We start from the raw sequence: 72,089 nt of genomic DNA on the forward strand, positions 1-72,089 counted from the left end.
CCTGGTGTCCTCCTCCTGCCCCGTCTCTTCCCACCTCTTATCTTTACCTCTGGTGCCTCTCCCTTCCTTCCTCCCGCCCCCTCCCCTCATCGGAGCCTGCCGCAGTCCGGGATCTCCGGCAATGATTGAGTCAATAATTGTTTCTTTTAGACAGAAGAGTATTTAATAGGCATGTTTAAAATATTTAATTTTTATTTTTGTTAAAGAGTGGCTTATTGTGGGTGAGCACTGTTATCCAAAGCCAATCCACAGATGCTCTTCCCACTCTTTAAAAGGTGCTACCTGCTCAGGATAGAAAAGCCTGAGCCCCAGTTGCATCGCTCGAGTGCGCAGTTCACCTCAGTTCCCACAGAAACCTAGAGCTTCTCTGCTTGTGCCACATCAAAGTCGTCTATGTATCCCCTTTCAAACTGGAGTTTGCACTAGTATTGTTTTACTTTCGCATCCTTTGCTCTGTCAGTTCCGATGTACTCTGATAAAGGTTTGCAGACTGGCTTGGCAGACCCTGATCGGTGCCTCGTGGGCGCTTCGTAGACCCGGGCATGGCGCTGTGCTCAACTACTGCAGAACGCGGGTTGGGAGACGCTCTGTCCCAACGACCGAGGGTAGGTGCACATGCGCAGTGTAAGCACTCGCGAGCACGCTCTGCCGCCGTCTATGCTCCTCGCTGCCCCGGGGCCCGGTCAACCATGGCGGATAGCGCCAGCGAGAGCGACTTAGACGGTGCGGGCTCCACCGCCATGCAGAGCTCATCCTCCTCCTCCTCTAGCAAGTCCGGCATCGTCATCTCGCCCTTCCGCCTGGAGGAGCTCAGCAATCGGCTGGCGTCTCTGCAGCAGGAGAACAAGGTCCTCAAGATCGAGCTAGAAACCTACAAGCTCAAGTGCAAAGCCCTGCAGGAAGAGAACCGCAACCTGCGCAAGGCCAGCGTCACCATCGTGAGTACTGGGGGCCAGGGAGCGCGGGGTTGGCATCACCGTTACGAGTCAGTGCTTGCAGGGGCGGTGTGTGCTTGTGTCTTCCCTCTTGGTGTCTCTGGTACTTCAGTGGGTTGGTCAGCTCTATGTCTTGTATCTCGTACGCTGCTGTCTTTGCCTCAATGTCTCTGTGGCTTGGACCCCTCCTGAGTCTCCCCCGGTCATGGTGTCTGTCTGTGTGTGCTCGTCTCGTACCTCTCAGTTTACTTGATGTTCTCTCATTGCTTGTGTCTTTTCTGCTTCTTTCTCTGTGTTTTGAGCCACTCACTGTGTCTCTCTCTCTCTCCTGGAGCCTTTATGTGGTTTGGTCTTGTGCATGTCTCTCCCTGTCCCATAGTCTCTCACTGTGCCTTGGGTCTCTTTTGCTTCTCTCTTCCTCAGAATCTCTCTGTGGTTTGGACCGTTTGTATGTTTCTTTGCGTCTTGGAGTGTCCATGGTTTAGACCGCTTATGTCCTTTAACTGCTCTTTGCTGTCCCTCACACCTACCCATTGCTATCCTGAGAAGCGTTTTTCTGACAAACACCTTATTCCTCATCAAATATTAACCTTTCCTCCAGAATTTCAGATTGTACTTTCGAATGTGTGCTTTTGTTTTCTTCTGCCTCGACATGGATAGATCCTGCCTGCCAGTGTGCATGCTCCTGCTGTGACACCACTGTTCCACTCAGATACTACTGTTATGAGCCCATACTTTGCCTCGTCATCCCAGGTTTTAATCCAAGTCTTACTCCCTCCACAAATCTCTCTGGTCTGCACCTTACTCCTGGTGTGCCCACTGCCTTTGTCTTACTCCTGTTCCCTGCTTGTCATCCCGGTTTTTCTCTGCCTCTGTTTCCCTGGGTTTTCTGTGCCTCTGTTCCCCCGGTTTTTCTGTGCCTCTGTTCCCTGCTTGTCATCCCGGTTTTTCTGTGCCTCTGTGTGCGTGGCTCTGTCTGTGTGTGTGTGGCTCTGTCTGTGTGTGCGTGGCTCTCTCTGTGTGTGTGCGTGGCTCTGTCTGTGTGTGTGTGCGTGGCTCTGTCTGTGTGTGTGTGCGTGGCTCTGTCTGTGTGTGTGTGCGTGGCTCTGTCTGTGTGTGTGTGTGCGTGGCTCTGTCTGTGTGTGTGTGCGCGGCTCTGTCTGTGTGTGCGTGGCTCTGTCTGTGTGTGCGTGCGTGGCTCTGTCTGTGTGTGTGTGTGGCTCTGTGTCCGCGAATACTCTCTACTACTATCTAATGCTCACCTATTGCCATTGTAAATGACAATACCATTTATTTATGTTTAAAAAAAAATGAAAAAAAATGTCATGAGCAATGCCAATAGCTCTACCTTTAATAATGCCGAGACCATTGCATTGTAAATGCTTGTTTTTAAATATCCTGTGTTATCCTAATGCCGCCCCCTCAACCCCTTCGATCCGACAGGCCCAGTGTCTCAAGTTCAGAAGGTAACTTCAAGTGAGTAAAATCAAAACCGTACAGTTTGCAGAGGATTGCAGGGAAAAGGCAGATCTCTGGCACCCCATGCCAGGTGAGTCCTGATCTCAGTTAGGCAGTCCACGGGCACACAGAGAGGCCTTCAGTGGGCTCTAGAACTGCTTGTTGTTCTTTAGACCTGGGGTCTGAGCCCTCCCAGGCATTGGCAAAACTCAGCAGAGAGAGTGAAATTATTCTGCTACCAGCACACACCTCTGTGTGCTCAGGTGGGTGTTGTGCACACCCCTGCCTCTGAAAGGTCACAGACAGGATGAAAGGGTGCACAGCCCAAGACCCCCCTTCCTCAGCAGGCTCGCCTGCTCTGTTTTAAAGGGTGTTTGCAGGATGGAAGGAAGCAATGTCCTTTCCTTCAAAGTTACAGAAAGTGAAAAGGACTTGCCTGGTGTTATTTGTTTACCTTTTTTCCTGGCTGTGCTTTTGCAGTCTTAGAGGCCAGGGGTCACAGGAGCAGTACCAGGGGTAGCAAGGAGCAGGATAGGGGTAGCAGCTGCTATCCCTGACGACCTCTAAATGATGTCCATGCTCTCAACCTGAAAGGATTGAGGGCCTTATTTATGAGCCCTTGCGTCACTTTTGCGGCGCCGGTGCGTCACTTTTTGTGACGCACCAGTGGTGTAAAAAATGTGCCTTGTTGCACAATATTTACAAAGTGAGGCAGATCACTTTGTAAACCCCTGCCCCACATTATACCTGCGCCAGGTATAATGTATGCAGGGAGGGGTGGTCCCATGCAAGTAAGCCTCATAGAAGTGAAGCAGTGAAATCTATAAGATTTCACTGCACCACTTCTAGGACGCAAATGCATCAATAAGACTGATGCAGGCACATTTCACATGGGACTTGCCCATGTGTAACGACAGATTGCTGGAGTTGTGTCACTTTTGTGACACACTCCATCAATGTATCATTTTTGCGCCTACAGATACGTCAGAAATACTGACGTATCTAGTCTCTCCTTTACTTTTTTAGGGTGGCCTCCTCGTTGTGTTCTAAGGTAGTTTTCAAGTCTCTGCTGAAGAGGATGCCTAGGTATTTAAGGGGTTTAGTTTGCCAGGCTACGCCGGAGGATCCCAGTACTGCTTTTGTTGTGTGGACATTCATGGGTTTGCACTCGGATTTATCTCTATTTAGTTTGTAGCCTGAGGCGTGGGCGTACTTTTCTATTGTTTCCATTAGTGCAGCTATTGAAGTTGTCGGTTCTTTAGTAGTTATCAGCACATCATCTGCGTACGCCGCTAGCTTCACTGTCTTATCATTGATTCTGACTCCCTTTATTGCTGGATTGTTCCTTATCATTGTCAGCAGTGGTTCCAGCGCTAGCAGGAAGAGAGCTGGAGATAGCGGGCAGCCCTGCCTTGTTCCCCTTCCTAGTGTTAATGTCTCCGATGATCCGCCGTTCACAACGATCTTCGCTGTGGGTCGGTTATATAGAGCCATTACCATATCCTTGTATTTATTGCCTAGGCCAAATTTCTCTAAGCACTTGTCTAAGGTGGGGGAGAATAGAAACCATCAAAATGATGATAACACCAGTAATCAACTACACCCTAAGCATGCTCCCACTAACATCCACAGAGGAATTTCACAAAAAACTTGACAAATTGATAAACAAGTTCCTGTGGAAAGGAAAGAGACCCAGGATCAGCCTATGTAAACTGAGACTGAACAAGTACCTGGGCGGACTAAACATCATGGATTTCAAAACATTCCAAACTGCATGCCTAGCAAAGCAAGGAATCTTCTGGGTCACTAAGACACAAGAATACGAGCCAGTATGGCTAGAGCTAGAAAGGGAAATCCTAGAAGGGATGAACCCTATAGCCATGCTCACGGCGAACAGACACCCTGCAGGGAGCAACCCCATCATAGAACACACCAAACAAGAACTACTGAGAGTAGACAGGCAGATGGGACAGAGCAGCAAAGGCACCAAGTGAGAATCAATTTGGTTCAACACAAGGGTACGATATAGAGGTAGAACGCTGAGCGAATCGCTCTGGAGCAAGAAAGGAATTACTCACCCCGCACAACTGGAAAAGAACGCAACTCCACTTACATTCCTTACCCTCAAACAAACACACGACATCCCAGACATAGAACTGTACAGGTTTCTCAAAATCAAAGCAGCCATAACGAAAGCAAACCTAGCACATGCAACACCCACCATCATACAATACATGAGCAACCTCAATAGGGTTGGTCACCAGACAGCGCACTTATACAGGCTGCTCCGCCCTAAAACGTCTAACCTAAACACCAAGGCAATGGGATTCTGGGAAACACTGTGCAACAGACGACTCAGTGAGGGCGAAAAGAAGACATTGTGGGGGTCAGCCACGAAAAACAAGATAATGCCGCAGCTAGCACAGACCAAATTCTGGCTCCTGCACAGAGCATTTTGGACCCCAGCCAGACTAGCAGAAATGGGCATTAGGGAGGATGACACATGTTGGAACTGCCATAAAACAAAAGGAGACCTACAACACCTCATCTTCGACTGCCCCAAAATTAAGACTTTCTGGAAAAGAGTAAGGGACTTTATAAGTACAGTGGTAGGCAAGGACATACAGCCAGGGCTTATCGGAGTCGTAACAGCCTTCATGGCACAGATATACACAGCAGGGAAGATAGAGACCTAGTAGACCTCCTACTCACAGCTGCAGTTAAAACCATTCTAGCAAATTGGAAGAACACAGCCAAAGCCACATTCAGGAGCTGGATTAACTGGGTCAGCTTCCTTAGAGGAGCCGATAACATCACAGCAAAGCTTTCACCAAGCCACACAGCTAAGATGGAGATGTGGGCAGCATTAGACAGACACTTAGATTCACATAAACCCCCATAGGCACGCAACCACAACAAGAAGAACATGAAACAAGTTGGGCTAAAGGGGGTCAACCAGATGCCCCCCCCACCTCCTCTTTTTCTTTTCGCTCTCTTTCTTACCTGTCTCTTTGCCTCCTTACTACAAGGAGGAGCACAAACGTAATTCTCAACAAAGCCTCTCTAAAGTAAGCCGAATGTAACCACGAAGGCACCAATCACAACGTCAGTACCCTTGCAATACTTTATTTTTGTACTGTATAAAAAAATTTCTTAATCAAATCTTTAAAATAATAAGAAATACTGACGTATCTGTAACTCCTTGCGACATGATGGGTCATACCGTAAAAATGACGCATCCAGCATATCGCAAAGAGAGCGCAATGAAAAGCGATGCATCGCTGTTTTCTCTCAGCGATGCATCACTTTTCATTAATGAGGCCCTGGGTTTGCAAACTCCAGACCTGAAAAATCCAGGCTCGGAGACACTTGGCCTGTCCCGCCGCTCCCACCTGCCCCCCCTCTGAGACTTTCTGCCTTCTCGGCGCTAGAGAAAAATATCAGTGCTTTTCCTCAAGAATTGGGTGAAACTGCCAAGAAAATGAGTTGGTATTAATGGATCAGAGGAGAACTTCCCCATTCTGGGAAAATCCTTGTAATCTTCAGAATATGGTGTGGGCATGCCAGCTGGAATCATAGATTCCGGCACCTTGATAGTACTGCACCAAATTCTGTAATACTTGTAATGAAGGCCTCACAGTGCTTAATTTGAGCCGGTGTTTTCCAGTGCTCAGCACGGGCACGTAACTGTCAACACCGGGGCTTGTGACAGTCTGTCACAAGGTGGCGCTGTCTGCCTAACTTAGAAATGACCACAGCAACAGTTAATTATTAATTCAATATACATTAAAAATACCTATTACCTGCCGCCCAAGCCATGCTTGTAGCTTTGGGGCCTGGAATAGGCTGAATTGCCACACTTGTAGGAGTGTGATGGTCAGTAGCTGTGATGGTACTGGCCTTGGCAGCGCTGGGATGTGCAGTGTGTGGTGCCAGCTGCAGTAGCCTCCTGACGACACCTGTGGCACTTTTGTTTTTACAAATTAAGCAGTGACTGGCCTCAGTGTTATAATTGTCCATTTTAATAGCACTAATGTTACATGCCACAGAAGGATGAATGTCTAAATCAGCCCAGCAGTGATTCAAGCCTCTGACCTGCAGGGTACAGAACGGTTTCTCTAGCATGAAGCTGCCCTCAAGCTACTTACAGAACACACCATGGCATCATACACCCCCAGCTCTGCCACCGGGCACACAAGGCTGCTGATGTGAGCAGAGCTGGGAGCCAGCCCCGACTTTGTGCTGCCCTCCGCCTCCTCTGTACCCACAGACCCATGTCTGAGAACACTTTCTCCTCCTACTATCTGTAGGCAATTAGCTAACAGGAGCTTGGTAAATATTTCATAATTTACTGCAGCTGGCCTGAATTTTTCATGATTTTAAACGTGCTCATAAATGTTTGACGAAGATGGTATCTCTCCTTGTAGTTGGATTGGAAATGTCTGGCGGTGACTGTGCCACCAAGGGCATTTGATGCAAGTGAAGGCTTCCCTGTGAGGTGACAAAAAAAGGAAAACCTTGACACAATCAATATGTCTGGTGTTGCTAAATTCCAGCCAGGATTTAAAAAAATATATATTTTGTTAAGCATAAGCCACAAAATAAAAAGACAAAGAAGATGAAAAATACTGCCACCAAACCGTTACACCCATATGCTTGCAATAAAAACTTAAATAAAGAATGAATACTTGCATATATTCTTAATAGAACAATATAGGTGCTTCCTAGCAGGTGGTGTACTAAGAACAGATATAGACACCCTCTTTAATTTTAATGCACATCAGAGGAAGATATGACTCTTGTTGGAACAAAGAAAAGATATTGCATCCTTAAGAAATGGTTTGAACATGTAGGGAAGATTGAAAAAAAAACGCATGAACAATAGAAAAAAGGATTGGCACAGTAAAACATTGGCTCACCTTGTTTAGCAGCGAAGTGCACTTAAGCAGATGTGCAAATGACAGCAGGCAAAATGCCATCCATAACATTGCAAGATTGCTAATGGCTGAAGTGGGCTCACCCACAGTCCCATGGTGCATGCTGGGGTGTGCGGAATAAACAAGTGATTGACACTTGAACAGACCAGTGGATTACCAGGGCTGACCTAAAGCCTGTGTGGTTTTTTAGGGCTCGCCTGCTGATGCGCTTCAGCGCATAGCTGGCGAAGCTCTATAGGGGCTTATCCAGTGTTTATCCACTGGCGATTCCACTGGCGATTCCTTCAAGTGCATGTGCTTTTTAGGTCATTGCGCTTGCGCAAGCCCTAAAAAGCGCGTGCACAATGCCACCAGCCGCCTGCCTGCCTGCCTCGCATTACCACATCAAAGGCAGCCCTCCGAGCGCATTTCTCACCCCCTAATTATTCACGGCCGGCCGGCAGGCACATCAAAGGCTGCTGCTGCCGTGACTCGCATTTCTCCTCCCTCCTCCCCTATCACTGCCCAGGCCGGCCGTACTTTCTCTTTACAAGGGCGCCCATTCCTGAATCACTTGAAATCTCTCCACATTATTTGCATTTTGTTAATTAAAAAAATTAACTTCAACACAGCGTTGCACATTTTTCTCGACTTCGGAAGGATGAGTCCCAATCTCATTTGTACAAAGTGTTGTAATGGGATTATTGGAGAGTTAGAGAAACGTGCTCACAAGTTACATTTTTATGCAAATCATCTGAGTAAATAAACAATAGCATGGTGCCGTTTGCGTCCTTGACTTGATCTGGTTTTTATTTTTATTTTGCTATTATTCTCACAAAGGCTAAGAAGGTCTGCCTACTTTAGTATTAAGTGCTATACGTCGCATAAGCAACAGCTAACCATTCACTCACCCACGCAACGCCACTCACCCATGCAACGCCACTCACCCACGCAACGCCACTCACCCACGCAACGCCACTCACCCACGCAACGCCACTCACCCACGCAACACCACTCACACACGCAACGCCACTCACACACGCAACGCCACTCACACACGCAACGCCACTCACACACGCAACGCCACACACGCAACGCCACACACACACGCAACGCCACACACACATGCAACGCCACACACACATGCAACGCCACTCACACATGCAACGCCACTCACACATGCAACGCCACTCACACATGCAACGCCACTCAACCACGCAACGCCACTCACACATGCAACGCCACTCAACCACGCAACGCCACTCACCCACGCAACGCCACTCAGCCACGCAACGCCACTCAGCCACACAACGCCACTCAGCCACGCAACGCCACTCACACACGCAACGCCACTCACACACGCAACGCCACTCACACACGCAACGCCACTCACACACGCAACGCCACACACACACGCAACGCCACACACACACGCAACGCCACACACACACGCAACGCCACACACACATGCAACGCCACTCACACATGCAACGCCACTCACACATGCAACGCCACTCACACATGCAACGCCACTCACACATGCAACGCCACTCACACATGCAACGCCACTCACACACGCAACGCCACTCAACCACGCAACGCCACTCACCCACGCAACGCCACTCACCCACGCAACGCCACTCACCCACGCAACGCCACTCACCCACGCAACGCCACTCACCCACGCAACGCCACTCACCCACGCAACGCCACTCACCCACGCAACGCCACTCACCCACGCAACGCCACACACACACGCAACGCCACACACACACGCAACGCCACACACACACGCAACGCCACACACACATGCAACGCCACTCACACATGCAACGCCACTCACACATGCAACGCCACTCACACACGCAACGCCACTCACACACGCAACGCCACTCACACACGCAACGCCACTCACACACGCAACGCCACTCACCCACGCAACGCCACTCACCCACGCAACGCCACTCACCCACGCAACGCCACTCACCCACGCAACGCCACTCACCCACGCAACGCCACTCACCCACGCAACGCCACACACACACGCAACGCCACACACACACGCAACGCCACACACACACGCAACGCCACACACACACGCAACGCCACACACACACGCAACGCCACACACACACGCAACGCCACTCACCCACGCAACGCCACTCACCCACGCAACGCCACTCACCCACGCAACGCCACTCACCCACGCAACGCCACTCACCCACGCAACGCCACTCACCCACGCAACGCCGCTCAGCCACGCAACGCCGCTCAGCCACGCAACGCCGCTCAGCCACGCAACGCCGCTCATCCACGCAACGCCGCTCACCCACGCAACGCCGCTCACCCACGCAACGCCGCTCACCCACGCAACGCCACTCACCCACGCAACGCCACTCACCCACGCAACGCCACTCATCCACGCAACGCCACTCATCCACGCAACGCCACTCATCTATATGCAAAACGAAAAATGTCAAACTCTTCTATTGCGAGACCTATTGCATTTTCAATGCTTGTTTCTTTACCAGTTTGTATTTTTATTTATACTTTTTGTAATACACGAGGCTATGAAGACAGCGAATGCTGTCTAGTCTAGGCCACACCTAAATTTGATATTTGATATTTGATATTTATTGATTTGTATAGCGCTGAATCACCCATGAGGGTATCTCGGCGCTGGGGACGGAGGAACATCAGAACAGGAGGGAAGAAATTTAGAAGAGGTGGGTTTTTAACATCTTTGTAAATTGAATCAGATTGTGTCCTGAGCGTAACTGAGGAGGCAGGCTATTCCAGAATCGGGGGGGGGGGGGGTGGGAAGATAAGAAAATGCCTTGCCACCACTGCAAGCCTTTTTGATTCTGGAAATGGTGAGCAAATGTTCGGTGCTAGACCTGAGAGTTTGTGACGGGATATAGGAGGAGAGCTTGTTGGTGAGAAACATGGGGCCCTTACCATTACCTAACAAGCATTTACAATGCAATGGTTTCGCCTTTGGAAAAGTTAGAGCTATTGGCATTGTAAATGACAAAATTTGTATTTATGTGTTGGTTTTGAAAACAGATAAATAAATGGCATTGTCATTTACATTGCCATTAGCTTAATCTCTAGCACCCGCTTTGCTTGCGCGCACTCTCTCCACTCTGCACTCTCTCCACTCTGCACTCTCTCCACTCTGCACTCTCTCCACTCTGCACTCTCTCCACTCTGCACTCTCTCCACTCTGCACTCTCTCCACTCTGCACACTCTCCACTCTCTCCACTCTGCACTCTCTCCACTCTGCACTCTCTCCACTCTGCACTCTCTCCACTCTGCACTCTCTCCACTCTGCACTCTCTCCACTCTGCACTCTCTCCACTCTCTCCACTCTCTCCACAATGCACTCTCTCCACTCTGCACACTCTGCACTCTCTCCACTCTGCACTCTCTCCACTCTGCACATTGAGTTACCGTAGTGTTACGCTCATCTCAGGTTTGATTCAGATGCATGCTGCCATCAAGTCAAAGTAAAAAATGACGAGCAACAACTTTCCAACAAAAACCTAAACTGTTCAGAATACGAAAACCTAAATATGCTAGATTAGAACCTTGTCTACTAAATGCGCCGCAAAGTACGCTTTGCCGTACACAAATATTGAAAGTGGAACAACTAAATACAAGAGGGGCGTTCACCTGGTACCTCTTGAAATCACTGCAGGTCTTACAATACAAAGGCTCACTTTACATCGCAACCTTGAATGAATAGCGCTCTTGCATGTATTTGTTTGACAGCCGGTTTAGTTAAACTACTTTTTGTAGTGCACTGGACGTCAAAAATGACATGTAGCCAGTAAGTGTGCTCTGTGAAATAGTTTGGATGCATATGACGGATGGGAAGAAAGCAACTAAACAGCGAGTACTGTACGTGGTGATGAAACCGGGCAATGGTTGGGAGGATCAAATAGCGGTAACATATGTAGCCTGGGGGCTGGAGGGTCAGTTCTTTTAGTGTCGCCCGTACGAGCGGCACTGGGAGAACGTCCGCTCAAACCTCACTGACCGCGCAGTCTGCTGCCATTAAGTTGCCACACGCGGGTGAGTATTGCTGTACCCTCCGTAGCAATCCCCCCGACATTACTGAGTCTGAAAAAACAATTGGATGTTGTTTGCACCAAAGAAAGCCCGTAGTTCCAACCACCCACTACCGACTAACCAAGATCGGGAACCCTGTCCGAACTTCCTCGGGTGACTCCAGTAAAGCTGCTGGTGACCCATCTTGTTCTTTCACAGATCGCGAAAAGGAAGAGGCGGAGTCAAGCGTCACATTATCAACCCCTTTGCGTCAGTCCCATTGGACAGCGCGAGTAGTAACTTCCTGTAGTTTCAAACAACATTCCATTCAATGTATTAGGCTGAGTTTTGAGCACAGATCTTAACCTCAAAAATGCGTGTCAGCTTTCCTTTCATTTTTGCAAATAACCGCCATATTATGATGTTGATCGACGTTAAATTACTTTAAATATAACACAAAATAGACACTCTCGCTTCAAAATCCACTGATATGTACAAACCGCGTTCATTTAGTCTTTGGTATGTAACCGTTGCTTGTGCCAAAAAACACATTAAGAACAGATTGGTCGCTGTATGACAAGCTACACTCTTCCTTGGTCTCTGTTGTACCGAACCTTACAGACTCAGCTTCCTCCGGAAATGCCGCCCCGCGCTGCACGCGGGGACTGGAGAGCGACCTTCCGATTGGCTCGCCTCTTTCTTGAGTGTTGTGGAGTTGAGTGAACGGCGGTATTAGGATGATAGTGCCGCTGTTTGTCTGGAGGCATCATGAAGCCGCAGTGTGAGGTGGAGGTCGTTAACCGTATGCTGCCCACCTTCGGTATGAGGAACCGAGGCAAAGGGACCCGTGCCGTGCTGTCCATCGGCAGACAGCATCTCCAGAGCACGTCCGGGGGCAGGAGTGCTGCTGTCTACTTGATGATCTGCATACTTAAAAATAAGCACCTACGAGGACACAGGGGGCGGGAGAGGACACGGACGGCGGGAGGGGGGCGGGAGAGGACACGGACGACGGGAGGGGGGCGGGAGAGGACACGGACGGCGGGAGGGGGGCGGGAGAGGACGCGGGAGGGGGGCGGGAGAGGACACGGACAGCGGGAGGGGTGCGGGAGAGGACACGGACGGCGGGAAAGGGGAGGGAACGGGAAAAAACGTAACTCCGCCCTGGGAAAAAATCTCGGGAACGCCCCCGAATCTGGTCCGGCCTTGACGGACAGATCCGGCACCCAATGGCTAGCCTCCATTTCTGGAGCTAGCCAATGAGAGCCGGGGGACGTTCCTGAAGTGCTTATTGTCAACATAGGATTTCACCTGCGCTGAAAAGCTGCGCAGAGCGCAGCCTTCGGCAGGCGAAACCCAAATATGAGTTTATTACCAAAACACAAAAAGTATAAACGAGTCAGGTGCCCCTGGAATACTTGATATCTCTCTCATCTTACACCCCACCAACCCTTCAACAATTTTTTTAATTTTAGGCATTTGAGAAGAGTGCTTCACAGAAGACATATGTACAGCAGGAAAATACACTGCAGGAAGAGGTGTGGCGCAGCGGGCAGGGCAGCTGACTTCAGAGCCCAGTGTTCATGGATCGATACCCGGCTCCGGGGGCAGCTCAGCTCAGCACCATGTGACTCTGGGCAATAGCTCACTTTCCAACAGGGCCCCCAGCGCCTTGAGGACCCGTAAGGGTGCGTAGTTCGCGCTTTACAAATATGGATTTACATTTTAATACGGGGGCATGGCCAAGACGACGTCGAGAAACGCCGTGCCGTGCTGTTCAATTTATTTAAATATCTCCAGGGACGCTGACCCATTAAATAAATATTGGGCTTGCATAGTCCTATTCGAAGCTGGCGTTTTTGCCCCCCAGGAAGCTCTTTAGTCATTGTAAATTTGTCACTTATGTTTATATTTTTGCTTATACATCCTGTGCTTGCTGTGTTTGAAATTGTGTTCCTTTTGCCTGCGTTGTTTTGATTCTATGGCCTGCTATTGTTCGCCAGGAAGTTCTTTAGTCATTGTAAAATTTGTCATATTTATTCTTAGTTTTGCTTATACAGTCTGTTCTTGCTATTTTTGTTTGTTCTATTCCTGCAACAGTTCTCTCATATAACGTAATTTGTTCCAATTTACAGCGCTCTGACACCTTCGGGTAAAGTTCGCGCTTTATAAAAATGCATTAAATAAATAAATAAAAAGTCACTGCTTGAAAGTGGTCTGTTGCTAGGACCAAGGACGCTGGCCAGCACCCACAATGGCTGTGGGCTGCAGTAATGGTGGAACTGGGAGTAATGGTGGAACTGGGTGGCCTCGGCCGTGGAAGGGGCGGCGCCCTCCTGGGAAAGATTTTAGGCCCTTGTATTTATTTTTTACACATTGAACACTTCCCTAGCTAATGAATGCCTCAGTCCATCCTGCAGCACAGATACTGGCTACATTATTTCTGATAAGGCGCTCGTGGTACTGCAGCTGAGCGCTTTATTTTGGAAAGTCGGTTCAATGGACTGAAAAATGGGCACTTTCTCTCGAGGTTGAACATGAGTTCTGTCCTGCAGTCCTCGAGACTTCATTTTACTTGCAGAGAAGACTGGGCCTTTGAACTTTGAAGCTTGCATATTTATTGAATCATGGTAATATATGGAAATTATATCAAAGTCAATTGTGAATTTTCTGACTTTGAAATTTCAACAGAGAAATGCTCTCAAATGTAAAATTCCTTCTTGGGCTGAGGTTACACCACTATGCACGATCTGGGGTCCTATTAAGTGCGGCAACTCAGTGGATTTACAGACCGGTTGTCGAGATGTGTGGGAGTTTGCCCTCACACCCTGAAGGCTTATGGGGCCTCATTTATGAGGCTGTGCGTCACTTTTACGCCGCCGGTGCGTCACTTTTTGTGACGCACCAGTGGTGTAAAAAATGTGCCCTGTTGCGCCATATTTACAAAGTGACGCATCTAGGTAGATGCGTCACTGTGTAAACCCCTGCGCCACATTATACCTGCGCCAGGTATAATGTATGCAAGGGGGGCGTATTGACGCAAGTAAGGGTCGCAGAAGTGACGCAGTGAAATGTATGAGATTTCATTGCGTCACTTCTAGGACGCAAATCAATATATTACGCCTGCCTCACAGCAGGCGTAAGACTGACGCAGGCCCTTTCACATGGGGCTTGCCCCATGTGAAAGGACACATTGCTGGAGTTACGTCACTTTTGTGATACACTCCAGCAATGCGTCACTTTTGCGCCTACAGATACGTCAGAAATACTGACGTATCTGTAACTCTTTGCGACATGATGCATCATTTGGTAAATATGACGCATCAATCATGTCGCTAGGAGGGCGCAGTGAAAAGTGACGCATCGTGTTTTCACGCAGCGATGCGTCACTTCTCATAAATGAGAACCTTGGTCCGTTCCCCAAGTTCTATTTTTTCCTTCATTCTCTTGGGGCTTATTTATAGGATTTTGGCGTAGGGCAGCGCAGCATTGCACCTTGCTTAAGCCAAAGTGAAAGGGCAGGAATGCACCATATTTAAGTAATATAGTGCATTTCCGTCCTTTCTTCCTGCGCCGACACCTTTTTCAACACCCTAGAGCCAATGTAGGCACCCGTGCACCATGGTGCAAGGCTGTCACCATTGCATGAACATTATAGGTGGTGAGATGCACACCATTGTACTCCTTGTTTCTTTTGCTTGTCTGCTTCAGACATATACAGGCGTGCAAGCTAGATTCGCACTCCGCCCAATTGCGCTAGCAATACAAACCATCTAATAAATCAAATTTCTGTATAAATAATCTTTAGTTTATCCACTTCGTTTACTCCATTGCGTCTTATACTTTTTACCACTTTGCATCGATTTTTTCTACTCATTCCCACACGCTTCAAAAATATTCATGAAAACACAGGAAGAAGAGATGTTTCCACATGTCACAACTTTATTTAAAATTCACCCAATGCATTTCGGGATATTCCCTTCGACAGGGCTATCTATAAAAAATCCATAAACACGACCATCAGCATGATTATTACGTCCCTGATTAAAATAAACAAACTTAGTGCCTCTATTTTACTTTAAAATAATTATTCTTTCTGAAACGGTGCTTGTTCAACAACATAATTCTTGTCTCAACTACAATTATATTCCACCAGTTGTTTGTTGATTCATGCACTGAATCCTGTCGAACACCCCAATTGTTTAGAATTCATCACATATCTTTAAATAAGGCACTAAGGGCCCGATGTAGGACACCAAATACCGGTCGGTAACGGCCGATTTCGTCCGTTACCGACCGGTATTTTGTTTTTGACATGTAGGGGGCCTAAAATGTACCGATTCGGTAAATTTACTGATTCTGTAAAATACCGAATCGGTAAATTTACCGAATCGGTAAATCTAGATGTAGGTGGCACTGAAAACAGTGCCGCAGGCCCTTAAGAATTCGTTATTTACTATGAAATACTATTTCATGGTAAATAACGAATTCCTATATACATGCACATCTATGCATGTACACCTGTGCCATGTGGCACACATACATGCCCTAAGGGCATGTATGTGTGTCACATGGCACACAAGCCAGAATCAGGGGTGCAACAGGGTGTCAAAGTGACACCCTGTCCCCCTTGACAATTCGGTAATTTTACCGAATCGGTATTTACCGATTCGGTAATTGACATTGATTCCTATGGGCCTCAAGGCCTCAAGGCCCATAGGAATCAATGGCAATTACCGAATGGGTAAATACCAATTCGGTAATTACCGAATCATGCAGATTCGGTAATAATTACCGAATTTTTTCCTACATCTCATTTACCGAATCTAGAATACCGAGTCGGTAAAATTCGGTATTCTAGAGTCGGTAAATGAGATTTACCTACATCGGGCCCTACATCTATTTATTTTAATCAGGGACGTAATTATCACGCTGATGGTCGTGTTTATGGATTTTTTATAGATCATGCATGTACCACTTTACATGGTACAAAAGTGATGCAGGGCTCTCATAAATAAACCCAGCAGTTTTAATCCTATGACTAGTTGTGCCAGATACCAAGACTGGTAGCCTTAAACACACCTCATTAACCCACTACAGGCACTCCTCGTCCCTTTAGCACATTCATGCAGGTTCCTGTCTTCTCAGTTTGTGATGGTTTTGCGTTTATCTCTTCTTTCTTCTTTCTTATCCTGCTGCACCTCAAAAATAAGTGCTGGAGGCCTCAACCGCCAGCCACCGGCTCAAATTAAGCTCTGCAGATCCCACGCATGGAGGGTGGTGAGAGTGGCATATGTGCAGGCGCGTAGCTAGAGCTTATGGCGCCCGGGGCTACCCCTCAGATTGCCAACCCTTGGGGGGGGGGGTGTTGGGGAAAAAGGACGGTGAGCACTTGAAAGATGTCCGAGTCTCCGAGGAGCGACACATAGTATTGCTGCTAACAGTTACCTCGATCATGAAAGTTACATTTATTTATTTATAAAGTTTTATATAGCGCGAACTTGATACCGAAGGATATCAGTGCGCTTTACAATTGGAGGCAAAGATAACAAATCAGAACATTAGTCGAACATGGGGAATCTAATGGGCATTGAGATGTTTACTCCTCTCAAAATCGGAATGGTTGTTTGTTAGAAATGGGGGTCTCTAGTTCGCAATGGCTGTCCACTGTCCAAGTGGGGACCCTTCTTCCTAAGTCAGAGTAAGGGGGCTACACCCTTTGATAACCCCTGCTCAACCCTGTGGTAACGTAGCATGATCAGCTAGGCTTATCTCAGAGGCAGTGTGTAAAGCATTTATGATCATACACAGTAACACAGTGAAGAACACTACAAAGGGACAAGTTGACATGTTACTGCTGAATTCCCAATTTCCCCTTGGACAACCTGCAACTGCCAAAAACAGTCCACGCCTAATTATATCATCCCCTGCATAACATGCCAGCTCAGTCGAGGAATAACTCTGTCTTAGCCCACCCACCCAGAATAGTACTTGCTCCTGACAATGCTAATTTTACCTCTCACATAAAATAGCTGAGGGCATCCTCTTCCACGCAGGAGTACCACACGGAATTTGTACAGTGTTTTTGTTTTTAGGTTTCTATTTAATTTCCACCACTACACAAAAGACTGCACCCTTGGCATTTACACATCACAGGTAACCTCTCAACTTTGATACATCTCAACATCGTTTTGTAATTGTTTTGATCCAACAACAAGATTGATGCCCAACAAGACTGATGCTGCCCTTGAAATTACCAGGAGCCACCAACCAACCCTTACTACTCAAATGTAGATTAATGTTTGGTTGCCCACTGCCCACTGCCTTATCACGACACCACACTAGATTCGGCCCTACTCACAGCCATGCGCTGTTCCCAGTACTCACCGCCATGCCCTCTTCCCAGTACTCACAGCCATGCCCAGTGCTCCTTCAATAGATTCACAGATTAAACTGAGCAAACAAAAGGGCAGTGGTTGTGTCTTATTGTTGCTGGGCACATCCACTGCGGTTATTTATTCCTCGTGACTGCAGAACCCGCAGGACTTGCCCTCCAGCCATTCTCTGCGCGTGCAGAAGAGAGACTGCGCCTTTCACCGTACCCTACAGCCAGTACAATTGCCTCCTGTGCAATCGGATTACAGTGCTATAAACTCTCTTTAGTAATGTTGTTTCACTTATTTTCTTAAATTGTTTAATTGTGTCCTGCAGGCAAGTCCGCAGGGTGCATGTTACATCTGAGAGCAGCTCAATGGTCATTAGGAGCAGTGTTTAATTACACATTAAAGGCCACGAACCTATAAAAATGTGTACGAGACGACGGCTATGTCCTATGCTACGTACCTATAAGTCGTGGCTTGAGCAAGTCTATAATAAGGAAATGAAGTAGTCATACTTTTTTTTATATAGCGCGAACTCGACCCGAGAACCAGTTACATTTCACATTCATTTTTAGGCAAGGGTTGATTAAGTGATTTGTCCAGAATCGCAAGAGACTGTGCTGACTCAGAGACTCGAACCGGGTACTCCTTAGTTTCACAGGGTGAAGCTTTGGCAGTTATACTACATCATCTACCGAGGTAGAGCACTCTGATTGAATCTTATACTAACTTATATTTTAAAATGCGCAAAAATTCCCTCGAAAGTACAATTTGGAAGAACAATATGTTTGCAATGCAAAAGCTAAAAATTCACGGAAATCCAACATTCATTGGTAGGTTGGCAGACACAGTGCTCACGCATAAAGATGGAGTGCTCGCTCTTAACTCACATCTCTTATCTCTAATTGAGCAAACTTTTACTCATGCAGAATGGGTTTTAGAATTCAATGAAGTGGGGGCGTGGCTTAGGTGCCGCGCAAGATGGACGGCTAGGCGCCGAGCTCCTCCGTACCGCAGCACCTCCCTGTCATTTTCCGATGGTGAGAACGACCGTCTTTGATGACAATCAGCGGATTCTGGATGTATGACGTTATAACGCATACTTTTACTCCGCAGACCATTACAACGCGACTTTTACTCCGCATACCGTTACAACGCATAGCGCCTTGGGGCGCTGGATAGTGGTAAGTATAATTTACTATTCTAACTCCAGTCCCCGTGGACCCTAGGGAAGGTGTTGGATAGTAAATTATACTTATTCCCTATCCTAGAGCGCCCCCCAGCGCAATGCGTTGTAATGGTATGCGGAGTAATGGTCGCGTTGTAATGGTAGTGCGGAGTAAAAGATCCGTTGTAACGGGTGTATACCGCGGATTCTAGTACCGGAGCATGCCGTGAACAGCCGGAGCCCTCCTGCAGCCTTTCCCGACATGTTCTGACGCTTCTTCGTCGGATTGAAGTTCTGAGGCGCACGGACCCGCCATTTTGTGTGCTGCCTCGGTTCTGGCGGCTCCTCTGACGAACTTTGCCTCTCTCCATTCCTGTCACAGCGCTCCCAGCGCCGACGATATCTTCTGTCACTACATCATGCAGGTGAGCCTTTGAGGCCGTTTTTGAAGATTATTGGTGCCTCGCAGCCTCTTGTTGAAGCGCTCACGCGTTGTCTATTTGGAAGTATGCAGCCGCCATTTTAGACTTCAAAAGCCTGCTATAGAGATCACGACTTTTTGCTTTTCGCAATTTACAAGTCTCCCCTGCTTTCTTTGAGACTTTCAATGCCTTCTGCCTCAATGTTTTTCGGAGCGGGGTTGTTGCAACGTGCTGTATTATCCCTGGCTTCATACTACGGTGTATACCCCTGAGGCGTTTATGCTGGCAGAATTAAGTTGTGGTATCCATTTGCCAGAATTGCATAATCGTCTGGCTGGTCTAATCCAATATACGCAGATGATGTTTATTTCTTCTCCTCTCTCCTCCAAACTGAATGCAGTCCAATGCTGGTCATGAAGCCTTCCAGGACAACTCGTCAGTGCACCATTTTATAGCTTCTACCGGCTAAATGACTTATTAGCAGGAGCTACAGTTCCTTTCAAAATACCCCTGGGTGATTTTCTTCTTTGACGTTACTTACAGTCATTCCCATGCCTCCTTCACCGCAGGAGTTTCTTCTATAACACACTGTTGAATGGCCGGTGTTTGTTGTGGCGAAGCTGGTATCAATCGTCCCGCATTTCGAACTTTTCTTGTCTGGTAGTGTTTCCCTACCGGTCTTGTGCAGAATATTCTAGAGGGAGTGTTTCAACGTACTACAGGTGGCCTGTTGCTCTTTTGCCTTCGGTGGACTATATCTTTTACATTTACACTCTGGTCATTTATATCTCTCTGACCTGGTCTCTTTTATGGTGAACCTACGCAAACCCAAGTTTGTGTTTCGTCCTTCTGCATCTTCTTCTGTGAACTCTTCTCACTTGGGTTCCCCACCACAATCCTCCAAGATGGCGACCTCCTCCTCTCAACGCTCTTCGTCGAGCCACTTGCCATTACATAAATCTCCACCATCAACTAAATCATCTCCTGCTGCAGCGTTAACTAACAAGAGGCCAAAGCACGATCTTCTTTCATCGGACTCACCTCCTCCATCGCCTTCTATGGACTTAATTTTAGAGGAAATCCGCGCTTTGCGCCCGTTCATTGAGGAAACAAGTAGGGATATGCAACTTTTGAAAGACAAGTGGGAGATCATGGACACTCGTATTTCTTCTATAGAGCAGCAGATTCCGGAGGTCCATTCCAACGCAAAACGCATTGAAGCTTTAGAAGCGTCTGTCCTATCTTTACAACGTCACACGGAGGATTTGGAAAATCGAAACAGAAGAAACAACCTTCGTATTTATGGTTTGGCCGAAACCATTGAGGGTGATGACCCAGTTACCTTCTTCACCTCCTTCTTGCCGAACTCTTGGATATGCCATCATCTACATCTATCAGCATTCAGAGAGCACATAGACTGGGGTCACGTTCAACCACCTCTACGAAACCTAGAGGTGTCATCATCCTTTTCTTGAAATTTACTGACTTACTATCCATTCTATCTGCAGCTAGATCCAAGCGACAACTGTCTTGGCAAGGCCAACGGATTTATTTATCTCAAGATGTTTCCAATGCCACAGCTTCAAGACGTAAAGAATTTCTAGCTCTTCGACCATCTCTCCGTTCGCTGGGAGCTCGCTATGGTCTATTCCACCCCTGCACCTTCAGAGTTACGTACCAAAACAAATCCTGGTCCTTTCAAGATCCTAGCGAACTTCGTAATTTCCTTCTTCTGCACAACAACGATGGAATGGAATCCTCCCCTTCTAACAGTGGCTAACCAATGTTGCGTTATTCATGCATATGTTCTCTAGATGTCTCTTTCTTGTTTGGTTGTACTGATGTTCTTGTGCCTTTTATTGTTTTGTACTGTTTTTCTCCATTTCTCTCCTTTATCTTCTTTCCCTTTCATGTTTCTTCTCTTACTTCAGGCTCCCCGTTGCAATCTTTTCTCCTCTTCCTTTATTCTTCTCTCGAAACATGCTCTCCTTGGCTTTTTAACTTCTCCCTCCCTCTGCTTTAATTGTTTACTATTGTTATGATTCTTATTTGAAGTGTTGACATGTACATTATCGTATCTTTAATCGCAATGTCTTAATTGTCATTTTTCTCCCTTATGCAGCTTTATTTTTCATCGTCTCCCTCATCATCCTGTTTCACCCTCTATACCTTTGTGAGGTCTCGGTACGGTTGTTCCTCTGGTCCTGGTCTACCCGTCTTGTTGCGCATCACCACCTCCCCACCTCCCTTTGTGTATCCCCCTTCCAGGTATGTTTTTTACAGTCATCCTTCTGGATTTGTACTGTCTTCTGTACTTTCTTACTTTTCTTTCATTTCATCCCTTTGCTATACTTCTTCTCTCTACCTTCTTCTATCCCCCTCCCTTCTTCCTTTCTCTCATGCTCCCACCTATTTTTCATTCTACTCCTCTAATGGTTGTGATGGTTCTCACATTCTCTAATTTACCTTATTACATGTACAGTATATTTTTGCATCTGTTGTTTTTGAACAGTTTTATGCGTTTTCATCTTTAAAGTTATTTCATGGAATGTGAAAGGATTTAATCATCCTATTAAGCGGCAGAGAGTACTTTCCCACCTCTCCTCTTACAATCCTGATATTGTCCTCATTCAAGTAACCCATCGTTCTGATGCTGAATCTTTGAAACTAAAAAGACTTTGGGTGGGCAATGTTTTCTTTTCACCTGCCTCTCATAAAAAGAATGGTGTTGCTATCCTAGTTCACAAATGTCTCAAATGTCAAGTACTCCTTGAGGAGCGTGATGAAGAGGGTCGTTGGATTTTGGTTAAATTACTTATCAATGCTATTCCGATTACTTTATTGAATGTTTATGGCCCTACATGCTTTGACCCCTCCTTTTGGCCCTCGATCACAGCTAAATGTATCCAATACAAAGATGATTCCTTTTTACTAGGCGGAGACTGTAACCAGATTGTTGACCCCTTTTTAGACCGTAAATCTTCTGTTCGTTTCACCCCTCACAAGCCCCACAAGCAGTTCCTTGATACTATCTCTCAAGTCCATCTTGTTGATTCATGGAGGATCACACACCCAGAAACCTTAGATTTCTCTTTTTTCTCTCCCCCACACGCTTCCTTTTCTCGCTTGGATTACATCTTCCTCTCTTCCTCCTTATCTCAAAACCTTCTCTCCTCTTCCATTAAACCTATTGTCATTTCTGATCATGCTCCTATTATCACTATCTTTGATCTTCTTCCTCCTGCTCCTAAATCCTCTCGTTGGCGTTTTAACTCCTATCTTCTTACTGATCCTCTTTTCTCTTCCTCCTTTCGCTCTTTCACTTCAGAATTTTTCCAAATCAACTCTACCCCTGACACCCCTCTGCATATCCTTTGGGATTCTTTTAAAGCCACGGCCCGCGGCTTCATTATAGACTTTGTTTCCAAAAAAAAGAAAGCGTTCCTTCAAAAATGCAAGGTCGCCCTAACACATATTAAGTCGCTCGAACATCAATTTTATACCTCCTCTCCTAATCAGATGTCTCCGGAACTTCTTCGATCTAAAATCGCCTTTAACAAACTCACTACAGATTCAGCTTCTTCCTATCTTCTCCGAAGTAGTGCTCGTTACTATGGTGGTCGTAACAAATCAGGTAAACTGCTTGCTAACTATCTAAAATCACGAAAAGAACGAACTATTATTGATTCTATTTATTCCCCTTCCAACACTCTTCTACACACAGACAAAGACATCTTGGAACAATTTCAATCTTTCTATGAATCTTTATACTCACCTGAAAATCCCCCTACTCCAGAGCTTCTTCAATCATACTTTGATCGTTTACCTACGCCTGATACCTCCCAGCTCAATTTTTCTGCTTTAGACTCTGACCTTAGCCTCTCTGAATTGTCCACTGTGCTGACGTCTCTTACTAAAGGCAAGACCCCTGGCCCGATGGCTTCCCGGTTGAATTTTATCTGCATTTTTCCGACATTCTTTTACCTCATCTTCTCCTCCTCTTTCAGTCCTTTTGTTCCGATGGCCTAGCTCAAGGCTCCTTCCAAGACGCTACTATATGCCTCATCCCTAAAGAAGGTCGGGATCCTAAATTTTGTAAAAATTATCGACCAATATCTTTAGTCAACGTAGATTATAAGCTGTTTGCTAAACTTTTAGCCCTTCGCCTTGATCCCCTTTTGCCACACCTCATAGGGAAAGAGCAATGTGGCTTTGTTAAAGGTCGCCTCACTTCGGACAACTCCAGATTACTCCTCAATGTCCTTAGCAAAGCCCCCTCCCTATCTATTCCTCTTGCGGCCATCTCAGTTGATACTGAAAAGGCTTTTGACCGGGTTGATTGGTCCTTTTTGAAAGCTTCACTGAAGTGGCACGGTTTTGGCCCGAAATTCATTTCCTATATTCCCTAATATATTCTATGCCCAAAGCATCTGTTCTAGTTAATGGTAAACTTACTTCACCCTTTACACTTAAACGCGGTGTCCGTCAAGGTTGTCCTCTATCCCCTCTTTTGTTTATCCTAGCTCTTGAACCCTTCTTGACCTCCATTCGCACTAATCCTTCCATCTCTGGCTTTCCATACGGACCCCACCAACTTAAATTATCTGCATATGCTGATGACATCCTTCTATTTATTTCTGACCCTACTATCTCGGTCCCTTCCTTATTAGCTGAATTTGAGAGCTTTTCTTTGGTCTCTGGTTATAAAATAAACTCGGACAAGACGGAGATTCTTCCCTTAACTAAATTCTGCCTTCCACACTTCTTTTCTTCCACTGGTTTTGCTTGGAATAGTAAGAAAATAAAATATCTGGGTGTCCTTTTTTCCAACTCTATTTCATCTTTTGTTCAGCTTAACATGAACGCAGTCATCTCTAGGATAGACGCCCTGCTTTCCTCCTGGAATCCCCTTTTCCTCTCTTGGTGGGGTCGTCTTGACTCCATCAAAATGATGATTGCCCCAAACTTAATTTATTTATTTTCCATGCTCCCTATCCATATCCCGGCTCTTTACTTTCGTCGTATTGACTCTGTCTTGTCCAAGTTCCTCTGGAAACACAAAAAAGCACGATTATCACTCTCATTTCTTCGCAAACCCAAACTTAATGGTGGAACTAATTTCCCGGATTTCCGTCTGTACCACAAATCTTTTTCCCTCCGTCAAGCATCTCGTTGGTTGTCACAAGACGTTTCCCCTTTTTCACCTCTTTGGCCTTCCGTTGAACGTGATCTGTTACTCCCTTATTCATTTCAAGAAGTTCTCCATTTTACCGCTAAGGCTCCATGTCTTATTCCCTCCCTATTTAGACACACTTCCTCTCTTTTACGACCCTTGGTATCAACTGCTCCTATTTCTCGTGAATCCTTTCTGTTATTACCCATCTGGTATAATTCACTCATTCTTATACGAAACAGACCCATTGCCTGGCCTACCTGGAGGTCGAGAGGTATTATCTGGGTCCACCATCTTTTTGATGGTTTATCTCCTCGTTCCTTTCCTCAATTTCAGTCTCTCTTCCACTGCCCTTCCTCCTTTGCAAAGAAATACTTCATTCTTATGGAGACTGTTCTTGACCGGTACTACTCTCTTGAATCGGACATCTCACTATCATCATCCTCTCCTCTACTTACACTTCTATCCAATGTTCCTAAGGCCTCTCTTATCTACAGATTTTTCTCTGCTCCTAACCCCGATCGCCCCAAATCAAAACTGGAACTCTCTTGGGAAAAAGATCTTGATTCCACATGGCCGATTTGTCTTTGGGATAAAGTCTGGGCTAAATCTCTGAAGACCTCCCGTAATGCCTCTCTTACTCAATCCCTCTTTTTCTTCTATCATAGACTCTACCTTTCTCCCCTCTCCCTGTCTCGCTTTCTCTCCTCTTCTACTGCTAATTGCTGGACCTGCAATGCTCCCAATGCAGATTCCTTTAATCTTTTCTTTCTCTGCCCTTCAGTTCGTCTTTTCTGGACACAGGTGTGGACTCGTATTTCTAATATCTTTCACCTCTCTATCCCTTTCTCAGCCTCTTTGGTATTTCTAGGGAGTCTTTCAGAATCTCTTGACCTCCCTCCGCACTCACGGGGTCTTCTAGACCTCATGCTTGCCCTTACATTCCAACACATTTCTTCTAATTGGAAGTCTCTGAACAAACTTTCCATAATATGTTGGTGGAACTTACTTTGTCACTCCCATAGACTAGACGTTGCTTTTGCAGCCTCTTGCAAACCCTCTCGTAATGTTGATTTGTACTGGTTACCCCTGACTCTCCATTTGGATCATTCCGCCAAACAGAAACCCTCTACGTTCTCCTCTGCCAATTTTAAACCCCCTTGAATATTTGTACTCCTGCTTATAAATGCATTCCTTAATCTTTCACTTATGATGTTTTATTAGCTTCATACATATTTTTTCGATTGCCTTTTAGGCCATGTATTTGCCGTTCTTGGTGCTTTTACTGTACTTTATTGTGATTACTGTTTATGATTATTGTAATTTTCCATTTATGACTTATTAATAGGTTCCTTTTCTCCTCTCCCCCCTCTCCCCTTCCCCCCCTTCCCCCCTCTCTTAAAAACTTAAAATGCTTTGTTCCTCATTTGTGACATCGGCTTCATTATGATTATCTCCTCATATTTCCTATTCCTCATTTATTTATGCTGATGTCACCTTGTTGTACTGCTTATTTACTTTAATAAAGCTTTCAAACATAAAAAAAAAAAAGAATTCAATGAAGTGCATACAGGGCCATAGATCCTAACTAACGGCAGAGTGCAAAACGAGTCTGGGCACTTAAAGAGTGTGGAAGTAGTGTAACACTTGTTGGTGCGTGACGGTTGTACAATGATTGCAGGTGTAATTGGAGGAACGGTTGGTTATCTTTATTCTTTCCTTTCCTCACCTGAAGTATTTTATAGTTGCGCTGCCACTGGCCCTGGCCCGGCCGTATTATGCAGGGGGCTGCAGGCAAGATGAAAGAAGAAGAGAATGGTAGTGACGCACTCCTCCAACTCCAGGCTCGACACGACGACGAGGGGTGAGCGTAGGGGGCGCGGGGCGGGCGGTGAGCACGTGACGCGTCACACTGCTTGCTGGGCGCGGCGAGGGTTGGCCAAAGTCCTTACTGGGCCGTCATTGGTTGCGCTAGCGCGCGCCGCGCACGCTACCACTGGATTGACGGCCCTGGAGGACTACTAGCGTGACTGAGCGAGGCTGGGAGGAGGAGGGGCAGACCAACAACGGTCATCACATGATGAATATTGAATTTTTATTTAATTTCGAACCCGGGCCGACCGTGACAGCAACTAAGTCTGTTTACACCTACAGTCAGTATTATGCCCATAAAAACTCTGTGCAGTCAGTGCTTAGTGCTAACTTTACATATTGCCATATGTAAAACTAAAGAGCGCCGCCGGTGTGTGTCACAGGGGACGCCGCGGCCACAACGGGCCTCGGCCTATGACAGTCAGTGCCGGCCCGTGCGGCCGCGGCCGCCGCAGAAAAGGTGGCACCCCACACCCCTAGCTACGCGGCTCCATATGTGGCATTCTCAGGCTCCGTGTGCCACCGTGCCTCTACTCACATTAGGCAGGAAGTGTGACAGCTTGAGTTATTTAACATGGCAACCACAGAATCCATGAGAGAGTCACAGAAAAGATGCAATGATGGAGGGCTAGATTTCAAGGGGCTGTGGCAGGGCATGGGCATGGATCACTTTGCTGTAGAATATTTTCCTGTATATGTTCAAACAATTACATTGATGCATCAGCAGTTATGAGAACATGGCAAAGGAGTCCACCTCCATACAAGGCACAACTCCCTGTGCCACAGATATATGTATATTATTGTAATTGTATTTATATTGCACTGACAAGGCACGTGTGGAGGTTTGGACTCATGAGACGGTGAGGCTGGTGACACTGCATCACCGGCGTGAACTTAGATCATGGGAGCATTGTCCTTGCTGCTCTCAGGAGCTCTGCGCCATCCCCAGGTCTAACCAACTCGTGCTGAAACAGTGACTACTCTTATTGGTGACACTGGGTATCAAAGAGCCAATGGCTGAGGCAAAAATAGAAGCAACCACCACAAGTATTGGACAAGGGGAGGATGTCCGGTGGACCGAAGGGGAAGCACCAGGTCGTGGTGCGAGGCATTGCACATAGATGCATAGTGCTCAGAAATGTGGCTCATGGTAGTATTATCCCTGTGCCTTCAGCACCATTCTTTAATTCGAATTCTTGCCCGGACACTCCTTTTCAATCCAAGGTAGTCGCGTAGTGTAGACAAAATTGGAATTTTATTTCTTTTAAAACCAAGTGCTTCACAGCCGACGCGCATTTCGCCCTTTGCGGGCTTCCTGAAGGCAGGTTTCCAATATGCTCAGCACTGTGTAATTCTCAACGCTTGTCACACTAAATCACTCTTAAGGTGAGCTTCACTCAATCGTGTGTTCCAATTTATCCAAACACCAGTAATAGTAGCAGTAGTCCTCATATATTATCTCTCAGGAGCCATGATAAGTTCCATCATAAACGCCGTGAGCTCCACCGACACAAATTTCAGCAACAGAGGCTGTAGGGCTTGTTCTCTGTGCACTAAACTACTCCATCCCCCTCGCTCCCCTCCATTGTCCATTGGTATTGAAATCTATGACAGAAAAGAAATGGTGGAAGAAGATGTTTAGTTTGAGAACAAATAGTTTCACACTCACTGTGCTTCTATTGTCCGCTCCCGCTTGGCAATGTTTGAGCCATGGACAGTTATCATCAAACTAGCAAAGCAGCTAGCAACTCCAGCGCCTTAAGACCCTCGCAGGTGATTTGCCGCCCTTAATAAATCCTGATTGATTGACACACAGAGATGGGTCAACTAATGATGTTAGGAGCTGGCTTGGGGGTGGGGGTTACATGTTCCCTCCAGCCTAAACATAGTCTGCAAAATGATGAGATGTACTGTAAGAGATTCTGGCTCGAGGACAACCTGGACTAGAAAGTGGACCACCCAAAGGATGAGTTAAATCCTGGCCCGGGGACAACCTGGACTAGAAAGTGGACCACCCAAAGGATGAGTTAAATCCTGGCCCGGGGACAACTTGGACTGGAAAGTGGACCACCTAAAGGATGAGTTAAAACCTGGCTTGGGGACAACGTGGACTAGAAAGTGGACCACCCAAAGGATGAGTTATATTCTGGCCCGGGGACAACCTGGACTAGAAAGTGGACCACCCAAAGGATCAGTAAGATCCTGGCCCAGGGACAACCTGGACTAGATAGTGGACCACCCAAAGGATGAGTAAGATTCTGGCGCGGGGGCAACCTGGACTAGAAAGTGGACCACCCAAAGGATGAGTAAGATTCTGGCCCGGGGACAACCTGGACTAGAAAGTGGACCACCCAAAGGATGAGTAAGATTCTGGCCCGGGGACAACCTGGACTAGAAAGTGGACCACCCAAAGGATGAGTAAGATTCTGGCCCGGGGACAACCTGGATTAGAAAGTGGACCACCCAAAGGAGGAGAAAGATTCTGTCCCAGGGACAACCTGGACTAGAAAGTGGACCACCCTAGGGATGAGTAATATTCTGGCCCAGGGACAACCTGGACTAGGGAGTGGACCACCCAAAGGATGAGTAAGATTCTGGCCCGGGGACAACCTGGATTAGAAAGTGGACCACCCAAAGGATGAGTAAGATTCTGGCCCAGGGACAACCTGGACTAGGGAGTGGACCACCCAAAGGATGAGTAAGATTCTGGCGCGGGGGCAACCTGGACTAGAAAGTGGACCACCCAAAGGATGAGTAAGATTCTGGCCCGGGGACAACCTGGACTAGAAAGTGGCCCACCCAAAGGATGAGTAAGATTCTGGCCCGGGGACAACCTGGATAGAAAGTGGACCACCCAAAGGAGGAGTAAGATTCTGTCCCAGGGACAACCTGGACTAGAAAGTGGACCACCCTAAGGATGAGTAAGATTCTGGCCCAGGGACAACCTGGACTAGGGAGTGGACCACCCAAAGGATGAGTAAGATTCTGGCCCGGGGACCACCTGAATTAGAAAGGGGACCACCCAAAGGATGAGTAAGATTCTGGCCCAGGGACAACCTGGACTAGGGAGTGGACCACCCAAAGGATGAGTAAGATTCTGGCATGGGGGCAACCTGGACTAGAAAGTGGACCACCCAGAGGATGAGTTAAATCCTGGCCCGGGGACAACCTGGACTAGAAAGTGGACCACCCAAAGGATGAGTTAAATCCTGGCCCGGGGACAACCTGGACTAGAAAGTGGACCAGCCAAAGGATGAGTTAAATCCTGGCCCAGGGACAACCTGGACTAGAAAGTGGACCACCTAAAGGATGAGTTAAAACCTGGCTCGGGGACAACGTGGACTAGAAAGTGGACCACCCAAAGGATGAGTTATATTCTGGCCCGGGGACAACCTGGAATAGAAAGTGGACCACCCAAAGGATCAGTAAGATCCTGGCCCAGGGACAACCTGGACTAGATAGTGGACCACCCAAAGGATGAGTAAGATTCTGGCGCGGGGGCAACCTGGACTAGAAAGTGGAGCACCCAAAGGATGAGTAAGATTCTGGCCCGGGGACAACCTGGACTAGAAAGTGGACCACCCAAAGAATGAGTAGGATTCTGGCCCGGGGACAACCTGGACTAGAAAGTGGACCACCCAAAGGATGAGTAAGATTCTGGCCCGGGGACAACCTGGATTAGAAAGTGGACCACCCAAAGGAGGAGTAAGATTCTGTCCCAGGGACAACCTGGACTAGAAAGTGGACCACCCTAAGGATGAGTAATATTCTGGCCCAGGGACAACCTGGACTAGGGAGTGGACCACCCAAAGGATGAGTAAGATTCTGGCCCGGGGACAACCTGGACTAGAAAGTGGACCACCCAAAGGATGAGTAAGATTCTGGCCCGGGGACAACCTGGACTAGAAAGTGGACCACCCAAAGGATGAGTTAGATTCTGGCCCGGGGACAACCTGAATTAGAAAGTGGATCACCCAAAGGATGAGTAAGAGTCTGGCCCAGGGACAACCTGGACTAGGGAGTGGACCACCCAAAGGATGAGTAAGATTCTGGCCCGGGTACAACCTGGACTAGGAAGTAAACCATCTGTAGGATGAGTTGTGGTCCTTCCGGTCAACGAAAATATTTGTAGGTGGCAACATCCGAGCTGCTCATCAGTTGTATCACATCGTGCAACCTTCTTGGAGGAGATACTGCTGGATCGACACCATGGAGTGTACTATCTGACAGGACACTCTTGATTGCTGGAGCGTTTGCCATTTGAGTTTGGGATCTGCAATGTCTTCCTCATTAGACTCTGGTATTATCCTCCTGCATTGGAGGCATTTTCAACTGGGCCTTCATTGTTGAGGCAAAAGCAGGCACACCACATGTACGAGTGTGGTTTCTTGGTGAGTCTACAAACATTTTGAAGTATTTATTTGCTGGGTGTTTCCTAGGTAGAGTCTAGAGATAACTTACTCTAAGAAAACTACCATGTTGTTTTGTGTGCCATGCCATAAGGCCTGCAATAGGTTTCTGTGGGACTGAGACTTATTTTCATTGTCAGACATTGAGTCGGAACAAGAAAGCTAAAGGCATGTTGTGGAGGAATAACTAGGAAGAAAGTATATAAAGACAATGCCAAAGGTAGAAAGCAGAGATGAAAAGAACCCACAAGAATGAGGCAAAAAGACAGGAAATGCAGAGGGTGGAAGAAAGGATGCTTAAGGTGGACCCAAGACTTGGCAGTCTTGGTGTGTGGCAACACTTGCCCTCAGAAGCACCTGCAGGGGACACCTGATAAAAAATGATTCTGTTTCTGTACCCCATGAGCAGAGACACTGGAATGATGTGATTGTGTGGCTGCAGCGATTATTGCATAATTATAGATGTGTTACATTTGCCACTTAATCCGTCATCTCTTGCATAATCTGCAGACTTTAACCCCCCAAAAATGTATTTAGACCAAATGGTTCAAATGTTACTAAAAACGTAGCGAAATGCATTGTCATGCAGTGGAAAGCCCTTTGCAAATGTTGACTGGTAACCTTTCTGTGGCTTATTGCTGTATGTGGGTATCAAACTGCTGCTAGTGAGTTGTAGCCATTCCCAGACAGAGTTAACAAATTTACAAATGACAATATAATGATGTATTACTATCCCCAAATTTGCCTTTTCTTGCCGCATAATTTACCTATCCCAGCCGCATATTTTGGACAGATGTCAAGAGTGTTTGTAAACACGACCGCACTGCGCGTCCGCTCCAGAATACAACTCAGACTCATGAGAGGCTCCTTGCCAGGACAGCTCACTTCTTCACTGCCACACACTCATCTGGAAAAAAAAACACGCAATGGCAATGGGTCTCGCCTATGCAAGATCTATTGGCTTTGTCAATGGTTTTTAGACATGTTGCAGAGCCGCGCAAGTTGCTGTGCAACACACAGTGGTGGCTTCTCTATATGGGTGAAGGGGCGTTGAACTGCTACCTGCGAGCCATTCCATTCCTCAAATACCGCACCTATCTTCTGGCAGGGGAAGTGATCTGTCCCCTACTGGGCGTGGTTTATTGCTGCCACCAGCTGGGGCTTGGTATCTAAACTGCGCATGTCAGGTTGGCCGGTATGTTGCTGGCTGTCAGCCTGACATGTGTAGTTCAGGCTTCCCCAGTCATCGCTAAAGGGGGGGCTATTAAGCAGAGACAGCTCCACACGTCTCCGTAGGAGCGCCGTGTTCACCTGCCCCAGCCAATGTTCACACTGCTCTTTTGCTGTTTACTGTTATAAGCAGCATGAGAGCAGGGATTTCATTGGCCGAGATGGGTGACTGTATGCCTGGCATGCTCTGGGCTTCAGGGTGCGCGGTGCAGGTAGAATGGGAGGCTCACTATGACCTCCACAAACCGAACGATGCTCCACCAGCCATGCCTAAACGCCCGGAGGGACCGTGTAGCCACCCAATGCCTGGCAGAGCCCTTAGAGTGAGAGGCGCTCTCAACCCATAGACCCTCAGGAAGCCGCCCGGAGGGGCAGAGACTCTTGTCGCCTTCTATGGAGACCCCGGGTCCAGCAGTAGGGTTGCCTCCACATAGTCACTGCCTGGGCACCTCCCTCCTTGGGGGAGCCCCTCCAGAGCCCAGGCGGAGTTAGCGGACATCGCCATTGGTGGGGGGTCTCCTGTTCTACCAAAGCATTCTGAGAGCCCAGCTTTGAGCATGCCAGCTTCAGATAAGTTTTTTTTGGTATTATTAACCTACCCCCGGCTCCCCCTCCCGCGCTTCTCTGCCCCCAACCCCGCATTTCCACCAGCTCACCACCACTTTTTGTTTGTGTTAGCCGCCACTGGCAACATGGCTTGAAGTTTAGGGGGAAAAAGTGCTGTGAAGCGGCCAGCATGTACAAATCTGTGCAATGATTTGTGTAGTTAAAGCAGTATTATCACTATCAAGGATGAATGTCTGAGGTGGCGCTTCTGAGAAATAGAACTCTGACCTGCAGATTATGAACGCTGTCTTTCACAGGTGCACAGCCCACTGAGCTGTGTTACTCATGTACTGTGAGTGAAGACCAATCTGTAGCCAAGGTGAAGGCAAACACAAAAGCGATAAAGGCTAGCACAAAAAAACAACACATTCTGCAAAGAAAACAAAAACATGCTTGCATGCATTAAGATAAGTGTTGGGCATTGACAAATTACGTGCTTTTACATTTTGGGTTCTTTCCAAAAAAGAGCGCAGCCTGGTTTTCCATTTGAAAGAGAAGCATTTCCAATGTGAACACTGGTGCGGGTTACAAAGCAGCCTTTATTACACAGATGTTGGTGCCAATGTAACCGCTGAAAGGGACCGCATTCAAAGAGACAGCCTAAATGTGTGCCATGTTTGTCTGATAGCACATATTCAGATGAACACAAACTTTTTTTCTACAAATAACAACGTTCTCACTGGGGTGAGAAAAAGATAATAAAGCAAAGAGCAGTTTCCATTTGGGCTTTTCAAAACTTTCTTCAAAATTCTTTCTCAATTTTCCTTTTGCTAGCAGGTTATCATGGCCATAAAAGTAATAAATGTCATGAGAGCTTTTCATGGGCGCTTCCTCTTTTACCCTCAAGCCCCCTACACCTCGTATGCTTCATTCTGCCTATGTTTTATGCCTTTTTATGTAATCACAAAGGTTTCCTTTGGACAGTACTATGCAACCTGCAATGTGTGTAACCTGACAGGAAATGTCAACTTCATCACTCAAACACAATCATTCCACTCAGATTGGGAAAATATATCTGTACACCCAAGGCTACTGCTATGGACAAAACTAATTACAAAAGGTTAAACTTATTTTATTCGTAGTAGGACACATAATCAAAAAGACAAATATACACAATAGAAGAAAAGTACAAATTTCATTAATTCCTTCAGAAAACACAATAAAAAATCTCGAGCGACAAACGTTTAAAAATACAAGAGAGTGCAAATAATAGACCAAAAGCTTAGTCTTAAACTGCATTTTTAGCCATCGGGGTGCTTTTATATTTGTATATTTATTATAATTTTTGATGCATGTTTTTATTTTGCGGGGTGCGTCCTCCATGAATTGTTAGCAACACTGGAATTTCAACGTTTAAAATGAAGACTCGCCTGTGTCTGAGGAGGTAAAGTTGAGCAGTGATCCAAGAACGGGAAGGGAGAACAGCAGTGTAAACATCCCTCCCAGTCGGCCCACCTGCAGAAGGCCCATTAGAAGTACATGAGCCGAAACAGGAATCTCCCCGCAGCGCCGAACAGATTTATGAGTTGATGACTGTTACAGTTCGTACTCACTTCTCTGGACTCTGAATATCCACAAATTACAGTTATTCTCTTCATGTCTTTCAAGGAGGCCCTCAAATCCTCAGAGGAAACATAGCAGCAAGAAGGTGATGGGCAGGAGGTGTGCAGGTGGTGTGGGCTGAAGGCTGTACAGGTATCAGCACTTTACTGACTGAAATACCCATCCTAATGTGCTGTGGTGATGACATGACTGCTCAGCAAGTGCCCCAGATGTTTTAAATGATGTTAGTGGTAATAGGGATCGTGCAGCACAGATACCATCGAGAGCACCCACCTGCGGCTAGGCTGAAGAAAGTACAGTTTGGTTGCAGACAGTGTCTGCTGGTCCATATATTCTGTGGTCCTTGAAACTCTGCCTAACCTGCAGCTGCACTGTTGTTTGTTCACTGCAATTTCTATGTCATTTCTCTATCACTCTGTCAAATTGCCAGGGAAGTCCCTACCCTTTTATTAAGTCAAACAAATCTATATCTGACTCAGTAGTTTCCCCAGCTCCTACTCAGAGGCCTCTCCCCAGGAATGCACCATTGCCTGAGAAATGAAACAAGTTTATTGGTGAAATGCGTATATACGACCACTACATCACCTCTGTTAGGATGCATGACGTTTCAACGCATGCTTTTACAATGCATACCATTACGACGCAGGTTTTACAACGCAAGTCGTTACAACGACTTGCGTTGGGGGCGCTGGATAGTGAGTAGTTTAATTTACTATTCCAACTCCAGTCCCCGTAGATAGTAGGGAAGGTGTTGGATAGTAATTAAACTATTCCCTATCCTAGAGCGCCCCCCAGCGCAATGCGTTGTAATAACTTGCGTTGTAAAAGTTGCGTCGTAATGGTAGTGTGTTGTAAAAGTTGCGTTGTAAATGATGTTCCCCCCTCTGTTACATCATCCTACAAATAAATCACTTATTAAATCGCCTGACCACGACATCCACTGACCAGTGTGGAGAAAATATGGTATTGTGGGTTCTGGGTTATTTACAACAATTATGTTAATTTAAATTTGATTAAACATGTATTGTAGGTTCTGGATTCTGAATTACATCTGAAATATATATATCGTTAAATGTAATACACATACATAAGACTGAAAAATGGGTTTAATTGATTCCTCACTTGATATCATGACAATAAATATATAAATTAAAATATTATGCTAACACCTTATTGAAAAGTTAAGTACGACAATCAGACAGTCGCGGCCGGTGCAGGAAAGCACGGTGAGACGGGGCAGGGGGGAAGTCGACAGACAATGGAATAGGATTTATTGAATGTATGACGTTACTACGCCATCCATTACCCCACAGTAGGTTAAAACGCGGACGTTACATCGTCCGCGTTGTTACCACGCATGGCTTTACATCGCAATTAGTTTCTACGACTTGCGGTAGATGGCGCACGGACTAAGGAATAGTATAAATTACTATTCCTACTCCAGTTAGCGCAACAGCAGGGAATCTGTTGGATTTAAAATCCAACACATTCTTTGGTGTTGCGCGACATCTAGCGCAAGTCGTAGAAACCACTTGCGATGTAATGCCATGCGTGGTAACAAGGCGGACGTTGTAACGTCCGTGTTGTAACCTACCCGTGTGGTATTACCAGTGTTGTAAACACAGTTTCCCGGATTGATTACATTTTTCCTGTTCCATCATCTGTCGACGTTAGGCCCCACATCCCCAGCCTCACCACTGCACCGCCCTTACCTGCGCCGGCCACAGCTGCAATCAGATTTAACCCAATTTCATACTCAATCAGAGAGCCCTGCTGGGTGCTGTGATGGTGCAGCAAGGAGAAGAAAGCAGGCATGGCCTTTGGGAGCCTCTGCTCACATGCTCAGGTTGACAAGTGTCTAGCATCCAGCGCCTGGATCATAGATGAATATGAACAATCTCCAGTCACACCTGGATATTGTCACAAAACTAAAACTGTGGATGTGCGACAGATTCACCGAAGGTCAAAGAGCAACAGGCAGAAGACAGCAGAAGAGGACTTTGAGAAGAACAATCCTCATCCACTGGGGGATTTATCTCATCTCCTCCATTGGCTAACCCACTCATTCATCCCCTTTACACGCCTCAAGGCGGTCTGAAGAAGTGATAGTGACCGTTTCCAAAAAACATTTAAGGCCTCATTTTTAAAGTTTTGCCGTAGGGCAGTGCCGCAGGCCTTCCTGCATCGGCTGCCCTACAGCAAAAGGAAAGGGCAGGAATGTGCAGTATCTATCACTTACAGCGCATTACTGACTTTTCCCCCTGTGCAGCACACAATAGGCTGCATGCGCCAACGCAGGCACCTTTGCACCATGGTGCAAGGGTGCCTGCATTGTCGGAATTATTGTTTTTGTGCAGGAACGGAAACCTTCCTGCACAAAAACAACCACAAAAGGCTTTTTCATCTTTGTATGTGTGCTGCAGAATGTCGCCCCGTGACAAATGAATGTAGGAGCGGGGGAGAGGGATGCTGGCGATAACTGTGTTTGCCGCCAATGTACATGTAGGAGCAGGGGAAGGCTCCCAACCCCAAAACCCTCTTGCTACACCACTGCTTACGGCTGCTTCAGATTTACAATTTCTCGTAAATCTAGGGCAGTGTCAAAAAGCCATGGATGTTGCTAGGAGCCCCAAGCAACACCCATTGCACACCTCTTTAATGCAGAAAACTGTGTTAAAGGGAATGACATTTATGAGGCAACATTACGCCAAAAAAAGTGGCTTAGTGCTGCCTCCTAAATATGGAGCAGCCTTCGGCACCACAAAAGGTGACATTCTGGCGGTGCAAGGGGCCTCATAAATGAGGCCATTACTCTATAAGTGGGGCAGTATGTCTGCGGGTCCGTCCCCTTGAGTTTAACAAGCAAAGTTTGACAATGCCACGGTGCTGGTGCTCAATGAGTTAACAGAGTGATGCTTCACCAACTTCACCACATTAGCACTTGGTCCTCAGTCTAGAGAGGACGATCAGTCGAAGGTTTCCTCAGGGAGGCGATGTGAGGTTAGAACATCAGAATTCAGTCTTTGTCCACCCTTTGCTCTTACTTGACAAAGAAAAAGTACTTTAATCACCCAGTTAAATGCTTCACAGGGAGTTGTAGTGATCAAGTACACTGGGCACAATTCAGAAGGAAAGACGGAGGAGACTAGTCATTTGTAATTTGAAACTGTTCCATGGACCTTGCCAGTGCTTATTTTGTAAAAAAATCATGAGTGCCAAGACACTCGTCAGGGGGTCACTGCAGCTTGCACCACAACATTCTCCTGCTATGCTGTCCATGACAGTAACCAAAAGACACACAAATGATGGACGGGATGCAGAACTAATCAAAACATTCACCCCCAGTCAAGAGATCTGGGTTAAATCCATCCATTGTTCCTGTCATGAGAGACCTAAAACTAAGGCAGAAAAGATGGAGAACCTTCCTCACACAGCTACCTCTCAACATGCATGGAAATAACCAGGGAAGAATGGAGCAGGAAGGGGTCAAGAACTGCCCATACTCTTCTCTTGTGCCCTCTGTCTACTAACCTACAGACAAGTCCAGCGTAAATGTCTTCAGGGAGAAGCGAAGGAACTGGTTGCAAGGGGAAGGCAGACACTTTTAAAAAGAAGAGGTTAGTAGGCCACTGTGCCCATGCAGGCAATAGGTAAACAGTGCTGCGGGTACTATAGTTACAGACATCATGGTCAATACTCTCACAACCCGGTGAGTTGATGGTAGTTGTGCTCAGTAATGATGGGGTTGGACATGGGTCACCCTACAGCAGTGCGTAATTTGAGCTGGGGCTAATCACCGGCACTTAATTGGTTTCCAGTGCTAGGCACTGGCACCTAATTGTCAAAACCATAATTAACACAGTCCACCACATGGGGCGCAGCTCATTTATTTTAGAGATAAGCAGAACAACGGTAGTTTAGGAATACAATATACATTAAAATTGCTAATATCTGCCTCCCCAGCCATTTCTTTAGCTTTGGGGACCCGGAATAATCTGAACTGTCGCATTTACATGCGAGAGAGATGGTTAGTAGTTGTTTTGACAGCGATGAAAAGAGCGATGGATGGTGCAAGCTGCAGTAGCCTCCTAGTCGGAGCCCTGGCACTTAATATTTTATAAATTAAGCACTGCCCTACAGACTGTAGAGCCCTTCTCGGTTGCATTCCGTTTCACACACAAGAGCAACTGGGACGAAATAGAAAAAGATAAGATATGGACCTAGTCCAAATGGGATGCCGCTTCTTAGGACCGCCTGGGTATCAAAAGATATTGGAGTAGGTGCCTTACTCACTTTATCGTGACATATCATCATCGGCACATATCCACACCCTGGTAGGGTGTACCACCAGGGCAGACTCAAACAAAAGAATGGGATTTCATAGATAGAATCTGGCTAGGTAAGCAGGGATCCAGAAAGAGAGTAGAAAGTAACAAATACCTACAGGTATACCCTAAGGGTTCCTCTATTTGTAGGGTACCTGAGGTATAAATACAATGTTTTTTAGGGTTTATGTTAAATCTAATTGTTCAATTAAACCATTCCGTGTGTCACAGTGGGCCCTCAGCCTAGATTCATGATTGTCGTGTGTGCCGAGGCCAAAAAAAAACCCAAATAATTAAACTCTATCTATGGGGTACTCAGGACAGGAATACATGGTCTGCCCAGCCATGAAGAGACCTTCTCCGTCTCATTAATGGGTACCGTGCATTAGTAGTATCGCGTCTCTGCTGGCAAGCGCTGGCGCCACTCATTACATCCATGACGTGCCCTGCTCTTGTGTACAGTGCTCAGGTGCATCACAACAAGTTTATCACTCTCAGAACTCATATACATCTATATCTACTTCCCGTTGAGAGTCCAGCGGCTCTGCTGAGAAGTGTTGTTACTGCTCATTACTAGTACAGCAAGCTGCTGGAAAATGGTGGTCTGGCCCCACTACTAGAGCAGGAGCTCTATATAGAAATGCCAGTGAGGTCCATTTTGTGTAGCAGTAGTAGCGTAGGGGCATATCATCAATGGCCAGCGATAATTATCGCTGGCCGTGCTTAGCGATAATTTTATTATCGCAGGCTATCTCTGGAATTTATCGCCCTGGTAGCGCGTTATCAACAACACGTTTGTCCAGGGCGATAAAAATTCCCGAGATAGCGAGGTTATCGCCATTTTGCTGGGAACATCGCTGGTTTTCCAGCGATGTTTCCTGCAAAACGGCTATAACCTTGCTGATACGACCCACATGGTCGTATCAGCATAATCCACCCTAATGTTAGGGATAGGTAAGTCTGCATTTTAGCAGACATTAGTTTTTGGAGAAAACAGCAGTTTTCTCCAAAAACTAACGTGTGCTGAAAATGCTGGGGCAGCCTTGTAAATATTGCAACGTGAACATTAGCGATATTTGCAAGGTTGTCCATCCGGGGTACGCCCAGTGGAGCCCACTTTGCATCTCATTAGAGATGTAAAGGGAGGCGTTGGTAAAAAGGGTGCTAACATGCGATTATACATGTTAACACCCTTTTGTAAATAGGGTGATAGTGATAGAGATAAAGCCCTTGTAAATATGCCCCGTAATATTAAAGCATCCACCCGAATGGGTCTTGTGTAAGCACATTCCATTTAGAGGGCCTTGTAAGTGCCTGCAACAATAACAGGTTACCCCATCCCTCGTGTGTCCTCACCCCAACCCTCAGGAGGAGTTCTCAGGGTTTCCATCCACAGCACTCTTATTACAGTAAAAACTAGGAGGTGCATGTACTGTCCAGGGACTTGCCCCTTGGAAATGGGTGACTTCCTTTTGCCCCTATGGAAGTTTATAAACACAGGCGTTCACAGGAGCACCCCCTACACTGATTGTTTGATGCTATTTGGCTTGCAAGCGTGTAGCATGCTGCTGGCGGGAGCTGTGGCATGTCGCTTTAGCAACCACTTCTGGGGATGGACAGACCACACGGACTGGCTTTGGGGCCGATTCACAGAACTTAAGACAAAATCCTAAACTTACTACTTTTGGTATTCACAGAAGGCATTTAGTAGTAGTAAAGTTAGGATTTTGTCTTAAGTTTGACTTAAGACAAACTTAAGACAAACTTAAGAGAGACTTAAGACAGACTTAAGACAAACGTAAGACAGATTTAAGACAAACTTAAGTTAGGATTTTGTCGTAAGTCTGTCTTACACCCCCACCAATCCATCACGGATGTCACAAGTGTCCTGGCCCCGCTAATAAAAGGGCCCGGGTGCATGTGCTCGTGGCCAGTTACTGTACTACATCACCTGGTGTCTGTGTCCTTTATTTGCAACATGTGGGCCTGAGGCCCGACACCACAGTCTGAACACAACGATAGCAATGGAAATGTGTGCAAGCTACATTGCTTGTGCCAAACCACACTGTGCACTGTCTCTGACCTCTTCCTGTGACGTCAATGCAACCCGTGACCATCACATGAAGGCATCATGACTTCGGATCAAGAGAGGGCCACCAAGTGAAAGCATGTGCCAGTCTAAAAATATACACAAACACACTGTGAGACGTGACCCTTTGTTTTGAATGCACAAGTATGTATTTTCAATGTAGCAATTTACTAACACTTGCTTTTCTAGCCACTAAGCTCACTGTTTGATGAGATATTCGTTTTACCAGATCCATTCGCCGCTGTAAAGTCTTTTCGTAAAATGTACAGTTTGCTTCTAAGACCAGCCCGTTTTTGCGCTATCTGGGAGTTGTTGCGTTATCCCGGGAATTTTGCTTTGTAGCATTTATATATCATGAAAGAATAAACATAAGAAGCACTAGCAAAGCCAATAGGTCTTGCCTTTGGGAGCTATTCACTTTGTCATTGCTTTTGGCAAAAAGATGGTGGGTGGGTGGCAACAAAGAAACAGGTGGTGGGGGAGGGGAGTCAAAGGGGGAGGAAATAAGCAGCACATGAGAGACAGCAGGACGGTGGTGTGGAGGGAGAACTACACAAGTGAGACAGATAGAGAGTTGGTGGTGGGCCACACGAGAGAGAGCTTGGAACATGAGGGAGACAGGTACGGGGAGCACAGGTTTGAAGAGAGTTTGGCAGGGGGAGAAGCAAACGAAAGAGAGCTTGCAAGACAAGGGAGAAAGCAGCATGGAGCGCGGGAAGGGGGGTATTTGCAGAGGGAAGAAGTACATGGAATGCTTAAGCAAAAAGAAAAAAGTAGTTTCATAAAAGTAAGCAGTGGAAGCCTCCAAGAAGAGAGGTGATAAGGAGATGGCAAGGAGGCAATGCTCCGGGAAGGACATACACAAGATGGACAAGCAGGGACAAGGAAAGTCGTCGAATAAGAAGCAAACAAATGCGAGTGACATTAAAGTCAACCACTCAAATCAAATCAAATCAGGAATATTTATTTAGCACACATATCACCCGGAAGTCTCATGGCGCTTGCGGAATACTCAGGAGTTGGTTTTGGACGAGGAGAGTAAATTAATTGTCAAACAGCCATGTTTTTAGCTCCCTGCAAAAGCAATTGTGGTCAGAGATAATATGTAAGTGTAGAGGCAGTTTATTCCAAAGAATGGGAGCGAGAAAGGAAAAAGATCTTCCTCCCTTTTTTATGGCACGAATTTTGACGGGTGTTAGAAGAGATTTGTTGCTGGATCTCAGAGCCTTGCAAGGCCGGTACCAACTGAGCTTCTTTTTCCAGTAATTAGGACCACTGCCGTACATGTTCCTATGCGTTCGGCAGAGAATCTTGAAACGAGTCCGCTTCCTAACAGGAAGCCAGTGAAGAATTCTCAAGTTGGGTGCCGAAGGGGATCCCGACGGGAGATTCAGCACTAGCCTGGCACCAGTATTCTGCAGAACCTGGAGCCTAGTGAGAAGATCTTCATTTATTGAAGAAAACAAAGCGTTTCCATAGTCCATGCGGTTGATAATCAGTCCCTGGACTAATGGCTTCCTGGCATCCATCAGGAGCCATTTAAAAACTTGGCGCAAGTTTTGCATGATGACAAAACAGGAGCCAATTAGGTGGTTGACCTGGTCTTTTATTGACAATTGGTTGTCCATTTGAATACCTAAGTTCCGAACTGACTGTCTTGGCACTGGGCAAGGGCCGAGGGTTTAAGGCCACCAGTCGCTGGACCAGTGTTCATGTGCCTTGGCAAAGAGAACTATTTCAGTTTTTCCTCTGTTTAGTTGTAAGTGATTTGAGTTCATCCACCTATCGATATGGATCATGCAGTCTTTAAAACGTGATTTTGTGTCTATTGAATCTGGACCAAGGGTGATCAGAACCTGAGTATCATCGGCATATGACACTACATCGAAGCCATAGGATCTGATCACCTTGACCAGTGGGGTCACGTATAGATTAAAGAGCGTCGGGCTCAAAATGGAGCCCTGCGGCACTCCCATCCTGACTGGCCTATTGCAGGAAACAATGTCACCAATCTGAACAGCGGTGACTCGATCCGTTAGGTAGCTCCCTCAGACACCAATCTCCCACTGCATTAGTTCTAAAATGCTGTGTGAGATGGTGTCGAAAGCAGCAGATAGATCTAGCAGGATGAGAATAGATGATTGTTCTCTGTCCAATGCTAGCCTGATGTTATCTGTGACCTCTACCAATGCTGTTTCGGTGCTATCGGCGGCCCTGAAACCAGACTGTGTTGGGTCCAGTAAGCCATGGTTTTCCAGATGAGTGATGAGCTGTCGGATGACCAATGTTTCAAGCATCATCCCAAAGTAGGGGAGTAGCGAGATTGGGCAATAGTTAGTTAGAAGTTTAGGGTCTGCGGTCGATTTTTTTAGGATGGGCCTGACTCTAGCGGCCTTCCATATAACCACTGGTAATGAATAGATGGGCTGTAATCCCCTGTAAGATCTTGGTAACCTCACAACAGAGCTCTGCAACCAAACAGTTTGTGCTATCGGGGAGGCTAGACCAAAAAAGGGACAGTAGTCTGGGAGGGGACATATGAACCCTTAAAATGTTCCCTCACTTAGCAGAAAAAAAGCCATTTTATTTTATTGCATGGCTTCATCAACAAAGTGTTATTTTATCGCTTATATAGAGCATTGGCTTATTGACTATGCTAAAGTCAATGGTTTTAGTACCTTAAGACTCCAATATTTGCCTGGAATCAGCACTCAGTGGTGTTAGAAATGGTTTGTTGAAACTTTGATGACCCTCCCAAAATTAAAACTAGCAGACAGTGGGCCACATGTTTGGGATTGTAGTCTAATTATTGTTTCCCCGGATACTCTCATGTCAGTCACATAGTAAGATCACGCTGGGACTCCTTATGAGGTATAGGGCCTGATGTATGACCGTTTATTGCGCTCGCAGAGGGGTTTCAAACCCCTTTGTGACCGCAAAAAAACGAGTTGGCCATGTGCTATTCCTATTTTGCGAGTTGCTAATTATTTGCAACTCGCAAAATAGGAATAGTGAGTCGTTATTAGGAAGGGGCGTTCCGAGGGCGTCCCTTCCTAATAGCGATCCCTCCAGGCATGTATGACTCTTTTGCGACTGCAATTGTGGTCGCAAAACAGTCGCAGTTTACCACCCTTATCAGAAGGGTGGTAAAGCACTCGCAAACTGGAAAGGGTCCCCCTTCCTCTCTGTGAATGCGGGGTAAATATTTTTTAAGGCCAGACTGTGGTCCCAGGGACTACTACTTGCCCTTAAAAAATGAAACGGAAATGTTTCATTTTTTCTTTTTTAAATGCAGCCCGTTTTCCTTTAAGTAAACGGGCTGCATTTAAAATAAAAAAAAACTGCTTTATTGAAAAGCAGTCACAGACATGGTGGTCTGCTGACCCCAGCAGGCCACCATCCCTGGGAGGATGGCCATTCCCAATGGGGTTGCAAATTGCGAGTGGCTCATTAATATTGATGAGCCTAGCATTTTGCGACCCCATTGGGAATCGCTAACAGTGTCTCTGACACTGTTGTACATTGGATTTAGCGCCTCGCAATTTGCGACTTGCAATTTGTGGTAAATTGCAAATTGCTAAATCTAATGGTCGTACATCTGGCCCATAGTCTTATAAGGTTGCCCCAAAACAATCTGGAAAATATTCATTATTTGATGTGAAGTAGAAGGACCTGGAGGCATATTATCAAGGGATTTATCTCCGCTTTTTTGGCGTTAAAAGCCAAGAAAGCAGAGATAGAATTATCTCCCTATCAGCAACAGGGTGCTAACACGCAAATACGCATGTTAGCACCCTTTTTCTCTACGCTCCCCCTTGCATCTCTAATGAGATGCAAAGGGGGCGTTCCAGAGAAAAATAATAGGAGAAATGTTGTTAAGCGGCATTTCTCCTATTATCAAGGATTTCGCTAACCCTGTTAGTGCTAAAAAAAGCAGCGCTAACCGTGGTTAGCGCTGTTTTATTTACACCTGGTATTTTCCTGACTTAGCCATGATATCCTATGTAAGGTGGATATCATGGCTAAGTTTGTGAGCCGCTATCTTCAAGCTAACGCCAAACTTCGAGAGATTATTGTTGGTTTTCCAGCGATAATCTCTCATTTGGCAGTTAGCGCGAGGATTTTTATCACTTCTGAGATAAACCTTGCTAATAGCAAGTTATCTCTGCGATAATTTCCGGCGATGCTTAGCGTTAAAAAATTTGTTGCTAAACCTCGTTAGTGATAAATATCGCTAATCGTTGGTAATATGCCCCCTGGACTTTGTTACCTGTCTCTGTAACCCCTGTGAGAAATAACAAATGCCCTTCTGAGCTGTGGTGATGGTAAAATAGGCCAAGGAACCAACCTCCCGATGCCAACATTCTGAAAGTTTTTTATATTTATTTTTCTTTTTATAAATTATGCACTAGTGCATGAGTTCCTGGCACAGTGGGCTGCTGCTACTGTGGTGGGCACTGAATAGCAGAATTGCCGTAAACATTTCCAAATTTCTCTTCAGTAGATGTCTCGTACACTGGCAGATGTGGCAGCTTAAAGCTTTCAAACAAGTACACAGAGAGTCCAGCTTCTAGGAAGAACCGGTGCCACATTAAGGTCACTTTAAGCAGCCCCATTACGGTGCCACCGAAGGAACAGCTTTGCAAAGACCCTTTTATCTAGGGGTTGGGGGAATGTATGATTGGCAAACTATCATCATAGGTCTGGCCTGTCACCAGCCTCATGTTTTCACAAAAAGGTTACAATACACACATACATATTCACAGAGGTGCTCACAATAGCCCGTTTACATCAATTGGTTTGTTCAAATGTCATTCACATTTTGCTTCCGCCCACCATATCCTACAGCAAGGGGCAGTGGTCAGCCCGCTCCAGCCAATGACCTTCTCCACTGTGAGTGATGTCATTTTACTTTTGCACATCAACACATCTGCCTAAAAAGTAGTGCCCCTCTGTGCCAGAGCTGGTAGACCAATCTCTGCTCTCATTTCATGTTCCTTTTATTTATTTTTGTGACAGATCATGTTTTACTTTTTTTTAACAAACAACATGGATACCACCTTTATTTAGATGGTGACACTTTTTCTTTTTGTACATTTACACTGTTAATGTCTATTTCATATGTTTGCAAAATAATGGAAAACAATCTCGGATTGCAAGGACAGGCCTAGTAGCTTTACCAGTGCTTGTTTTTGTTTTCTTTGGGCTCTGTATCATTGCAGTATTGCTGCTAATAGACACATTTGTTTTCATCAGTAATTCTTGGGCCAGTCTATTTGACAAGTTAAGGGTTCCAAGGAGCTTCAAGGTGAGCAGAACATGTGGAGTTGTTTCCATCCCTGAAACTTTAGGAAGTTATGAAGTGATCAGAACATGGCCAGCCCCATTTTCTTCCAAGGTAAGGCTCGTATTTTAAGTGTTGAACACGGTATACAGCCTTTACAACAAAACTTTTACAACGAACTACCATTACAACGCAACTTTTACAACGCAAACCATTACAACACATATCGCTGGTGGGCGCTCTAGGATAGGGAATAGGTTTAATGTACTATCCAACACCTTCCCTACTATCCACGGGGACTGGAGTTGGAATAGTAAATTAAACTATTCACTATCCAGCGCCCAAAAGCATTATGCGTTGTAATGGTATGCGTTGTAAAACTTGCGATGTAAAGGTAGGCGTTGTAATGCGTTGTAACGTCATACATCCGTTGAACACGAGCATTTATTCATCTCCCTGAGCCCGTTGATGTGTCTGCCATGTGACATCACTCACGTGACAGGATGTTACTGACACCAGGTCTGAAGATTGGTGGAGCTAATCCCAGTACATGCCTCTAGTTCTTTCCTGAAGGTTGCAGGTCAGGATGTATGACATACATATGTCAGACAACATTCACTCCTGTCAGCATTCTAAAATGGGGTGAGGTGGGAGTTCATTGTGGTGGGCTGGACACCTTATTTTTCAGCTCAGTATTTCACACCCGTTCGATGTTTGTCTGCCAAACGTTCCATGTGGTGGGTGTTTTTGGCACTAAACTGCGCCTGCTGGGGCATAGTTGAGGAAGACATCAATGTCCTATGCCCACGGGGGGAGGCTCTTTCGAGGCCTTACCTGTCATTTCCTGGAAGGAGACTCAGTGACATTTGGTTTGGACCATCGCCATTTTACACGCCACCCGCGTGTACAGGAATACAGATTTTTTTGTTTCAGCACAAACTTTATTGCATCTTTGAATCGACCCCTAATAAAGTGGAGCCAAAAATACAACCAAAGACATAACTAACCTACCAAGCCCCCGCCCACCCACCCCTGAACTAGACTTCGTCACAGAAAAACAGTAAATGTGTCAATGTGTGTAGCCTTAACATGGTTGCGGTGTGGGACTATAACCAGAATGTGAGGTGCCGGTTGCTGTTGTCATGTCAGGTGGGGAGCCCAGCTCGGCGCTAGTGGCATGATGCCTGTGTATGCTCTCAAGGTGGGACAGTGGCCCTAGTGCGATGCAGATTATAGCACATATCTGCTGTGGTGTGCAAGCAGTGCAGACTAAGGGGCAGATTTACAAGCCCCTTGTGACACTTTTGGGCCACTGTTGCGTCACTTTTTTGATGCAGTGGCGTCGTAAACAAAGCGCCACATTGCAACACATTTACAATGTGACGCATCTATGGAGATGCGTTGCGTTGTAAAGCCCTGCGTCATGTTATACCTGCGTCAGGTATAATGTAAGCAGGGTGGGCATTCAGACGCAAGAAAGTGGTGTAAAAGTGACGCTGTGAAATCTACAAGATATCACTGCGTCACTGGTACGACGCCACTGTGTCAAAACATTATGCCTGCTTGAAGCAGGCGTAAGGAGTGATGTAGCACAATAGGAATAGGCATTCCTGAGCATTACTGGAGTTGTGTCACGCTTGCGACACGACTCCAACAATGCGTTACCCTTACGCCAACAGACATGTGATGCATCTGTCAATCCTTACTCCACGGTGCGCTGCATTGTAAATGCCAAGCATCCATGGTGATGCAAGGGGTATTTTGTGTAACGCAATTGACTTGACGCATCGCTGCTAAAATGCAGAGATGCGTCAGTTTCTTGTAAATCTGCACCTAAGTATCTACAGGTTCCACGGCTTTGAAGGATTCTAATAGTGCATCCCATTCCAGTGCTGCAGGCTTTTTCCTTAGACCCCAGTACTCTTCTCGGTGCAGTGCACCACTCTCCACTAGGCCCCACTTCTCTACCGCCTCGCGTACAGGAATGCAGATAGTGCTGTCGAGAAGGTGAGAACTGGGGTCTTTCCAACTTGAACAAGAGCTTCTGTTACAGCCCTCCCCCTTTCACACACACCTTAATGAGTGTAAAGCATCACTCTAAGATGGGCCTCTGTGCAAGAAACCCAAGATTTATCCGCGGCCTTCAAGAAGATAAGCTGCAGCGCACTGTTGGTCAACAGAACCAAAAAATTGGCAGCGATCAGAGCTGGCTCAGAATGTATAAATTCCTCACCCAGAATACTCAGTCAAGAGCTTCTCTGTTAGTGCAGAATTAGTTTACATTAACCAAAAAAACTCTCCACACTCCTTGCCCCCCTATTACACAAACTCTAGTATATAGATTCTGGCCTGTGGGTGGGAGTGGGTTGGTGGACTGCAGTGATGGTTTTCATATTTTCTCTCTGCTGCTCCGTCCTTCCAGGCAGGTGGTTTATCTCATGGGCGGTCCTAAGATGGACTATTTATCTGGGGCCTGTCACCCTGCCATATGGCTGAGATGATTCCCAAATGCTGTATTTATATGGACAAACTTCTGCTTGTATAAACAGACAGAATTATCTATTCTTGCCTGATGGAGGAACACACTCGTCGTTTGGTTGTTGATGAATCGTAGCTGTCAAGGTGGCCATGTTCGCAAAGAGCAGAAGTGACTAAGGTGAGGGATAGGACGCGTAAGGAGTGAGAAAGGGTCAGGGATTATGAGGCGTAAGGAGCGAGAAAGGGTCCAAGATGCTGAGGCGCAAGGAGTGAGAAAGGGTCCAGGATGCTGAGGTGCAAGGAGTAAGAAAGAGTCCACGATGCTGAGGCTCAAGGAGTGAGAAAGGGTCCAGGATGCTGAGGCGCAAGGAGCAAGAAAGGGTCCAGAATGCTGAGGCGCAAGGAGTGAGAAAGGGTTCAAGATGCAGAGGCGCAAGGAGTGAGAAAGGGTCCAGGATGCTGAGGTGCAAGGAGTGAGAAAGAGTCCAGGATGCTGCGGCTCAAGGAGTGAGAAAGGGTCCAGGATGCTGAGGCATAAGGAGTGAGAAAGGGTCCAAGATGCTGAGGCACAAGGAGTGAGAAAGGGTCCAGGATGCTGAGGTGCAAGGAGTTGAAGAACCGGAATAACCCACTTACTGGGTCTTGGCAGCGGGGGAACCGCCCAAGCCTTCCATACCCTTCATACGTAGTAAAAGGAAACACAGGAGCCTTCGTCTGCAGGAGGCACCCAGATTTATTCAAATAGCCCGGGCTATGGAACAGAGTCCCAAGCTCGTCAAAAACAAGACAGAGGAGGCTGCTGATTTACTCCGCAGCTTACAAGCCTTTTATACTTTTCCATTCCAGTCTTTTGGCTGTTAGTTCATTGTTCAATCAGGGCAGTGTTTGCAGTTGATAAACAGATCCAGACGACGTTTGTAGATGGTGACCTGGTCAAGGCTTGGTACACAAATCATTGTTCACTTGGCTTGATCAAGGCTCAGTCTTTCAAATCATTGTTTAATCACCTTGATCAAAGCCCGGTCTTTCAAGTCATTGTTTAATCACCCTGATCAAGGCCCAGCAGTCAGACCATAGTCCAGATAACCTGATCACGGTGTCAAGGATGTTTACCAGGCTGGGAGCTGGAAAAGGAAAACAAATCATTTACTCAGGGTGTGAGTGTCTTGTGGCTTTCAGTTGAACTGCAAAGAACAGGGGGGGTTGGGTGTATGACAGTTCCTGGGCAAAAATGCAGGCTGCAAGATAGCTATTGTCGTGTTAGTTAGATTTTCCTCAGGCATCAGCAGAAACGACCAGGTGGGTCGTGTGGAAATGTTTGACATGAGATGTCAATGAAAAAACAATAGAGTCCCGGTACAAATGATGCCAATCAGAAGAACACTTTTCCTCAGCCCCTCCTTTTGCCATTGAGTGGCAAATACTTTAAGAAATGTCAATGTTCATAAGGCCATCTGTTTCTTGTTGAAGCATCATCATCATATTGGTGTTGTGAATGTTAGAGGGTGGAGGTTTGATGGTCTGGACACACATTGTACAGAGCACTGGCAGACACTGAAAGCACAAACAGCAGGAGACCAGGACAGTTACTCCCAAGGCAGGGAAGATGAGGATCTTCCACCCCCACTGGGAAAGGAGGCCCCAGATCCAGCCTGTAGGGACCAGTTGCCTTCATCCAGATGAATTTCGGAAGAAAGGTGATGCAGATGTTGGATGGCATCGTACACTGTAGGTGCGTTGTCTGGGATGTACACGCAGCAGCTGGAGCCAATCAATTTACACACACCACCACGATCAGCAAGGATGACATCTAGGACCATTCTGTTCTGGAGCGTTATGAAGCGGTCGCCTGCAGCTCTGCAGTGATGTTGGAGAGGGCACCAGCTGTTACTGTGATGGTGGCTTCAAGGACCCTGGTCAGTCCTGTTACAGCCCGACTGTTGGCCATGGGGTCCCAGAAAGGAAGGAAACCTTTAAAAAAGTCCCCGGTTTCCTGGCCTGCTGTTTCCTCGGCTGATATGACGCCTCTATGTGAGCGGCGCAGAGCGCCCTTCATCGACAGGTGGTAACCTCAATGGGTGGAATACGTTGGTGGAAGGAGGAAGGCCGGATAGAAGGTACCAGACCAGTTACGGGGGAGCCAAGTGTAGGCGGCAGTGCCACAGATGAAATAGGTGTTGGGGGATGCCACCAGCTTCAGAGGAGATGTAGAGTTTAAAGCTTTTGTGATATCACACGTACTGGTACCAACTTTCTTAGTCCCTAGGCCATGAATGCAGACACGGCCTTGCACATTTATGACATTCACAGTGTCTCGTTCATCAGGCAGTGTCCTTCTTGTGCGGAATCTGGAAAATGTTTGTCGATTAGTTGAGTTGAATACTACTATCTCACCAAGTTCATCTGGTGGTAGTAGCAATGTGGAAGAGCTGGTCGGGCAAAAAGGAGCACTGGTGTTGCCAGATCTGTTCCGCCAGAAGTCATCACGGAATGTTCCAAGGACAGGATGGGCAGTGCCATTGATAGTGAAGGCCTCCTGCATCAACATCCACCATGGAAGACAAGACCCGGGGATGGAAAAGGGGTAGGGAAAGAATGGAACAGGGTGTATCATGGAATACGGCATCAGTCCACACACCCAGCAGTTGGAAGTTTTCATGATCATCTGGTGATGATGCAACATTTGGATGAAGGTGTTGTTGAAGAATTCTGCACAGTGGGGTAATTCGTGGGCTGGTAATGTGTAATACTGGTGTTCTGCAGGAGTCGGGGTAGGAGTTGGTGAGGTAACTGAATGGTAGATTAGTAACAGCCAACCAAGGATAGACTGGATGAGGGAGACAAACAGCATCACCACGGTGACCATGAAGCATTTACTATGTCGGAGGCTGACATCTTGTTTCTGGATTCAGGTGTTTTGGACGGCGGCCATTGTCCTAAGCCAGGGACCTCTAGTGGCTGTTTGTGATTGGTGGTTGCTTCACTGGGCGCAGGTGCCAAGGGCCCTTATGGCTTAACTTAGTCTGACACACCAGCACTACTCTCAGCCGGGGAAGATCACAGCCCTACAGCCTGTAGGTACTTGGCGAAGTCAAGGGCAAGCCTTCCTCCGGGGACGCAAGTTGAATCGGTCGGAAGTAGGGACAGTATGGTCGGGAAACAATTGTTCTTGGTGTTGAGCAGAGTTAAGGGAGGGTTGCACCCTTCCTTTCAGTATGCTGTCACTTTCTGCTTCCGTAGATGTAAAATGAAGTCTGGCATCGCTGAATGGGACAAACTTTGGGACTGTTTCTGAGTCTCCTAGTCCTTCCCTCACCCACTGATCATAGGGGAGGGGCAGAGGCACACGCATGCAGTACGATGAATGCACCCAATTCTTCCGACCTTCTACTTTCATGGCGGTGCAAGTGGCTAGTAACACCTGAGGGGGTTGTGTCCAGCGGGGCTCGAGGCTCCTAGACCCAATGCTGTACAGACATATTCCATAATTTGGGCTGTAAAGTGTGTCCCATTGTCACTTCAGACCAAGCGGGCCAACCCTAATCGTGGAAGGTACTCTTTTAATAGTACTTTGGCAGTAGGGATAGCGGTGCAGTCTTTGACGGGGTAGGTCTCCACCCATTGGCTGAATGTACAGACCACCACTAGGACATATTTCAAATTGTTACATCGGTCCATCTGGATGTAATCCATTTGGAGTTCTTCAAAAGGGAAGGTAGGAGGAGAGAAACTTCCCTTAGGAGTAACTGTGCCCTTTCCTGGGTTATACATTAGGCAAATCATGCATGTTTTAACCAGTTTGTCAGCATATGCTGGTATCTTAGAGTTGGCCCATGTAGGTTCCAACAGTTTACATATCCCTTTTGCACTGATGTGAGCAGGACCATGGGCCATCGTAACTACTGGTAGCACGTGATTGTCAGGTAACATCCATTGTCTTTCCATAGTCGTACGGACCCAACAACCATCAATTTCCTCCTTTGCTAATAGCTCCTTCCACACCCTTAGTTCCTTAGGAGTAGTATGGGACTAAATATCAATCACACTCTGTACTGTGTTTTCAACCATGCCCTCGTCTGCCACCCACCTAGCGGGACCTCCTACGTACATTCCTTCCCTTTTTCTAAGAGCTGTTTGTCTGGCCGTCGGGTCAGCCAGGGCATTGCCTTTCCCAACATCATCTGTCACTTTCTTATGGGCCTTACATTTTATAATGGCCACCTTTCTGGGAAGTGTCAGGGAGTCTAACAGTCAGTGTATTAGGGGGCCATGTTGAATTTTGGTCCCATGGGAAGTAAGGAAATTCCTTTCTTTCCATAACCTCCCGAAGTTGTGGGCCACTCCGAAGGAATATTGGCTGTCAGTATAAAAACTTACCGTCATTCCTTTGCTTAACTCACAAGCTCTAGTTAGGGCCACTAATTCTGCTGCTTGAGCAGAGCACTGCTGAATCTGAGCTGTTTCTACTACTTGCCCTAATGTCCTGAGGGCGTAGGCGGCTGAGGTGTTACCATCTGACCCTCTGAGACATGATCCGTCCACATACAGTGTACCTTCTGGTTCTGCTATCGGGGTGTCCTGTAAGTCAACCCATCTCCTCCTCTGTCCTTAATATGCAGACATGTGGGTCTAAGCGTGCATCCTGAGGATCCAGTGGGAGTAATGTGGCGGGGTTTAGTACAGTGCATCTTTTGATGTTAATGTGGCAGCCAAAGAGTGTCAGTTCATAGCCTGTGAGTCGTGCGCTAGTGAGGTACTGTGTCTTGGTGTTATTAAGGAGGGTATCGATTTTGGAAAAGGGGGGTGGTGATGGACAGAGTTTCTGAATGATGCAGAATACTCTTACCAAGTCAATAGATCATGGTTTTAATCCATCACCGTTTTTTAGCTCACTGCACCATCCCAGCTCAGAACCTGGCTATATGCAAATTAGTCTGTTCCTGTCCCAGTGCATGATGGGAACAGGGCAAACCAAATTACCAAGCCAATTCTTATACTGGGAAGGAAACAAGCTTCCGGGGACCGGTTTCTGGCATCACAGCCTTCTTCGGCCCGGCTTGCTTGAATCCTGATGGTGCAATGAGCAAGGGACTCACGTCTGAGTATACCCTCCCACACATAGTGTGGATAAAACCGATTTTGGGAAAGGGGGGTGGTGATGGACAGAGTTTCTGAATGATGCAGAATACTCTTACCAAGTCAATAGATCATGGTTTTAATCCATCACCGTTTTTTAGCTCACTGCACCATCCCAGCTCAGAACCTGGCTATATGCAAATTAGTCTGTTCCTGTCCCAGTGCATGATGGGAACCGGGCAAACCAAACTACCAAGCCAATTCTTATACTGGGAAGGAAACAAGCTTCCGGGGACCGGTTTCTGGCATCACCGCCTTCTTCGGCCCGGCTTGCTTGAATCCTGATGGTGCAATGAGCAAGGGACTCACATCTGAGTATACCCTCCCACACATAGTGTGGATAAAACCGATTTTGGAAAAGGGGGGTGGTGATGGACAGAGTTTCTGAATGATGCAGAATACTCTTACCAAGTCAATAGATCATGGTTTTAATCCATCACCGTTTTTTAGCTCACTGCACCATCCCAGCTCAGAATCTGGCTATATGCAAATTAGTCTGTTCCTGTCCCAGTGCATGATGGGAACATGGCAAACCAAACTACCAAGCCAATTCTTATACTGGGAAGGAAACAAGCTTCCGGGGACCGGTTTCTGGCATCACAGCCTTCTTCGGCCCAGCTTGCTTGAATCCTGATGGTGCAATGAGCAAGGGACTCACGTCTGAGTATACCCTCCCACACATAGTGTGGATAAAACCGATTTTGGAAAAGGGGGGTGGTGATGTACAGAGTTTCTGAATGATGCAGAATACTCTTACCAAGCCAATAGATCATGGTTTTAATCCATCACCGTTTTTTAGCTCACTGCACCATCCCAGCTCAGAACCTGGCTATATGCAAATTAGTCTGTTCCTGTCCCAGTGCATGATGGGAACAGGGCAAACCAAACTACCAAGCCAATTCTTATACTGGGAAGGAAACAAGCTTCCGGGGACCGGTTTCTGGCATCACAGCCTTCTTCGGCCCGGCTTGCTTGAATCCTGATGGTGCAATGAGCAAGGGACTCACGTCTGAGTATACCCTCCCACACATAGTGTGGATAAAACCGATTTTGGAAAAGGGGGGTGGTGATGGACAGAGTTTCTGAATGATGCAGAATACTCTTACCAAGTCAATAGATCATGGTTTTAATCCATCACCGTTTTTTAGCTCACTGCACCATCCCAGCTCAGAACCTGGCTAAATGCAAATTAGTCTGTTCCTGTCCCAGTGCATGATGGGAACAGGGCAAACCAAACTACCAAGCCAATTCTTATACTGGGAAGGAAACAAGCTTCCGGGGACCGGTTTCTGGCATCACATCCTTCTTCGGCCCGGCTTGCTTGAATCCTGATGGTGCAACGAGCAAGGGACTCACGTCTGAGTATACCCTCCCACACATAGTGTGGATAAAACCGATTTTGGAAAAGGGGGGTGGTGATGGACAGAGTTTCTGAATGATGCAGAATACTCTTAACAAGTCAATAGATCATGGTTTTAATCCATCACCATTTTTTAGCTCACTGCACCATCCCAGCTCAGTACCTGGCTATATGCAAATTAGTCAGTTCCTGTCCCAGTGCATGATGGGAACAGGGCAAACCAAACTACCAAGCCAATTATTCTACTGGGAAGGAAACAAGCTTCCGGGGACCGGTTTCTGGCATCACAGCCTTCTTCGGCCCGGCTTGCTTGAATCCTGATGGTGCAATGAGCAAGGGACTCACGTCTGAGTATACCCTCCCACACATAGTGTGGATAAAATCGATTTTATCCACACTATGTGTGGGAGGGTATACTCAGACGTGAGTCCCTTGCTCATTGCACCATCAGGATTCAAGCATACCGGGCCGACGAAGGCTGTGATGCCAGAAACCGGTCCCCGGGAGCTTGTTTCCTTCCCAGTATAAGAATTGGCTTGGTAGTTTGGTTTGCCCTGTTCCCATCATGCACTGGGACAGGAACAGACTAATTTGCATATAGCCAGGTTCTGAGCTGGGATGGTGCAGTGAGCTAAAAAACGGTGATGGATTAAAACCATGATCTATTGACTTGGTAAGAGTATTCTGCATCATTCAGAAACTCTGTCCATCACCACCCCTTTTTTCCAAAATCAATTTTATCCACACTATGTGTGGGAGGGTATACTCAGACGTGAGTCCCTTGCTCATTGCACCATCAGGATTCAAGCAAACCGGGCCGACGAAGGCTGTGATGCCAGAAACCGGTCCCCGGGAGCTTGTTTCCTTCCCAGTATAAGAATTGGCTTGGTAGTTTGGTTTGCTCTGTTCCCATCATGCACTGGGACAGGAACAGACTAATTTGCATATAGCCAGGTTCTGAGCTGGGATGGTGCAATGAGCTAAAAAACAGGTGATGGATTAAAACCATGATCTCTTGACTTGGTAAGAGTATTCTGCATCATTCAGAAACTCTGTCCATCACCACCCCTTTTTTCCAAAATCGATTAAGGAGGGTATCTACAGAATGGGGGACCATCAGAGTCAGGGGGGAGTTCATGATGATCCCCGCACTCTGACAGACCATGAGGGCGGCCGCAGCGGTCGCCCGTAGGCATCCTGGGAGAGCCGTTGCAACAGGATCTAAGGTGGCTGAAAAATAGGCTCATGGCCGATGGTGACCTCCGAACATCTGGGTCAAGACAGTTCATGGACAGCCGTCTGTCTCATGTACAAAAAGAAAAAATGGTTTGTTATAATCAGGAGTGCCGAGGACTGGGGCAGTACACAGAGCCCTCTGTAAATCTTGGAAGGCCTGCGCATGCTCTCTAGTCCAAGGAAAGGAACTGCCTGACATGTCTTTAGTGGTGAGGGCAAGAAGAGGTTTGACCATGGCCGAAAAATTGGAAATCCCCTGTCTACAGTATGAGGTTAGGCCTATGAAGGCTCGCACCTGCTTTTGTGTTCGTGGGGCTGTCATAGCATTGATAATGACTACACGATCAGCGGTGAGCTGCCTTCCCTCCTTCGAGAGGAGATGACCTAAATAGGTCACCTTCTCTTGACAAAACTGAAGCTTTTTCAAAGAGACTTTGTGATTATGGAGGACAAGGTGGCGTAACAAACAGAGAGTAGCTTCTTTACATGCTGGGGCAGAATTTGCAGCAATGAGGAGGTCATCTACATGCGAATAGAGTAGCGGCAACTGCCCATCACAAATTAAGACTGATCAGGAAAATCATCCCATTCTTGCCAGAGGTAGCTGCTAAAACATTGGTCAGCTCTTTAGTGTTATCATCTCTGGACTATTGTAATGGCCGATTTTTAAATGCCCAGGTTAGGGTAACCAATAAGCTTCAGACAATCCAGAACGCAGCAGCACGCCTGCTTTCTGGAACACCCAAGTTTTCGCCCATATCAGATACCATCAAGACGTATCACTGGCTGGCGATCCGTAATCGGATCAAATTTGAATCCCTTTGCATAGTATACAAGACACTTCATGACCAAGGACCACATTATTTTAAGGACCAGCTGATACCCTACAGACCTGCCAGACAGCTTTGATCTGCCACTCTCAATCAACTTGTGGGTCCACGGTCAAAAACAGTTTCATGGAGTGATCGCCGCTTTTTAGTCGCGGCACCCAAATTATGGAACACCCTGCCGCAGCATATCAGGACAAGCCCCTCACTTCCCCAGTTTCGCAAAAAACTGAAGACCTGGCTTTTTAATCAGTAATATTGACAACTTACCTCTGGATCCGTCTTTTCATCTGGAGAAAATTAGGTGAACTGTCTAGCGCCGAGACGCCTACGGGTATTCGTTCGCGCTTAATAAGTCACAAAAATAAATAAATAAATAAATAAATATTGTAATAGTGTGGAATTATCACGGAGTTCCAAGGAATCTAGTTTACTTTTTAGGGCTTGACTATAGATACTGGGGCTCTCGGTAAAACCTTGAGGGGCGCGGGAGAATCTAACGCTCCGCCCACCAAGGGAGAAACCAAAGAAATGTCTGCTGTCAGGATGTATAGGAATGCTGAAAAAAGCATTCTTCAGGTCTATGACAGAGAAGTGCGTTGCATCAGAAGGGACCATCGTTAAGAGGGCTGTAATGTCGGGGACAACAGGATATTGAGATATTGTTATTTTGTTAAGGGCTCTAAGGTCAATCACAAATCTGTATATTTTAGGGGAGAGAGCATTCAGCGCCGAGACACCCTAGGGTATTTGTTGCGCTATAAAAATTTCGAAAATAAATACATTTCGAAAATTGGTCTTTTTAAGAACGGGAATAATGGGACTAATGGGACTGTTACAGATATTGCCACGTGTCTCCTCCACTACGCCCTTGTCCATTAATTCAGATATTATTGTTAAAAGGGCCATTTCGCCTTCCGCGGGCAGTCGATACTGCCGGAGGCGGGGGAGAAGTGCACCTGGCTGGATGCGTACCACATGAGGGGATATGTTGAGACACCCTACATCAGTGTCTGATGATGCCCAGAGGGAGGAAGGTAAAGACTGCAATTCTGGTGGGAGGGGACCAGACAGATACATATAGGAAGCTGCGGTGGGAGAAATTGTTAGGGATACACCTTGGTGACTACATGATATGGTCGCATACAGAGCTTTCAGTAAATCCATGCCTAACAAGTTTTCACTGCAACCTGTAGTAAGGACCAAGGGAGCGTCAACATGTGCAGGGCCAATATCGAGAGGAAGGGGTTCAGAGACAGGGCTCGTCACAGGTGTTCCTGCAAAACGCACGGAGACATTCATATTGCCAGAAAGGGGTGCCTCCGGGACTGACAGACGTGCAGTAGAAGACCTGGTGGCCCCAGTATCCAAAAGAAAATTCTGATCGTTCCCCACAGCTGACATTTGAACATACGGGCCCCTTTGTTCCACTCGAATTTGCATTCTGATAATACCCCTTTCCTGGCTGTCCTATGCTTGGTAAGACCCTGTCTCATCAACTTCATCATAATCATCATTGTAATAAGTGCGTGTTGCATCAAACCTAATGGCCGGGCACTGCCAGATGGGAGTGTCATCCCTGGGCCTACGTTCTTTATCCTGTGGATGGGGTGGGCCATGGTCCCTAGTCTGCCTCCCCTCCCTGGGAGCACGAGGCCGAGTCTTCCCTGTTTAGATGTTTTCAGCTAACACAGGACACTCATGTATCCAATGGCCGTACCCCTTACAATAAGCACACTGATCTGTTTGGAGGGCTCCCGTATGTTGAGGGCTAGAGGGGGTAGACTGGCGAGCCCTCGGAGGAGGTCAGGGTTGAGGTCTGAATTTTCCGCGGACATCGGGACCTCGGGGAGGGTAAGCCTGCTACAGAGTGCCTTAGTCTGAAGATCCCTAACCTTCTTACTCTCCTTGTCTCTATCTTCATTGTCCCTATTTTCGGGTTATTGTGCCATAGCCAAGATACCAGTCACAGTTTGGGCAGACCATGTACTTTCAACTTTCTTAAGCCTGGCGGAGATCTCAGGAAGCAAGTTGCTGACAAACTTATCGACAAACACTGGGCCAGAACCTGAGGTCCGGGGATCCAAACCACTATGTCCCTTGTATTCTGTCTCAAAACGGATAAAGAAATCAGCCACATTCTCATCTTTTCGCTGCCTACAGGCGTTTATTTTATCCCAGTTAATGACAGTTTCCGGCAAAAGTGTTTTCATAACCATCATTATTTTACCAGGCAAAGTCAGGATGGCAGCTTCTGGTTTAGTCCCTCCTACCCTTGCTTCTTCCATAGCCTCTAGGTCAGCCCATTTACCTCCCAACGCCGCTTCATGGTCAGTATGTCGAATTTTGTCCCAAATTTCAGTGGGTACAACTGTACCAAAAAGTAAATCTATATCCTCAAGAACAAGAGTACCTGCAGATATAATCTGACCTAATTCTCTGTAAAAGGCAGCCGGATTCTTCAGAGGATCCAGTAATTGTCCTTTTCACTGCATTACTTCTGACCTTTTCCAAGGAACATGAACCCAAAGCCTGCGCCAGTGTGCCTCAACAGCCCCTCGGCCATTATTTTGGGCATAGGTAAGTGCGTTAACAAAGACAGGGGCTGCCTCTCTCATTGGCATAGCTGTTTCTAGAGGAGTGTTGGGAAAAGCGGTCATATCACGGTAAGCCATTAAAGCAGACATAGCGCCAAACATCCCCTCTCCCTGAACATCGCCTCTTTTGATTTGCGACCTAAGGTCTTTTAATCCGGTGGGTATCTGCATAAACGCATTCTCGAATCTTTGCATGACCAGGGTACACATGTATTCAGCCCAGGTGGTCTGTTTCATAATCGTCCACTGGGAGAAGGGGTACCATATTTCTTTAAAGGCATAAATATTCCCGTTATTTATCCAACATTCACACTGTTGCCTCTGTAGGTCATTTTCTCGAAGGGACGAAAAGCTGACTGCAGAGCGCAAGGAGGCCAGTCGGGGGGAATTCAACAATTTATATAAATCCTGCTTAACTGTAGACCACAGGGAAGTAGGAAAAAGGCGTGTAGGGGTAAAGCCGCAGGGGTTGGGCGGATGTAGACTTGTTGTCATTCCCGCAGCAAGGACAGGGTTAGCGGGCGTGGTCGGTGTCATAGGAAAAATCGGGAGGGATGGTGTGATAGGGAGAACAGTAAGAGGGGCAGTGGGGGCAGGAGTGGGCTGTTGCAGCAGGATATGCGGGGTGTGAGGCGTCAGGGCAGGGTACATTGGGGCATATGCAGGAGGGCTTTCTAGCATGGTATCAAGCAAGGAATCACCTTCTTCTCCCCCTTCCATATGGCCCTTTCCTTTCTTCTCACGAGCTGGATAACATTTTCGTGCCCTTGCCGCATGCTCCCTATCGGCTATTTCTACTGACTTTGTCATTTGATTTTGTAAATTTTCTCTGGCGTGGTCGGCCATTGACATACGTTCCTGTTTTCTTTCTAGAGCCTTCTGATTTCTAGCTCTCTGCTCTATCTCTGTCCTCCAAAATCAGGCAGATTCAAACATAGACGGGCGCATTTTTCTTTTCATTAATTGTTCCCCTAAACTGGTGAGAAGTTGGAAATTAAAGGAGCCATAAAGTGGCCACTGTAATTCCGCATTACTTTGTTTTGTATATTTTACCCAGAATGAGGAAAACATTATTGCAGAAGGGCCATGTTTAACATATATCGTATGGCCAGGGGTCCCTTCTGGAGGAAGTGGACAAGCTGCCTCCAGCTGGGAGTCCTGTGTACACATACAACAACATAATTTCTTGAACTTACTACTGACTGGCATGCTTAAAAAAACGGGTAACAGACACCAGCGGGTTTTTAAAAAAATCACCTAGCTTGCTTGGCTTTTGCAAAAGTCAATAACAGCAGAATCATACAGAAGAGACACCAGCGGGTTTTTAAAAACTCACCTCGCTTGCTTCGCTTTGGCAAAAGTCAATAGCAGCTTGGCTTCTGCGAAAGTCAATAACAGAATCATACAGACTTGGTGGGTGATCAGTCCACCCTTACCTTACAGGGGTAGTTCACTTCTACAGATGTAGGGCTGTGTCTTGCTCCAGAAATTATTTGCTAGGAGACTCCAGCGAGAACGCGGTCATGTGGCCCAGACCGGGTCCGGAGGAACAGCGGGCGAGTCGTTCGGCTTACTGGATTACAAGAATCCCTCGGGTAGGGTACGTCCGTCGGAGTCTCGCCGTGCACCTCCTCACATCCACCGGGCCTGACCTTCGTGCTTGTGGAGTCCCTATTCAGGCGCCATTTGAAGAACCGGAATAACCCACTTACTGGGTCTCGGCGGCGGGGGAACCGCCCAAGCCTTCCATACCCTTCATACGTAGTAAAAGGAGACACAGGAGCTTTCGTCTGCAGGAGGAACCCAGATTTATACAAATAGCCCGGGCTATGAAACAGAGTCCCAAGCTCCTCAGAAACAAGACAGAGGAGGCTTCTGCTTTACTCCGTAGCTTACAAGCCTTTTATACTTTTTCATTCCAGTCTTTTGGCTGTTAGTTCATTGTTCAATCAGGGCAGTGTTTGCAGTTGATAACCAGATCCAAACGACATTTGTAGATGGTGACCTGGTCAAGGCTTGGTACACAAATCATTGTTCACTTGGCTTGATCAAGGCTCAGTCTTTCAAATCATTGTTTAATCACCTTGATCAAAGCTTGGTCTTTCAAGTCATTGTTTAATCACCCTGATCAAAGCCCAGCAGTCAGACCATTGTCCAGATAACCTAATCACGGTGTCAAGGATGTTTACCAGGCTGGCAGCAGGAGATGGAAAACAAATCATTTACTCAGGGTGTGAGTGTCTCGTGGCTTTCAATTGAACTGCAAAGAACAGAGGGGGTTGGGTGTGCGACAGTTCCTGGGCAGAAATGCAGGCTGCAAGATGGCTGTTGTCGTGTTAATTAGATTTTCCTCAGGCATCAGCAGAAACGACCAGGTGGGTCGTGTGGAAGTGTTTGACACCAGATGGCAATGAAAAAGCAATTGAGTCCCGGTACAAATGATGCCGATCAGAAGAACACTTTTCCTCAGAGTGAGAAATAGTCGAGGATGCTGAGGCTCAAGTAGTGAGAAAGGGTCCAGGATGCTGAGGTGCAAGGAGCAAGAAAGGGTCCAGGATGCTGAGGTGCAAGGAGTGAGAAAGGGTCCAGGATGCTGAGGCACAAGGAGCAAGAAAGGGTCCAGGATGCTGATGCGCAAGGAGCAAGAAAGGGTCCAGGATGCTGAGGCGCAAGGAGTGAAAAAGGGTCCAGGATGCTGAGGCGCAAGGAGTGAGAAGGGTCCAGGATGCTGAGGCGCAAGGAGTGAGACGGGGTCAAGGATGCTGAGGCGCAAGGAGTGAGAAGGGTCCAGGATGCAGAGGCGCAAGGAGTGAGACGGGGTCCAGGATGCTGAGGCGCAAGGAGTGAGAAAGGGTCCAGGATGCTGAGGTGCAAGGTCTGAGAAAGGGTCCAGGATGCTGAGGCACAAGGGGGGAGAAAGGGTCCAGGATGCTGAGGCGCAAGGAGCAAGGAGCAAGAACGGGTCCAGGACGCTGAGGGGCAAGGAGTGAGAAAGGGTCCAGGATGCTGAGGTGCAAGGAGTGAGAAAGGGTCTAGGAGGCTGAGGTGCAAGGAGCGAGAAAGGGACCAGGATGCTGAGGCGCAAGGCCTGAGAAGGGTACATGATGCTGAGGCGCAAGGAGTGAGAAAGGGTCCAGGATGCTGAGGTGCAAGGAGTGAGAAAGGGTCCAGGATGCTGAGGCACAAGGAGTGAGAAGGTTTCCAGGATGCTGAGGTGCAAGGAGTGAGAATGGGTCCAGGATGCTGAGGCGCAAGGAGTGAGAAAGGGTCCATGATGCTGAGGTGCAAGGAGTGAGAAAGGGTCCAGGATGCTGAGGCGCAAGGAGTGAGAAGGGGTCCAGGATGCTGAGGTGCAAGGAGTGAGAAAGGGTCCAGGATGCTGAGGCGCAAGGAGTGAGAAGGGGTCCAGGATGCTGAGGTGCAAGGAGTGAGAATGGGTCCAGGATGCTGAGGCGCAAGGAGTGAGAAAGGGTCCATGATGCTGAGGTGCAAGGAGTGAGAAAGGGTCCAGGATGCTGAGGCGCAAGGAGTGAGAAAGGGTCCATGATGCTGAGGTGCAAGGAGTGAGAAAGGGTCCAGGATGCTGAGGCGCAAGGAGTGAGAAGGGGTCCAGGATGCTGAGGTGCAAGGAGTGAGAAAGGGTTCAGGATGCTGAGGCCCAAGGAGTGAGAAAGGGTCCAGGATGCTGAGGTGCAAGGAGTGAGAAAGGGTCCAGGATGCTGAGGTGCAAGGAGTGAGAAGGGGTCAAGGATGCTGAGGCGCAAGGAGTGAGAGGGGGTCCAGTATGCTGAGGGGCAAGGAGGGAGATAGGGTCCAGGATGCTGAGGTGCAAGGAGTGAGAAGGGGTCAAGGATGCTGAGGTGCAAGGAGTGAGAAGGGGTCCAGGATGCTGAGGCGCAAGGAGTGAGAAGGGGTCCAGGATGCTGAGGTGCAAGGAGTGAGAAGGGGTCCAGGATGTTGAGGCGCAAGGAGTGAGAAAGGGTCAAGGATGCTGAGGTGCAAGGACTGAGAAAGGGTCCAGGATGCTGAGGTGCGAGGACTGAGAAAGGGTCCAGGATGCTGAGGTGCGAGGAGTGAGAAAGGGTCCAGGATGCTGAGGTGCAAGGAGTGAGAAGGGGTCCAGGATGCAGAGGGACAAGGAGTGAGAAAGAGTCCAGGATGCTGAGGTGCAAGAAGGGAGAAAGGGTCCAGGATGCAGAGGCACAAGGAGTGAGAAAGAGTCCAGGATGCTGAGGTGCAAGGTGCGAGATAGGGTCCAGGATGCTGAGGCGCAAGAAGGGAGAAAGGGTCTAGGATGCTCGGTGCAAGGTGCAAGATAGGGTCCAGGTTGCTGAGGTGCAAAGAGCGAGAAAGGGTCCAGGATACTGAGGCGCAAGGAGGGAAAAAGAGTCCAGGATGCTGAGGTGCAAGAAGGGAGAAAGGGTCCAGGATGCTGAGGTTCAAGGTGCGCAATAGGGACCAGGATGCTGAGGCGCAAGGAATGAGAAAGGGTCTAGGATGCTCGGTGCAAGGTGCGAGAAAGGGTCCAGGATGCTGAGGTGCAAAGAGCGAGAAAGGGTCGAGGATACTGAAGCGCAAGGAGGGAGAATAAGGAAAGCGTGGAACCTGAAGAATATGTGTAGGTTCTATGGATGTGGACATAGCATTATACTGCACGCTTCATGCAGAATGTGTGACATTTTTCACCAGAGAAAAAAATGACCCTCAGGAAACATATCAATTGCTGCTCTAATAATGCAAAAAGGGCAGCAGAGTTGCTCCATTGCAGGAGTACCGAAGACAACAAACTTGGAATAGGCATTCCCTATGCTAACATCTAAAATCGAGACATGCACAAGCTTGACCTGTAAGATTCTGGGCTTCACCAGCCCAAAATGCAAACCAGACACACCTGGAAGATGATCCTGCACAATGAAGCGACCTCCACGCAACTAGCAGGGAGTGAGGGTACCAAGGGAGAGTGGGACTAGGCGCTTTAGGACTAGCCTCAGTAGCCAACAGGCCGAAACAGCGACTAAAGATGACATCGTGCAATATGGTGGGACCTGGATGCAAAAATAATGACCCCGGGCATTTCTTAGAGGTATCAGAATATAAGAAACAGGGGCTTCCACCCTGTGCGTAATCAGATGTTATCAATTATGGATTAAACTTCCATCAATAACAAGAGACACGCACAGAAGAAACACTTCAAATAAGTTGTGTGGTGAAATAATGCAGGACCATCTTCTTGTTCAAACAGAATCTGCATGTTTATCTTTAATCTGCTCTTGGTATGCCCTATGTCCATGGGGAAAATGTTTTCCCTGCAGAGAAAAAATGCCTATGCAAGGTGTTTCCATCTTCCTTACGCATAGTTTAGTTGTTTTCTAGAGAGAGAGAGACAAGCAAGGGAAAGGAAGCCTTGAGAAGAGGTTTCATGACGTTATCCTCTACACTCGTGCTGAAGAAATCCACAGTAAGGAATGACTGCGTCCTAAACCTGCATGTATACAATTATATAGCGGGTATATAGTGTGACCAGAGTGCCACATGTGCACACACTGGAAGCACACACCAGAAGAATGACCGGGTCCTAAACCTACATGTAGGCAGTAGCAGCTGGCGCTAGGGCAGGGGTTGGGGTGGGGGGATGACGACGACAAATATATATATATATGGAAAAAAAAGAGCTTACCCGCCACCCGCCGCATTGCCGCTCTTCTGCTCCTGACTGCATCACAGGCTCCTGGAATCCCCAACGCCCAATCCTGATGCTGTTCTCATGCTGCTGGTAGCATGAGAGCAGCATCAGAATTGGCCGAAGCGTCCTGGATGTACGCTCCCAGAGAGACTGGGAGCCTCTGCCTTCTGTCTCCCGGCAACGCAGCTTGGGTTGGAGAAAGCTCAGTGGGTATGTTGGTTTGAATGTTCTAAGACGCCCGGGCAAACCGACATGCGCACTGACAACAGTGCCCACCACTGCGTGACTGCCCCAGCGATGGCGGCGCCCCAAAGACTCACCCCAGAGAGAAAAATAAAACGATAATAAACCTGTTTTATTATTCAGCTTTGAGGCTGCCGGCGGGGGGCGATGCTCCTTTGCCATAGTAGGGGAGCCGCAAATGGAAGAACATACAGAAGAGATATAGTGAGCCCTGAGCACCACATTTGCACATACTGGAAACACAGACCAGCAGCATTACTGGGTTCTAAACCTACATGTAGATAATCATACAACAGAGATACAGTGTGACCAGAGCACCACATGTGCACATACCAGGAGACCAGACCAGCAGCATTACTTAGTACTAAAGCTGCATGTACATCAGTGTACAACAGAGATATATAGGGCCACCAGTGCGCCAAATAAGGTGGAGAGGTGTGGTGCAGTCGCCAGGGCAGCTGATTTCGGAGTACAGGGGTTCGATCCCCGGCTCTGACAGCAACTCTGCTCAGCACCATGTGACTCTGGGAAGTAGCTCACTTAATTTCCATGATGACCCCCAGCGCCTTGAGACCCATAAGGGTGAGTAGTTCACACTTTACAAATACGGAATTTCATTTTTTTTAACATGTGCACAGACAGGTAGCATTACCGGGTTGTGAACCTACACATAGATCATTATACAACAGAGATACAGTGTGACTAGAGTGCAACATGTGTACATATTGGAAGCACAGAACGGCAGCATTACTGGGTTCTAAGCCTTTACGTAGATGATCATATAACAGAAATATAGTGTGACCAGAGGGTCACATGTGCACATACTGGAAACAGAGACCAGCAGCATACTGGGTTCTAAACCTATATTTATATAAACATACAAAAGAGAGATATATTGTGACCAGAGCACCACATGTGCACACACTGAAGTGTAGGCGGTTGGGCCGTTCCAGCACATCCTGGAAGCGCAGACCCTACAGCCAGAGCTGCCGACTTTGGAGCTGGTAAATCAAGGTTCGAGCCTCAACATCTCCTCAACATCGTGTGATACTGGGCAAATCACTTAATCAATCAATCAATCAATCACAGAATTTGTAGAGCGCACTGCTTACCCGCGAGGGTCTCAAGGCGCTGGGGAGGAAATTGGGAAGAGAAGAGGGGGGTTGCCGCTACTGCTCGAACAGCCAGGTCTTGAGTAGCCTCCTGAAGGTCAGCAGGTCTTGGGTCTGTCGTAGGCTCAGTGGGAGGGTGTTCTAGGTCTTGGCGGCGAGGTGGGAGAAGTATCTGCCACCTGCAGTGCTTCTTCAGATGCAGGGGACGGTGGTGAAGGAGAGGTCGGCGGAGCGGAGCTGGTGGTTGGGGACGTAGAAAAAGAGCCGTCTGTTTAGGTAGGCTGGGCCGGTCTTGTGAAGTGCCTTGTGTGCGTGGATTAGGAGTTTAAAGGATATCCTCTTGTAGACGGGGAGCCAGTGCAGGTTTCTCAGGTGGGGGGGATGTAGCTGTGGCGTGGTACCTCAAGGATCAGGCGTGCAGAGGCGTTTTGAATGCGTTGCAGTCGTTTGATGAGCCTGGCCGGGGCTCCCGCGTAGAGGGCGTTTCCATAGTCGTGTCTGCTACTGACGAGGGCCTGGGTGACTGTTCTCCTTGTATCTGTAGGGATCCACCTGTAGATCTTGCGGAGCATGCGGAGGGTGTTGAAGCAGGAGAAGGAGACTGCGTTGACTTGCTTGGCAATGGAGAGCGTTGAGTCGAGGATGACTCCCAGGTTTCTTGCGTGGTCGGTGGGTGTCGGGGCTGCCCCCAGTGTCGTAGGCCACCAGGAGTCATCCCAGGCTGAAGGGTTGGAGCCGAGGATGAGGACCTCCGTCTTAATCTCCCCAGGGCCTACCAAAAAAATGAATGTGTCCCTGTGTAAAGTATCTGGTGCTCATGTAAAGCGCTCCAATACCTTTGGGTCAAGTTTGTGCTATATAAAACTGCAAAAAACAATTACTGAGTTCTAAATCCACACACAGATGATCGTACAGCACAGCTATACCGTGATCAGATGGCCACATGTGCACATACGGGAAAAGCAGACCAGCGTCATCACCGGGCTGCGTAAATCCGGTGGAACATCCTGTGTTAAAAGCCTAAAGTCCAGTGGCATGTGCAATAACAAAGATCTTAGATCTGCTACAGAGATCTGAGGCCCAGCCCCCAGGGCCCGAGAAAGAAACAATAACGTGTCTAATCAGATAATCCTCAAACGTGTGAAATGTACACAGTCTCAAATTTTATCTGTGGAAATTCAAAAGAAAATCGGAGTAATACTTAAGGGGTCTTTAGTTACAATATTATGTGCCTAGAATTAAAGTGCAGCGACGTTTGCTTTTTAAAGACCACTCCATCAGCTCCTTTTAGGCATCACTCCATCAGCATATTTTATGTATGGAAGTGAGAATGTCTGCACTTCCAGGCAACATATGTGAAAGATTCAGCTGCAACATTAATCAAGTTAATACAGCTCCAACTCCTTGTCAAATAAAATGTAGCTTCAGCCAGACTGTTGGTGAGTTTGGGTGAGTTTATTCCACTCAAATACTTATGCAAATTAAAACAACACAAGTGCCACTGCCCAGGGCAAAGACTGGGCTTTAAAACTCAAAAATACAGAAACAACTGCTTTGGCCAAAAGCCTGAGAGAGGATGTGGCGCCACTTCCAAAGCTGCCGAATTTGGAACTGGGTGACCAGATTCGAGTCTCGGCGCCGGCTCAACATCCTGTGATTCTGGGCAAATCACTTAATCTCCCCCTGCCTAAAAAAAGGAAAAACAATGTGACCTTGTGTCAGGGCCGGCTTTTACCATGGATGAGCTGGGACCAGCGCCAGGACGCCAGTCTTCTAAGGGGCGCACTTGTGTGTATTAGGGTTATGCCAACAGCAGCACCCCTGTCCTCCTGTGTGTAGCATCCAGCTACAAGAACTACAGACACGTGGGGTTAACTTAACTGGAGCTTTATTACACACGTCTTGCTCCTACCCTGTCCCTACTCTAACCGCCCTCATCCTGTACTGACCCCTCCTCTTCCCCTCAGCCCACCTAGCTCCGCCCACCCCAGCTACTAGACTGTCAACTATATTACATCTCCCCCTTTCTTAACAAAATGAGCTTAATGTCTTCAGTGTTCGCAATTTTTCAATCCACCACGCTGGTCGGCGGACAGTCTGTTCTTCAAACCTCAGTAGTGTCGAATCAGTGGTGGGCTTGGCTTCGGTCAGTCTTTCTGTTGTCTGGATCAGGGTATTCCTGACCACGTTGCGTTTGACCTGTTTACTCTCACACTCCGCAGTCATCATGTTTCCTTCCTGCGGTGTAACGGTTGGTTCAGATGCTCGATCCCTTTCATGAGTGGATAATGTTTGGGTCCTCTTCTGAGTACCAGCATCTACTTTTACTTCCTTTCGTCTTGTCCAGTCGAGGGCAACACTGCTCTCCAATTCAGGGTCATGCATACCAGACAGTACGGTGTGGCTTGATAACTCGTTCACGGTCTCGGGTTGTCTGGCGAGCTCGTGGGCTATCTGTGCATAGGCAGGTGTCTCTCTCATCTGATGATCTCTCTCTGCTGACATGTCCGGGTTTCCTTGCGGAGTGGATGGCTGGTCCCTTCCCATCTGGTGATTAAGGTCCAGTGTCTCTGTTTTCTTTTTGTAGGTCCTTTGGGTCAACCTCGCGGACCCCTTCAGGGGTGACGGTGTCTGATCTATGTCCAGATATGCTTGTGGCTGACCTGACAGGTTGTCTTGTGACATGACTGGATATTCAGAGTCCTTAGTGTGTGGCGTGTTGCTCTTGACGTGAAGGATGTCCTTTAGTTCCATGGTGCGTTTGGGTGGTTGACGCCATGACTGTTGTCGGGACCATGACTCGGTCAACTCACGGGATTGAACAGACGAGCCCTCTGGGTCAGAGAAGTCTTTGGTCGACTTCCAGGATCGGACAGACGTGCTCTCTGAATCAGAGGAGCTCCTGGCCATAAACGTGCCTTCTAGGTCAGAGAAGTCTTTTGTCGACTTCCAGGATCGAACGGACGCGCTCTCTGAATCAGAGGAGTTTCTGGCCATGCTCCTTTTGAAACGTTCCTTTGATGGTGTATCAGGTACTGGATGTCTGACATAAGTGGGCCGTGACACGTTGTTCGTTGACTCAGGGTTGTCTTTAAAACGATTCTCCGGGCGCCTTCGTCGACTTGTCTTTGGCATTGTTTCATCTGAGAAGTTGCTCAACAACCACGTGCTTGTTCTTTGTGTTTGCTCTTGAGATTTCCCATCTTTGCCTTTCTCACATGTCAACGATGTCTTCTCAGTTTCTTCGTTGTCCCTGGTGTCATTGATGCATTGGTCTTTTCCTGTTCGTTGTTGGGGAGGGTCAGTTCGTCTTATGCGGTCTATTTCTTCTTCCCACTTGTTTGGTGCTCGGATACCCATGATGTGGGTGTGATGTGTTCTTCTGCTGGATGATGTTCCTTCAGACTCATCTTCACAACTTGACGAAGAGTGTTCTTGCGCCGACTTCCAGTTGTGACCATTTTGAGCTCTCCTTCTATAGTTTGTCTTTCTTACTCTCTTGTTGTGTAAGTTGCCATCTTGTCCAGGGGTGCGACCTGTCCCACTTGACGCTCCCTCCTTGTCAGACTTTGAATGACATCTTGAGGGTGACGAACTCCTTGAGGTTGTCCTTTGACTGATTGACTCGGAGTATTCCTTGTCACTATGTCTCTCCCGTTGGTCAGACTTTGGATGACATCTTGAAGGTGAAGAACTCCTTGAAGTTGTCCTTTGACTGATTGACTCAGAGTACTCCTTGTCACTGTGTCTCTCCCGTTGTCTTTTCATTGGTCTGCCTTCCCTCTCTCTCTTTTTTGTTTTGTCTGTTTTCCGAGTGTCATCTGTCCAGGTAGCTTGATAATTTGCCTTCAGATTCGGGTCCTTTGATCTGTCTCTTGCCTTGACGTGCATTCCAATTTCAGCCTTCCTGATGATTTCTTCTAGCGACCACTTTCCTTGCAAGATCTGGAGCTTTGTGTCGGGGTTTGCGCAGCCTTCAATTATCCGGAGTCGAACTGCGTCCTCGTTCGTAAAGGTGTTGAAGTGGCAGCCTTGCACCAGGTTTTGCAATCGAGAGATGAAGGTTGGCAATGGTTCACTTGGTTCCTGCCGAGCTGTGTTGAAAGCGATGCGCTCTTGATCCACTTCCGCTTGTGCGGAGAGACGGGAACATAGCTTTTCTTGGAGTCTTTTATAGATTTCTGTGTCCTCTTTGGAAAATGTTTCGATTGGGCATCGGCCCTCTGGACCCACCAAATGGAGGAGCAATATTAGACATTTCCTCTCTCTTTGTTCACCATTGGCATCCAGGAAGTCACCCAATGTCGCCAGCCATCGGTTCTGTTCAAGACACAGACTCCAGGTATCATACTGCATTCCTGGGGGTGGTGCTCTGAAGCAAGGGTTGCGTCGGTGTGCTACATCTTCCTTCGCCATGAGAAGAGGGTTCTGATTGGTTGTATTCAGGCGGGTTGCTCACTCGGCTTCTCGTGGTTGTTTTTGAGTTAATCCTCTTTGGTCAAGGCCTCGGGTCTGGTCATCTGCTGGGGCGTTACTAATCCTTGCAACCACCACCGTATGCGCCAGTGACTAGAACTTGGATTTCCTGCATTCCGAGATGTCCACTACCCAGCCGCGCTGTGCTGGTCGCAGGGCTCCTTCTCCGCGGTGAGGCTAGTGCAAGTCCTTTGGTCACCTCCGTGTATGCTGTGCTTGTTTCCGGGACCTTCCTTCGCAGTCTTGCCTTCCTCTGAACCTCGTGCGGTTCTGTCCAGCAGCTCCTCCCCTTTATGCTCTTCGGTATGTGTGCACCATCACCTTTGGAGGTGCTCGTGCCGGTTCGCTGTTTCTCGCTAATGTGTGTTTATTCGCTTCTCCAGTGCTTGTTGGTTTCTACTCGCCACTGCTTGTTTGTTGGTTCTTATCAAGGCTTGCTTGTTCTTCGCCAATGCTCGTTTGGTCTTCCGGTGTCAATGCTTGTTTGTTTGCCAGTGCTTGTTTTATTTCTATCGCCAATGCTTGTTTGTTACCAATGCTTGTTTCCTTCTGCTGCACTTCTATCGCCAATGCTTGTTTTATTTCTATCGCCAATGCTTGTTTTATTTCTATCGCCAATGCTTGTTTTATTTCTATCGCCAATGCTTGTTTGTTACCAATGCTTGTTTCCTTCTGCTGCCAGTGCTGGTTCACTTTGCTTAATGCCTGACTTCAAAATGGCCGCCTATAGTTTGCACAGGGAGGATGTCCCAGAAGTCGCCTGACCCAAAGATGGCCGCCGTGGATGTCTACAGGCACTACTTTCTCTCTCAGCATTCAGCTCCTTTCTTCACTCGGGACTCACCGGCCATCGTCTCTAGGAGCAGTATCTTCCTAATTCGGCTCCCCCAGGTCGCCACTGCAGTCAGGTGAGGTTGGGGTGGGCTCCCGCCGTCCCTTGCAGAGTCCTCGGCGGCGACAGGCCAATGCTCACGCATCCAGCGTGAGATTCTCCGACACCGGAGTCCAGGCTCCAATTATTGCGCGCTCAGCAGCGCGCGACAGCAGGCCTTCGTGG

The sequence above is a fragment of the Lissotriton helveticus genome, chromosome 4_2, assembly GCF_964261635.1.
Source record: "Lissotriton helveticus chromosome 4_2, aLisHel1.1, whole genome shotgun sequence".
NCBI lineage: Eukaryota > Metazoa > Chordata > Amphibia > Caudata > Salamandridae > Lissotriton > Lissotriton helveticus.